Source organism: Nyctereutes procyonoides, unplaced genomic scaffold (genome assembly GCF_905146905.1).
Source record: "Nyctereutes procyonoides isolate TBG_1078 unplaced genomic scaffold, NYPRO_anot_genome, whole genome shotgun sequence".
NCBI classification, from domain to species: domain Eukaryota; kingdom Metazoa; phylum Chordata; class Mammalia; order Carnivora; family Canidae; genus Nyctereutes; species Nyctereutes procyonoides.
The window spans coordinates 18,379,788-18,451,876 of record NW_026575147.1 but is presented as its reverse complement, the minus strand read 5'-3'; the positions used below and the strand labels follow the sequence as shown (position 1 = coordinate 18,451,876).

Sequence of the window (72,089 nt, the reverse complement as noted above, 5' to 3'; positions counted from 1 at the left end):
TCTCGGGAACAAGGAGTCTCACTGAACAAAGGGTCTCAGTTCCCACTGCTGTGGGAATAGGGGCAGGAGGAGAGGGAAGGTGAGCATGGCAGGAGCTATTCCTCCTGGGACTGTTTAGGATCTGCTCTTTGGCCTCCTTGGTGAGGACACTCCCACCCCAGAAGCCAATCAGGCAATATCCCAGGGGGCTGGAGAAGAATCCCCCTTAATGAGGCCAGCCCTCTGCATTCTTCTTGCCTGAGCTCAGTCTCGTTTTTAAAAATTCTACTCAAAATACTCATTTAGTAGTGAAAATACACTAAATAAGCACTTATAAAGTACCAGGGGCCAAAACAATTGGATGCTTTTATGTGTGAGCTAATTTAATCTTCTAGGAACTATTATCACCCACATTTTACAGATGAGAATACTGACTAATAGGGAGTCACTTTCTGTAAGTCCTACAATGAATTAAGTAGCTCAGTTGGATTCAAATCCAGGTCTATCTTCCCCTTGAGCTCATGTTTTTAACCTGTGTTCTATACAGCCACACATTGCGCTCAAAGCTGTGAACAAGACAGGCATGGTCCCTGTCATCATGGAGCTCACAGTCCAACAGGAAGAAAGGATGAAGAAGAGCAATGTGTATGTGTGCATGAAACATGAGGGAGAGAGGAGAATGCAAAGTCTATAGCATTTACAGCAAAGAGAGCTAACTTAGGCTGGTCAGATGCTTCACCTGTATTTGCAAAACCATCTTGTAGAATGTTTTGTGAACATAAGCCTAGCTTAGAAAACAGAATCTGGCTTGCCTAAATCTTGTCTGAATCTTTGCTGTGAAGGAACTGCAGGCACTTGGGTGAGCCAAGCTTCACAATTAGTTGGGGTTGGTGGATAGGAACAAGGTGAGGCAGAAATGCATGTAAATCCAAGGTGGAAATTAAGGACTCTCCTCTGGCAAATCCTTTACTTCATCTTGCCCAACAATCTTGGAATTCCATCCGGCAAAGAAAGTGGGAGATTCTTTTTCTCCCACAACATTTCTTTTTTTTTTTAATTTTTATTTATTTATCATAGTCAGAGAGAGAGAGAGAGAGAGAGAGAGAGAGAGAGGCAGAGACATAGGCAGAGGGAGAAGCAGGCTCCATGCACCGGGAGCCCAACGTGGGATTCGATCCGGGGTCTCCAGGATCACGCCCTGGGCCAAAGGCAGGCACTAAACCGCTGCGCCACCCAGGGATCCCCCACAACATTTCTTTTAGCAAATATTTGAGGGTTCTAAACTGGCCCCTGATCTATTGGGTTTTGGTTTGAGAGGAAACAGAGTCTTCCAAGAATAATGGCAGAAGAACAGCCATGTGTCAGTTTCATCCCCAAAGCCTCTTTCCCTTCCATCTCTTAGTGGGGAAATTTAATTACAGACCAGACATAGTAGATAGGGCTAATCCTGAGTGTTGGCCTCCTGGAATGGAAGTTTAATTTCAAGAAGTACCTTATTATTCATATTTATGTCTGTCTCCATGAAAATCAAACATTATATTTATATCCTAAATACTTTAGTAAATAAAGAACCCCTACCCCCAGTCTGTTCCTATAAAGATAGCAGAAGAGAGTGTCAAAATATATTCCAACAGATGACGTGTCTTCATGACAGGAAAATGGATTTGGAACTTTATAAAGCGTTTATTAAAGGAATGGCAAATGTCAAAGGTTTCAGCTAGAGCTTCTAATTGTCAAGTTAACGACTCTGGGAAAGACTCAACCAAGCTCTGTGGGGCCTGGTAAATATCCTCTGGCCATTTTGATTCAACACTCAGTTTCTTAATGTAGTGGCAGAAAGGAGCTTAAACTTGGAGTCCAAAAGACAGGGTTCCAAACCCATTTGTTAACCGACCTTGACTCAATTCTGAAAACTCTCTTCATCTGTTGACTAAGGGTCATATTTACCAGACAAGGTCACTTAAAGGATTGATACAATGATTGCAGGTGTTCAAATAAAATACATCCCCTTTTCTATCCAAGTCTGGAAAAATAGGCGAGAATGGCACAGCAGCCAGGTGGAAAGACATCAATATATCACATTTATTACTGATGAGCCTAAGGGTCAAGGCTTAGCCTATGGTATGTAACAGCAGTGGGCTTTTCTTCCCAGTCACCCAGCAATGCTGGACATAGCTATACCCCTGTCCAATGGTGAGCATGAAGGAGCAGGCTAAATGGTAGCTTACTGATGGCAGACAGCTCCCTATGAGGAAGACAGAGTAAGGGTCACCCATGCCCACAGAGCTGCATCATGACTTTTATGGGTCATAGGCACTTTTGCCTTCAGAGGTCCTCTCCTCCATAACAAATACTAAAAATTATATATGCATTGGCATAAGGATGAATTTAGCATTACATTTCTTTATTAGCATTACATTTTAACACGTTTTCTTGGGGGTGCCTGGGTAGCTCAGTCAGTTGCGTGTATGGCTCTTGATTTTGACTCAGGTCATGATCTCAGGGTCATGGGATTGAGCCCTCTGTCAGGCTCCATGCTCTGCTTGGGATTGTCTCTCTCTGTCCCTCTCACTCTCTCTGAATAAAATAAGTAAATCTTAAAAAATAGTTTTTTGTTGGACCCAACCTAAAAGATTTTTTCCAATTTTATTTTAAAAAATATTTTATTTATTTACTTGACAGAGAGAGCACAAGCAGGGAGAAGGGCAGGTACAGGGAGAGGGAGAAGCAGGTTTCCCACTGAGCAGGGAGCCTGATGCAGGGCTCCATCCCAGGACCCCCAGGATCATGACCTGAGCTGAAGGCAGATGCTTAACCAACTGAGCTACCCAGTTGCCCCTTTTCTTCTGATTTTAAAAGAAATTAAAACTTTTTTGTGTGGCCCTGCCAGTATTTGGGACCCTAGCCACTGTACTGAACAATCAAGTTGGCCTTGCATGCCCAATCCTTGTTCCCAAATATCCCAACTAGATAAGCCCCTCCTCTGTTCTTATGGAGTATTGGTAAGACCAACATGGAGGTACTAGGTATTGCTCCAGACAGGATGCTCCCTAAAACCCATGAAAGTAAGGTGCTAAAAAAATGCATGATGTAGCCTAGACTGTGAATAATAACAAAGTGTATAAGACAGTCTCTGTTTTCAAGAGCTGATTACAGCATACAGCGGAAGGATATACGTGCAAAACTGGAGAATAAGTCACATGCTGAGGGAATTTCCAGAAACAGTTCCTTGAGGTAGTGATATTTTACTTGGCCTTGAAGGATAAAATATTTTTGCTAGACAAGGTGAGATAGGATGAAATGGAGAGGTCATTCCAGACTGTGAGACTGGCAAAGAGATGGATTTGCTGGAACACAGGAATGTTCTGGAAATTAAATTTAAAAAGCAGCCACTTACCTTATTCTTCTGCCCCCACCAGACTCCCTGTTTAATGTATGACTGTTTGTTTTATAACAGTGGGTGGAAGGGAGGAAAGCTATTATTTATTCGGCATCTACCATGTGCCAGGAGATTTACAGGCATCGCCTAATTTAATCTGCACTGTAGTGATTTGAGGTGGATGTCACCACCCCCGGTTTTTCAAACAAGGAACTTGAGACCCTGAAAGTATAAATGACTTACCTGTGGCCACAGAACCTAGCTGGGATCAACAGATTGGCTCTTGATTGCCAGCCCAGGGCTCTGTTCTTTGACTCCTGGGAGATCTCATAGGGGTTTTCTGAGAGTTATCCAAAGAGCTCTTACAATTATAGTTCAGGTGGAATGTTGTTCCAGAGTCTCATTTCTGGCCCTCCAGTATCTGGACTCTTAGATGAGGATTTTTTTTTCCTCTCCTCACCCTGAGCATCTATCTGTTGAGGGCCCTTCCATGCCTGTCTTCATCTGTTCACAGCACTGACTTCCTTGGCTTCCTATGCTGGTCCAGATCTCTGCTGTTCTAGGCTTGCTACTTGTGATTCCAATGCAAGAGGGACTGGTTCTAGGGGCCCCAGTGTGCTGTCCCAAGACTGTTGGCCCTGTAGGAGCTAACAAATAGTGGCCCACTAGCTAATATTTGGTAAGCACCTGCTCTGTGCCAGGCACTGTGCTTAACACATTCTCACACTTTGTTTTCTTCTTGCAACCTTCCTCTGACATAGGCATTATTACAATTTTACATGTAAGAACACTGGAACCCGGAGGGATCATACAACTTTCCCAAGGCACCACAAGTGGTGGTGCTGGGGGTAGGATTTAACCCCAGCAGCCTGACTCTAAATTCTCATCCTGAACCTCAGTGGAGTCTAGCCTCTTAGAATACTTAGAGCCTCACATCACGTCTTTAGTATTTGTGAGAAATTGGCTTTTGCTTTTCTCCAGTTGATCTCAGTTTCTCAAAGTTCTTCCGTATTTGGAATCTTTCCTTTGTTGTCTTTCAAGTTAGCTTTTATAGGCTTGGATTTTATTCCCTCAGAATTTTGTATTGGGGGTTTCCTGTTCAGAAATTATTAATTCTCTTATATCTGCATTTCATTCGGTCTTTTTGTTATAGGTATCTAACAACTTCATTGTTCTACATCTGTTATTTAATTCTTTTTGCTCCTAGCTTGCTTTCATCTTCCCCTTGCAATGGTCAGAGGGTAAGCACAGAGACTTGAATGTCGAATTCTTGGCTAGAAGTCACCTCAGGAGTCCTCCCTTTTTCCTCTAACAGGACGAAGCCATAAGGGAACATCTGTGGGTTTTATCTCTTCACATCCGTTCCCCTCCTTCATCAGCATAAAAAATTCTGCTTTGAGGGACATGCTCTTTCCCTGTTGATGTTAGGGGGAGCATGACATGGTGGCACCACATTGCCTCGGCTTAGATCCCAGCTCTGCCACTAGACCGTCTGTGCTCATTTGGACTGCTAACTCAAACTCTCCGTGGTTCGGTTTCTTAACTAAATAGTATCCTCTTCATAGGTTTATTGTGATAAGAAAATGTGTGTAAATATAGTGCTTATAACAGTGCCTGGTAGAAAATAAACACACCACGAATATTAGTGATTTTTTTGGACAATCTTTCCAAGGCTAGGCTGAAGGAATGTTCTTTCCTGGAATTTGAATCCTTCACAGAATGGCAAAAAGACAGAAATCCATTAGAGCTCATTTATTTGGGTATTTGTGCCCCAAAGAAATGGTTAATTAGATCCTGTTCCCTGGATCCTAGGCAGTCCTTCTTCTGGTTCTCAAATCTGAATCTTCAGAAGTTTTTTTTTTTTTTTAATTTTTTTTTTATTCTGCATTCCACTCCCAACATTCTTCCAACAAATGTCCCCCCCCTCCTCATTTTCCTCTTCCTCACCATCTTGCCTCTCCTGTTCCTTCCATTTTCTTCCCCCACCCCCAGCCTCTCTCTCCCTCCTCCCCAAGCCTAAAGTGGTAAGCTTTGGTTTCTCACACTTTCTGCCAAAAAAGCATCCCATGAAAATGGCTCCTTAGCCTTAGCCTAAATACTCCCATAAAACAGCTCCCTCTTTTTTAAATTGACAACCTCTGAAAGTACCTTTCTTATACTAGGCAGAAAGCTTTTATAGGACTCTGAAGCTAGAACATTTGGTTTTGGAGGCTGGCTCAGTCATTTACTTACTATGTGGTTTGGGCAAGTTGTCTAGCCTCTATGCCTTGGATTCTTCACCTGTAAAATAGAAGGTAATAATAGTAACCATTTCATGGTATCGTTGTGAAGATTTGATGTCGTGATACTTGTGAAGCACTTCGATTTCCAATAAGATTAAATTCATATTAACCATCCTCCTTCTCCTCGTTCCTACCATAGATCCTAGCTCCACTCTTTTGAGCTGCCCAGAATAAGGCAGATCTTCCTCTTAGGCCAGTCTTTCAAATACCAGCATGGTCTGTTCATGTCCCTCTTTCCTCTGGCTTCAGTATGCCTGACTTCTTTCTGTCCTACCTGTGGACTTCTTCTCATCAGGCCAAGCCCCTCTTTGTGATCTCAACTGATCAAGCTAGAAAGATCCAAATCTGTCTTTGACTTGTCTACCTCATTACTTTATCAAAAGTAAAACACAAATAAACCTCTTATAGGGCTTCCCCCCACCCCTGGGGATGGTCTGTGCCAACAGCTTCTGGACTCTAGAGTCTTTGAGCCCCACTCCACTACCTGGGCCTGGGGATAGAGATGCGGTCGGGAGGAGAATGGGCATGAAGGCACACAGGAACAACAGCAGTGGGAAAAACTTCCCGCCTCCCCTACCAGTCCCCACCCTGGTTTATACAGAAGCTGACCTGACATATTTCCTTCACTTTGCCTGTTCTGTCCTACAATTATGGGCACAGCTCCATGCTAAGCTGTTCCTGGTTGTTGACATGCTACTGGCAAGCCCTAATAGTTTCCACTCATAGGAAGAGCTCTCCCATGGTATGGGAGAGCAAGAATCTGATAATAATATAGGTTGCATGGCACTTTGTGGTTTGGAACACATTAGTTCATTACAATATTGGGATGGATTTGTCCCAGGCAGAACAGTCTTTTTACTAAAGGAATACTTGTTTTACAATGAGGACTTTAGCTTTGAAGCGGTTAAGGGGATCTTGCCCATTCACACAGCCACAAGTGACAGAGCTTGCATTTGAGTTGAGCTCAGAGTTCTTTCTGACATACCTTGTTTTAAAGGCTTTGGGGCTGCTGTTGGATTGTTGCTGTGAGTGTGTTACTCTGCCCTGGAGGCCACAGGACCTCCAGTAGCCTCTTTCTTAATGGTCACAGAGACATCAAGAACCGGGTGGCCTGAAGCCTATAAGTAGGTCTAGCCTATTCTACTTATAAGTAGGGGAAACTTTTGGATGTAGAAGCATAGTAACTTGAAAGATGCATGATGTTTGGTAAGGCTGCAGGGGTGTCCTCGAGAGAATGACAATTGACTGGTGAATTGGAAGATGTGTTGTTGGAGGAATCAAGATATAATGTCTATTTATCCCTTTACTTACAAAGTCCAAAGGAGCCTTCTGATGAAGGTGCTTATTCTTAGGGCTCTTTATGGAGATTCTAAGGAAAATAAGTTATTTGCTGGCATTCCATTTGGATTTTCTTGGATTTGGGGGTCTTAGGGTGAGAGAGGAGCCCAGGATTCCATGGGAAAAGACTACTGTGGTGTTCTGCCCAGCTCTGCCTTCAAGCAACTATGTGTTCACCCAGCCCTGGACTGGGAGTAAGGCTGAAATTCTTGGCCCTGAGCTCTGCCTCTAATTGCTGGGGGTGGGGAAGCTAAAAGCAGGGAGCAGGGAGCCAAAGCAGAAGTGATCTTATATTGGGTGTGTTCCAAGATAGGGCAACTAAGAAATCATCCTGTGAATCCCTGAAAATTGGAAAACAATCCTGACTCATCCCGTTGTTTGGCTCTCTCCAGAACAAATTAATGTGGCTTGCAAAGCTCCTAAAAATCTGGCCCTAAACTCTGACTTCTTTACAAGCCAAGCTCCCACATACCTTTTGGTCTAACAATGTAGAATTATTTAGTGGTCTTTAAAAATGCCATCTCTCTTTCTTACCTCATGCCTTTGCTCATGCTGTCTCATACTGCCTGAGATGTACTTCTCCCCATTTCTCCATCTGGAGAGCTTCTACTCACTCTTCAAGACATACCACAATGTCTTTCCTTCTGTGGAGCTCCCCTGGCACTTTTTGACTTGCCCCATTCTCGGTTCCTACAGCTTTCTGACTTTAGCTCTACTGTGGCACTTCTCACATTGTCGTGTAGTTGATTTTGTGGTTGAGTGCACAGACATTGAAATCAGCTTCCTGGATTCAAATCCCAGCTGTACCACTAACCAGTGTGTGACCCTGGACAAAGTCTCTATTCTTGCTTCCCTCCTATGTAGAATGGGGGCACTAGTACTTATACTGAGTTATTATGAAGATTCAATGAGCCACCATGTATTAAGGACTTAGATCACTGTCTGGCACTGTGTTAGTATTGTTGCTTCTGTTATTATCATTTGTTTGACAGTCATACCCGTCAAGGTTCCCTCATTCAGGTCAGGTATATGCTTCAACCATCATGATAAGGCCTCTTGCACATCCATGGTTAATAAGCCAGAACTAGAATGTGACTTTCTCTCTCTGCACCATTGTGTGTAGGGTGAATAGATGCCAACAGGAAAGTTTCCTAATTTCATTTCAATTTCCTTCAAGGTCAGAGCTCCACCTTGATCCTTTTTACAGCCTCTGCCATCAACTTCCAGCATGTATTGCCCAGCCTCCACAATCTAGATATCGGGATATCCTCCTAGACATGGCGAGCTAAACCAAGACACCATTTTTCTTCCAACTAGTTCTCCATACCCATGGAATTCTTGGCTGGCAACACCACTCATTTGGCTCTCAGAGGGGTCTGGGCACCCCAGACACTTTATGACACCTTAGGTTTTGGTGACTTTTAATGTAGATGTCATGTTTGAGTCACTTGTACATCTGGTTCCCAACACAGTACTAAACTAAGTGGGGTTTTTAAATGAATAAATACATGGATAAGTAAGGAGTAGGCCATCCATTGCCATTAACATACCCTCTACTTTCCCACAGTATAGTGTCAGTGTGATTGGAAGCACCTGGGCTTTCCCTTATTGTCAGCTGAAACCATCCTGATTGAAACACGCCTCCAAGTGTTTGCTTACTTCTGTTCTCCTTATCTGGTATGACCTTGAGTTTTCAATACAGTGCCACCAGCTGGAATAAAAAAGGTCTAAGGACATATTTTGTGCTACCCAGAGAGCAACTACAAGAGCACATATAAAGTTGGGCACTCAAGTCAAACTTTAGCTTCTTCCAAGCTTTGGCTTGATATAGAGAGAACCAATTGTCTAGAATCATAGACACTGAACTGGAAGGAACAGTCACTGTAATCTAAGTCAATCTCTTCTTTTTACCAATATGGAAACTGAGGGTCAAAGAGCATGAGTGACTTCTCAAGTTCACTTGACTCTTAAGTGTCAGTTAGGACCTGAGCTCAGGTCTCCTAAGTCCCTGATCAGCACTTTTCTCCCTGGGTTCTCACTGTTCCAACAGGCTTTGTGTCTTGCACATGTCCTCACCTCCATGGGCAGAGCTGCTATTCAATCCCAGGGATACATTGGAGATCACTGAACCCTGGGCAGGGCTGGAGGCAAGAGGCACAGGAGATAGTTGTTTTGGGAGCAGCAGGCTCCACGGAGCAGGCAAGAGGTTTGACAAAGTTTGGTTTAGCTGCTCAGGATTTAAAATTCTACCCATGTTTCCCCATAGAAATCCCTTCTCAAGATTTTTGCAGAGTTTTCTCAGGGTCTGTCAAGGTCACTCTTATCTCCACTTATTCACCACTCACCCAGCCACTTCCTTTTGTGTTTTACATGTGGTGGGGAAGGGGTTGGTTGATAGGGAGCCTAGTATTTGTTTTGAATTGTTCAGAAACTCTGCTTTTTCCCACGAGCTGTTTGCAAGGCTTTGAAATGAGGGCTCAGAATCACATGGAGTAACTCACTTGGGGCAGAGAGGGAATATGTTAGTAGCACAAATTACTTTGTGTTAGAAATTCAAAAGGGTACTACTTACCTTCAGCAAGTGATATTTATAGTATCAAAAAATTGAAATGCCCAATAACAGGGAGTGAAATGAACTTTGGTAAAGCCAAAGAGTAGGAAACTGTGTAACCCAAGGACCCAACAAGGGAAATAGGAGACATACCAGTCTAGGAGGTACCACACAGATGTCAGTCTTTGCAAATTCTAGTTGTAGTGGTAACATTCTTCTAGACAGAAAGACACAAACAGATTAACAGAGTGTTTTGCGTTTGGGTGCCATTTCCTTCACTATACTCCTGATAATCATTAAAAAGGTGAAGAAGATGTATATCTATCAACATAGAAAATGTCCCTGACATATTGTTTTTTTTTTTATGATAGTCACACAGAGAGAGAGACAGAGAGAGGCAGAGACATAGGCAGAGGGAGAAGCAGGCTCCATGCACCGGGAGCCCGACGTGGGATTCGATCCTGAGTCTCCAGGATCACGCCCTGGGCCAAAGGCAGGCGCCAAACCACTGCGCCACCCAGGGATCCCTCCCTGACATATTGTTAAGTGAAAGGAAATCAGATTACAAGACAATGTTCATAATAGAATTTCAGTTTTGTAAAAAAAATTTAATGATACAAATGTGAATAAAAATAGGTATCAATATGTTAACAGTGATTATAGGGGATTTTAAGTCCTGTTTACACTTTTTCTGTACTACCAAAAAGCATACTATGCTTTTACTTTTGATACTTGGAAAACACTAGAAGGGTTGGAAAAAATAAAGCTTTCTATTTGTGACTGGGGCCAGAGATTCCTTTATGAAAGGGATATTGTGGAAGGGGTCAGTTCTTTCATTAACAAAATTAGGAGATAAGTATATGTTATTTCCCTTCTCTATGAAGAGAAGGAGGCAGGAAGATGCCAGCCTCAGTGTAGTGTGGGATAGAGACTCTTTGGAAACTCTAGAGAGGGGGATGTATTCCTTGAGTCCCTAGTCAGTACTTGGCATCATTATTTCCCATCCTGAGACCATCTTAACTAGGTTGTTAGAGTCTCCAGTACTCTCAGCGCTGTAGTTAAGCAACATTATGCCTTAAATAAGCTTTTAGGGTCTAGCCTGGGAAGCTACCTACATTTTACAACATTATTTCTACAGGAAAATGTACTCCAAATAGCACATCACCAATTTACATTGGGGCTTTTAGGACACAGCTGTTTTCAGTTTGGAGACCTACTTGGCCTTTTCCTCTTTATTCACTAAGTATTTGAAAAATCCCCATTAGTTTGTAAAAGATTGCAAATTTAGGGACAAATCCTTTGGTTTATGCTGCATTTGTTAGCCCAGCACCTAGTCAAGGGTTTTCAAGACTTAAGGGTTCTTGGAGATTGGCACCACTAACTAATTTTTTACTTCTCATTGATCAAGTTGGCTGGAGACACCCAGGGATCACTAGTTATGCTAGTGATTTATGTCTTCCCTAGCACTCTTTTTCTTATTATGGTGGTTAATTTTATGTGTCAACTTGACTGGGCTAAGGTTGCCCAGATTACTGGTGAAACATGATATCTTGGTGTGTTTGTGAGGGTGTTTTCAGAAGAGATTAGTATTTGATTCAGTAGACTCAAGTGAAGAGATCCTCTTCCCTTACCAATTTGGGCAGGCATCATCTAATCTGTTGAGGGCCCAAAAGAACAAAAAAGTAGGGAGACAGAACATAAAGACTTCTAACTCTGGGAAATGAACTAGGGGTGGTGGAAGGGGAGGAGGGCGGGGGGTGGGGGTGAATGGGTGACGGGCACTAAGGGGGACACTTGACGGAATGAGCACTGGGTGTTATTCTGTATGTTCGTAAATTGAACACCAATAAAAATTAATTTATAAAAAAAAAAACAAAAAAGTAGAGGAAGGGCAAATTCTCTCTGTCTCCTTGAGCTAGGACATCCATCTCCTGGATATTTGGATATTGGAGCTCCTGATTCTTGGGCTGTTGGATTCTGGAACTTACATCACAGCTTCCCTGGTTCTCAGACCTCCAGACTCAGACTGAATTATATCACTGGTTTTCCTAGTCTCCACCTTGTAGATGGCATATTGTGGTATATCTCAGTCTCCATAATTCCTAATTTCCACAATTGTAGAATAATAAGCTATTGTGTGATCTCCTCACCCCCATCCCAAGTATTAATATATACTAGGAAATGTTATGAGGCAGCTTAAAGAGTGCTGACCTTGGCATGATTAAAGTTAGGTGCTGGCCTTTGGTAGTTGTGTGGCTTTACAAGTTATAAAAGGAAGGGATGGACGACCTGATCTCAGAGGGCCTTTTCGTATCCAACAGGTGAAGACTGAACTGAGAAGCTCTCCTCATATCTGTGCAACAGATTTCAACCTGTTTGATAAGAGGCTTCTAGGTCAGGGAAAGGATAGGTCATGTTGACCTCTGTTAGATTTATCAGCCATTTCAATTACCTTGGAGGTTGGTAAAAAAATAACCTTTCTTGAACTTCTCAACCTAGAGCAGTGATCTTTAACTTTTTCTGGATGGAGAATGCTTTGTGAATAGATCAAGACTGTGGTCCCTCTTCCCTAAAATTTTGTGTATGAATGCAGCGGTTCCTAGGCCCCATGAACCTCACCATAAATCTTCTAGGGATCCATGCATGTAATAGAAGATCCTTTGGCTAGGGATCCCTGGGTGGCGCAGCGGTTTAGCGCCTGCCTTTGGCCCAGGGCGCGATCCTAGAGACCTGGGATCGAATCCCACATCGGGCTCCCGGTGCATGGAGCCTGCTTCTCCCTCTGCCTATGTCTCTGCCTCTCTCTGTGTGTGTGACTATCATAATTAAAAATAAATTAAAGAAGATCCTTTGGCTAAAGTCCAAATCAGCAAGTTCATGATTTGGCCAGAGGTGTTTAAAAATAGCTTAAGAGCAAAAGTTTTACATATCCTCTCAAAACCCTTCAGGATCTAGAGTCATCACTAGATCTTGGAGACAAGTTGTATCAGGACCCAAAGAGGTGTTTTTCTTTGGTTCTTAATAGGTTAAACTCCAGGGACTTTCAGCTAAGCGACCCAGCAGAGGTCAGAGGATCTGTTATCAGTTAATTGGTCTGTTCTGCCCTAAGGGAAGTCCCCAGATTTCCTCAATTCTTTGAAAGATCTGGCTTCTGCTCCTGATCTTGGACAAGCTGCCTCACCACTGTGGGCCTGAGTGTCCTCATCTGACGTGGTCGCCCTTTAAGTTCTTGTCAAGCTCCAGTGTTTTGTCATTTGTGAGTCCTTGAGATCGGTGTGGCAGAGACAACCCTCTAAGAAGTCATGATTCTGGATCATAACTTTGGTCTGCTCCTGTCACTGAGGGAATGCCTGTCCACAGAAATTTCTACAACACCTTGCCTGAGAAGCATCTAGCTTCCCAGAGGCCTTCAGGGGGAATGCAAGGAACAGAGTTGGTTTTTGTTTGTTTGTTTGTTTCCTGCTTTAGGAAGAAACTTATTAAGAGTCATCTTGAAAGGCAGATGTCCACAGGGCACATATCTGTAACGAAATGAAACTCTCCTCTCACCCTGAGGAACAGGAGAGACAGACTAGCATTAGGGATTTAGCTGTGCTCTGAAGAAACAGAAATCTCTTCTCCGCTCCCAGACATTCTCCCATTTCCATGACTCACCTCCTCTCATTCCAGAAAGTCATGCACAGGAATTAATTTATGGGCCTTGTGCAGAGGACTTTAAGTAAACAGTGCTACCAGTCCTTTTAGCTACCCAGACATGCTTGATTTCAGGCCCCAGGGAGGAAGCTAATGACTTGTAGTTACTTGGCTATTGTTTTCCGAAAACAATTTGACTTCCTTTCTGATAGCCTCAGAATTCCTTCTTTACAAATTAAGATGCTGGAGCCAGGGAAGGGCTGAGCTCACCAGCTTGGTAGCACAATGCTCCAGGATAAGATTACCTTTCTGTAACAAGTTACAGAGGCTCCTTAGAGGCTGGTGGGCAGGCAGCTCTGGGGATGCAAACCCCAAATGGGAATGGAAGGGACTTTTGGGCCTTTGCTTCTCTCTTGAGATCTTACCTCCATTCCTTGGCATGTAATAATAATAATGAAGGTGTATAATGTCCAAAGAACAAACTTGTGAAGACAATGTTATAACCATTTTACAGGTGAGAATGTTGAGGCTCAGTGGTTTGCCCAAGATTACACAACAAGTAACGGACAAGGTTGAGGGTCCATCTTCAGTCTTCTGACTCTGTGTTATGGCCTCTTTGAGAGAGACATGTAGATCTAAAGAGAAGCCATATGTCTAAAGTTGACAGATTTTTGTCCATCATCTGAGAACTGAGTCTTCATGTTAGATAAGAATCTATATTTGAAATTCACTGGAGATGGGGTTTAAGTGATAGATCTCCATCCCTTTTCCTCTTCCTCCTCCACATACTCCAAAGTTGGGGTTGGGTTGGGTCCAGTGTTAGGAGAGCTATTTTTGAACCTTTCTCCTGCCAGAAAGATTTGGGGAACACTCATGAATGTCCAGTCCCTTTTTGTCAATAAAGAAGATTCCCCACGGGCTTTCTCTAGCAGTGTGGGCCCCATTACAGAGACATGTTAACTTTTTTTATTATGGTGCTTCTGGGAATTTTTATTTTTGAAGAGAAGCAGACTTTCTCATTTTTTTGCTGTTGTTAACCACTCTGCCTCTACCCCACTACTACTATCACTAAGAAGGAAACCTGGTATAGTAGTGCCCCCTTATCCACTGGGATATGTACTAAGACCCCCAGTGGTGGATGCCTGAAACTGCGGATTGAACCAAACCCTATATATACTATGTTTTTTCCTATACATACATAAAACTGTGATAAAGTTTAATTTATAAATGAGGCAAGTAAGAGATGAATAATAAAATAGAGCAATTATAACAATATACTGAAACAAAAATATGTGAATGTGGTTTCTCTCTCAAAATAGTATTGTACTGTACTTACCCTTCTTGTGGTAATGTGAGATGATAAAATGCCTGTATGATGAAGTGAGGTGAATGATGTTGGCACTGTGACATAGTGTTGGGCTTCTATTGACCTTCTGATGATAGGTCAGAGGGGTATCATCTGCTTCTGGACCACAGCTGACCACAGGTAACTGAAACCACAGAAAGCTAAACCATAAATAAGGGGAGCTATGTAATACACTTGCACCATTTTGTACACATGCCCACTTTTACACTCATTACATTGCATTCTACTTATTGCTGCTCAGGGCTCTCTCCTCAGCCATGGGAAGTGTTGAGGGTGAGGGTGGGGACCTGCGTCTCCTTTACCTTTGTATGCCCTGTCCTTGCACATAGTATGTCTTCAGCTTGCCTTCACTGAATTAATGATTAGCAAATGAGTGACTCTATAGGGTAGGTGCTATTCCTCAGACTTTGGAGGGAGATGCTGTGAGGGAAGTGTAGTGTCATCTGGAAAAGCAGTTGTTCCGTGCTCTCAGGTACAAAGGGAAGGTTACATTTGAATGACACCTTTGGACGTCTGTAGTGTACAATCTATGTGGCCAGATCTGGTGGCCTTGTTCAAAGGAGACAATGAAGATGGGCATAATAGTTATAGCTCTAATAATGATAACACCATGTTCCCATTGTTAATCAGTTATCAAATGATTATTTCTTTCAAAGTAGTTTCCCCTCTATTATTTAATTTTAATCTTCAGAACAGATGCAGGATTCATTATATGCTATATGTATGTATGTATCTATCTATATCTTTTTTTTTAAGATTTATTTATTTATTCATGAGAGAAAGAGAGAGAGGCAGAGACATAGGGAGGGAGAAGCAGGCTCCCTGCAGGGATCCTGATGCGGGACTGGATCCTGGGTCTCCAGGATCAGGCCCTGGGCTGAAGGCTTCACTAAACCACTGAGCCACCCGGGCTGCCCGTATGTATCTATATCTATATGGGTATGTATATATATCTGTATTACATATATGAGAGAGAATATTTATTTAGTACTCACTACATTCCAAACATGATATATATCTCATTCAGCCTCCATAACCAACCTCTAAGTTTCATAGTTACTATATTATTCTCATTTTAAAAATAAGCCAGATGAAACTGCCAGGCCGAAAAAAATTTCCTTTACCCTTTATGTTCAGTTATTGGAGGCTTGAGAATTAAAGTGACAGAAGATAGATAACAGGGGAAAAAGAGGTTTATTCATATGCATAGGGAAACTAACAAAAGTAGCTAGCTCACTAAAAGGTTAAAGGTTAAACTTAGTAGTGAAAAGGGAGGAGGGAGAAAAGGCTTCTATGGGAAGAACAAATTGGTTTCTTTAGGAAAGACAAATGAGGTTTTAGAACAAATGAGAGATAAGAAAGTTTGTGATAATGTTTGTTTATGCAGGTGCTGTGGTCTTTCTGTCTTCTTCATGGCCATGCAAGTCCCTCCAAAGAGGGGATTTATGGCAGCCTCATTTCCCAGAAGTTGCTGCTTTTAGTCAGATAAAGGAAGTTCCAACAAGGCTTCTTCCTGTGTCTGATGAATCTCAAATGTCTTCAGCTTACAATAATCTCCCTACCAACTCCAGGGTTTCAAATAGTTCTCCACATGGCAAAAGAGGGTCACATAGCTGCTGAATGGTAGGGCCAAGATCTGAACCCAAGTACTCTTACCCACAAGGTTATTTGACCCAAGTCCTGTCCATTCTACCATGAATATTTAGCTGACTGAATGTGACATGAAACTTTGAAGAAATGGAATAATCTTAATCTTCTAAATGACTCTTATCTTCTATAATAATTTGACCCTAGTAGCTAAAGTTGAAGCTGGACATTAATTTAGAAGGAGGTGTAAACTTTGTTGTTGAATTAGGTTTTGAACATTATTGTTCAAAATGTTCAAATGTTTTGAACATTATGGTCTAAATTATCAAGACAGGCATGGGATTTTGCATCTCTATTTTATATGCAAGAAGATGCCTCTATTTTGACATGATTTGTCTGAGGGCACCTGAGTTAATGGCATATTTGGTAGAAAGTTTCCTGACCTTGTATTTTATTATTTTTGCCAATATACCACCTAGTATCATACCTTGGGTGTGACTGAGAACACTTTTCAAAAGGAGAAGGGGAAAAAGGAGAAGCAAGTCTTCCTTGGTTCTTGTGAGGTGAGTAGGTGGGGATAGACCAAGGATGCATAATTTGTTAGAGGAAAAAGAAGTGTGCTCAAGGTATTCATTGCAACTCTAGATGTTGCATATAATGATATAATAACCAAGATAACATCAAATTCACAGTCTTCTTGCTTTCAAGGACTTCCTTTCAGATCTAGAGGGCAAAGGCCATCCCAAGATCTCCTAGACAAAGGTCTTATTTTTGTCATAAAATGAAATCCCTGGTCCAGGGACTCCAGAACTCCAGTGAGGCTGCATCCAGCTGTTGCCTTCATGCCCTGAATTTAGTGGGAGAGAGTCAGGCTTGGCTGATACTGGATTCCTCCACTTTTCTCCCCTCCTCTTCTCACGTCTGTCCATAGAGGCCACTTGCCCACACTAACTACAAAAGAGTTCTTAAGTTTGGGATCCCAAAAGATCCCATCTGCCTTAAGCCCAATAAAAGGTATGGATGTGACTTTGAGCTTTTCTTTGGGATTAAAATTTGAGATGTATTGAGAGTAGATTCATAGACCAAAGCACCAGGGGCAAGGAAGTCTGTGTTTCTTTTGCTTTCTGCTTCTTGGAACAGGATGTTCTTGCCCATTTTAGCCACTATCTGGAAAGCAAATGTCTTAAAGGGGACGGCGTGTGCCTGTGGTGTCTGTATCTCTACCAGCAGAGAAGTGTGACCTCAGCCCACTAACCATGGCTCCAATTACCTCTTTATGACCTCCAGTGAGGCATGGGGGACTCATCACTCTCATAATTAGATGCTCACAGAACTTATTTATATGTGTTATGGTTGTATGTTCTAAGGGAAGAGGATCTTTAAACATCTGGACTACAGTGTCTTAGGAAAGAAACTTGGGGAGTCAGAGATTCATTGGGTAGAGGGGACATTGAAAAGTCTCCTCATCTGCTGTCTCGCCTCTAAGGAGAAGCAAAAAAGAAGTAGTTTCAAAATGCCATCTTTAAAAGACTTGTACAAAGGTGATTTTGCCTCTGTCTGGAAATCTCAGATGGAGCTATGCCACCTTCATCGTCATGGTCAAATACAGGTTTCTCTTGCTGTTGGAGCCCATTCTTCTTGGGGCATCTGCAGGCCTGTTGCTTCCACCCGGAGGGCCCTGTGCCCTCCGCTCTGACCAGGCCAATGGGTTTCATGAGAATTCCTCTATAGCCATGGTGAGAAAGTGCCTTTTTTCCACTTATTAACTGAGTAATCTTGTACAATTTACAAAACTTCTCTGAATTTTCTTTTTTATAATACAGAAATAGTAATGCTCTATCTACCTTGTAGTGTTGTGAGGTGAAAATGCTCAGTACATAGAAGGCCTTTAATAAATGTGCCTTGCCTTTTCTCCTTCACTAAAACACAACAAAGAAATCATACCATATGAACCTGTTTTCCAAAACATTTTTTTCCTCACCTAACTTTTTTATATCATCATGCATTGAGCACAAATACATATTGAATACTGCCATTTATATTAATTGTTTTGTCTACATAGCTGACTAGAATGCCAGCTTCTTGTGGACAAAAAAAATGGCCCTTCTCTCATACTTAGCATAGGCTATGCCACAGGAGTGGCCAGCAAATCCTTATCCAGGAGACCCTGACAGATGGTTCATATGATCTTTAGAAGGTCATCCTCTGTTTTTTCATCTCCAAGTAGAAGAAGGTGAAGAGTGCCTCACATAAACCCTATCACATAGTAAATGTTGAATGAAGCCTATTTTGCCATCCTCTTCTACAGCCTTTCCCTTACAGGTGTTGTTGACCAATTCTTTGGCTTCCTCTCCAGATCCTCTCTGACTTTTGTCTTATTTTTTTAATGAGTAAGACCTCTTTGTAAACCAATGTAAGCCAGAAGAGGCAACACCTCTTCTTTGGCAGCAGTGATATAGGAATTAATACTTCACTGAATCTTCCCTGCTCCCAGATTATCTTTCATTACTGAGACTTATGCGTTCTTTAAGTAGCAAATCTTCTGGGTGGAGATAATAATGTGTTTCCAGGAGCCCCTGGGTATCATAGAGTGACTGGGATATAGGGACAAGGCCATAGTGTAGGGATAATCTCTGTTGTGGAGAAGAAACTGGTATTATCAGAGCTCTCTATGGTTTCACATGATCAATTCTATCCTAGGAGATTGGCCCAGCCATGGTAAGAACAGGCAGGAAGAGACTGCTATCGTATTGTGTTGATTGTGCAGTGACATCACATCATGGCATTTAGCATGCACCAGACATTGTCCTAAGTGCTTTACACATATTCATTAGTCCTTATGACAACCCTAGGAGGTAGTTATTATCTTCAGTTTATAAAACTGAGATGCACAGAGGTTAAGTTAACTTGCTCAGTATTACAGAGCTAGTAAGTGGTAGAGATCTGCCGATTCAAACCCAGACAAGTTAGCCCCAGACTCTGCTCTGATGCCACAAAGGAATAAAAAGAAACTTGACTAAGGGATCCAGAATCCAGAATTTGTTGTCAATAGGGCTGCTGCCTCCCTGGACAGAGGAGATTTGGCCCCACATTCTTTCCCCTCTTGCCGACCCTAAGTTTATTCACCCATGAAAAATATCACCCACTAAAGAAACAAACAGCTTTTGCAAAATGTTGGAATGTGTGTGAAAAGTGCTATTTGTGATGGTGATGATGTGGAGCAAAGGAACGGATCTGGGTTCTGGTTCTGCCTTTGCCACCTACTTTACTGTGCGTGACACTGACAAGTGGCCTCGACTCTCTGAGCCTCAGTTCCCATGGCTGTTCCAGATGATCTCTGCAGATTTCTTCTTGCTGTCATAACATGTGGGCTCCTGGTCATTGGTTTGTCTCTGTTCAGTCCACTTACAGCAACCTCTGTTGTAGATATTTGTCACAATCCCACTGGGTCCACCTAAGTGCTTAATTTGAGGAGTTGGGAATGAGGCGAGCTTGAGGGGAAAGGTGCCTCTCAGTTTCTAAATTTGCTTACCTGTGATATATGATCTTATAAGAGATAAGCTTACTTCTATCCACTGGATTCCAGCCGAGAGACCTGTATGCTTTTCTAGGAGCACAGAAGTGAATTTTGGCTTTGACTAAAACTTCTGATCCCAACCCTACCATTTGCCAACTGGATTACCATGATTGAATATCCTCAAATGTAGGAATGTCTACCTTGTAGAATTGGAAACTGGAATGATTAAGTGAAATAAAAATTGAATATATATACGTATTCTAGCGCAGTGTTGGGCACATAGAAGGCGCTCTCTTTCCTTTCGAGAAAGGGGAGAGAGGCTTATGATCCTGGTCAGTGGGAATGCCCTCTCTCTGTCCTTTGGAGCTTTCTGGTTACCCCCAATGTCTATTCTGGGTGCTGGCAGTTGTGAGTTGTGAGACTGTTTCCAATGCTAGCTGGAGGGTGGAGGTCCCAAAAAGACCTGTTCCATGAAGGAACATTCTTTTTCTCTGACAGCAGGAAAAGGATGGAGAAAAGAGATCTCTTGGGTAATGCCAGTTTTCCCCTGATGCCCCAAGACAGTGATGGCCAGAGGAACCTGGGAGGCTCTGTGGAGCCTAGGGAGGTAATGTGGTGTCTCCCCCGCTCCCCGCCAGGGAGAAGGAGGGTGCCAGGACTGTGGTGACAATGACAGTGGAGGGAGGGTAGTGGAGTGGTGGGAAAGACATCTCTGTCTCCTTGTCTCCTCCGGAAAGAGCAGTGAGAAGAGACTGCAGGGAAGTAGAGGGAAGAAAACTTTTGAAGTGAGCAAAGATTCTAAGAGCAAGTGGGAGAGCAGGGAGGGAGGGACCTGGGGGAAAGGGGTGGAGAGTGAAAGAGTAGGAAGAGTGGGAGGAGGGAGGGCGACAGACACAGAGTCAAAAGGGGGTGAGAGAGTAACTGACAGGCTGAGAGCTGAGAAGAGTGGGCAGTGGAGGAGGCGGCTGGGAAGCCTGTGGAAATTTCAGAGAGGAGGACCAAGGAAAAGGTAAGGATAGATTTGCTTTTAAGAGCTGAAACTACCAGTTGATGGGAAGGAGCCAGAAGAGAGAGCCTGGAGTTGCAGGCTGGAGAACAACAAAGCTCCTTCTCTGTACCTGGGGGCTTATTCTCTCTATCCCTACTAGTCATTGGGATAGTGAGGTTGGGATATATTGAGGAGGATGGTTGTGAAGCAGCAGAGAAATTACTCACTTGATTTATAAGGAGCTGTAGAAATATGAGTAGAGGGCCCTTGGAGTGGGTCTACCTCTGGCGAGTTGCTGCCCTCCAGGGGCATCTTCCAAGCAGCTCAGCGGTCCATTTCCAAGAAGTTTGGTTAAGATGGAATTGGCCCTTTAAAAACAAAAACCATCAGTGTTTTACTGTGCTTCCTCTAGGCTTGGAATCTTTTTTGAAATGCTTTCTGCAGCATCTACAGGAGTGTTTTGATTTTTCCCCCCTAAGGCATGTTGGGTGGTTTAAAAATATTCCCTGCTTAGTTTCCTGCAGAGTATCATGTCCCCGCTGTGTACTCTGAGCAATCTGGCCGCCACGCACTCTTGCTGTCGGGGGAAGGAGGCTAGTGAAGACCCAGAGTGGAAGTGGAGAGAGATGCCCACTGATGGTCGCCTTTCCTCCTGGGTACAGGGTGAGGTAGATGGCTGCAGGGCACAAAAGTTTCTGTTAGCAACCTGACCTTTCTTGTGAGCCAGTGGCGAAAGAACCCAGATTGGGGGTTGAGATACCTGGGTTATGGTGCCCTGAGTGGCTGTGTGTCCTTGGGCCAGACACTTCCCCTTTCTGGGCCTCAGTTTCCTCATCTAGAAAATGAGGGGTTTGCAGGTGACCCCGGTGGCTCAGTTGATTGAGCATGCCGCTCTTGATCTCGGCTCAGGTCTTGATATCAGAGTTGTGAGTTTACTCCAGCGTACAGTCTACTTTAAAAGAAAGAAAAAGAAGAAAGAAAAAAAGAAAGAAAATGAGGGGTTTGAAGTGGAAAGATCCCTCCAGTTCTGTTCAGCAGTAACATTGTACAAGGTTATGATTCCTTAGGCTCAAATATACCTCAAAACCATGAAAAAGGGAAGCTCAACACAAAGATTTCACATCTTTACTGTGCTCTTGTTCACTTTTAACTTGATCCCCCCTCCCAGTATGCCATCATGTGGAGGGATTCCTGGTGTTTCCTCCCCAGCCTCTCACAGGGCTCTGGCACACTGGGTCTGGACTGGCCAGAGACAAGGAAGGGCAGAGTGAAGAGCACTGGACAGGGAGTCAGGAGACCCAGGTGAAATCTAGCAAAACTGGAGAGGAGACGAAACCAGTGTGTGGAGGTGTAGTATCCTCATTTGCCAGGTGGCATGGCTCACCACTGGGGACACCAGCTGGTATTTATAGGCACCCCAGCCTGACTTTCATATCAGTGGGCCTTCATCTTTTCCGCCCAAGGCTTCCAGAGTTCCGGCTCAGCTCGAGAACCTGATTCATTGCTCCCTAGGGACAGCTCTGAACTTTCCACCTTCCAGCAGGTTCCCCAAGGCAGCAGGGCTGTTTGGAGCCTGCTTCCCTGGCGTCCCTCCACATATTTTCCTTACTCAGCAGCTGCCAAAGAGCAGTCTCCTGATCACGGTGTGCGTAACAGAGAAGAACTGGAGGTGTGTTCCCTGGCTTCCAAACTGGTACCCTCTGGCCATCCCTTCACCCAGGTACATGAAGTTCATCGAGCCACAGCAGTGACACAATTGTGTTGTCCTGCTTTGCCACAGGCTTAGAACCCCATGTATGTTCTTGCTGGGCTCTTGAAAGTGGCTGTTGTTCTTGTCTCCTAGCTGCCTGACTCCTATCCGCGCTCTAATCCTTGCTTAGGCCATTAGGACTGGAAGAGGCCCATTAGATCGCCTGTCCATTTATTTGACTAACAGTAAAAACAAAGTCTAGAAAAGAAGTGACGCACGAGGGATGACGCAGTGAGTCAGGTCAGTTTGGTTGGGAGAACATCCTGCTCTGCTCACTCATACCCAGGCCCCTCTGACTTCCATCCTCAGCTGTGTTTTCTGAGCCTCCGTTTCTCCCTAGGCCTCCCTGCTTCTTCCATTTAAGTATCTCTACCACCTTGTTTCCTGGCAGCAACATTTACTTGCTCACCTGCTCCTCATCGTCTCTGCTGGCTGTTGGGGGGTGAGTGCGGTGGAGGGCTCTGGGCTCTGGCGGCCTGCAGGGTTACCACAGTGCAGCCTGGCCTCCTGGGGGCTCCAAAGGTGAGAGATACCCATTTTTCCAGGAAGGCTTCAAATCTCCCTGCTGACTCCCTTTCTATAGTCAGAAGCTGCGGGTTCTTGGAGAATGATAGCTTGATGCCACTTTGTGATTCAGTTGTTTCTGGATATTAGCAAGTCATGGGCAAGAAAAATTCAGTCACCTTCATAAAGAAAGGCACTCAGGAGTTCTCAGAATCAGAGGTATTAAAATGGCACAGAGGGATCTTAGAGTTTATCTAATTCAGGAATTGGGCAGAAGGAAGAGCCTGGGCATCTGGAGTCACATTTGGGTTAGAATTTCAGCTGTGTGACCTGGAGCAAATTATTTAATGTCTCTGAGCCTCAGTTTCTTATCTGCCAAAGAGATTAATAAATGCCTTTCTTGTAAGATTTTATAAAGATTAAATAAAATAATGTAAAATAAAACGAAGGTTTCCCCACTAACCAACATTTGCTTTATGCCACCTCGGTTTTACAAAAGACCTATGTTACAGTACCTGCTTTCACTGGTGGAAATTTCACTTTTATGAAATGGTCATTGCTTCTTCGTTTTATGCCATTTCAGCTTACAAATGGCTTCATAGAACACTCTACTTTTTTGGATAGTGAGGAAACCTGTATTTAAAATGACTATAGTGGGGGATCCCTGGGTACCTCAGTGGTTTAGCGCTTCCTTCGGCCCAGGGGATGATCCTGGAGACTCGGGATCAAGACCCACATCAGGCTCCCTGCATGGAGTCATAACAGACACAGACATAAGCTCTGTGTCTCTCATGAATAAATAAATAAAATCTAAAAAAGAAAAAAAAGAAATAAAAGAAATAAAATGGCTATAGGGGCACCTGGGTGGCTCAGTTGGTTAAGTGACTGCCTTTGGCTCAGGTCATGATCTCAGCGTTTTGAGATGGAGCCTGGAGTTGGGCTGCCTGCTGGGTGGGGAGCCTGCTTCTCCCTTTCCTTCTCCCTGTTTGTGTTTTCTCTCATTCTCCCTTTCTCTCTCAAATAAATAAATAGAAGATTCAAAAAAATAAAATGGCTATAATATATTAAGTGCTCAATGAACAATAGAACAATAGGATAGAATTCAGGTTGCCTCGTTCTCAGTCCTCAGCCCATTTCTCATTTGATGTAAAAACTTTCCCACAGTGAAGGCTCACCATGACATGTAATTCTGAGAATGTACTGCTTGGTTTTTATGACCACAGATTTTGTTTTCTGTGACTACTTTTGTTGATCTTTAAGCTGGAGGTGGGGTCAGAAAATATAGCTTTGTCTTTTGGCTTTGCCACTAACTTGCCATATTATCACAATTGTCCAAGTCACAAACTCCCCAGATGTTCTAACTTAGAGCTAAAAGGGCCACTTAGAGCTAGCAACCATCCAGCTTGACTGCTTTCTTTTACGTGTGAGCAAACTGAGGCTCATGGAGGGGAATGTCTCATCTAGAGTCACAGAGAAACAGCTGGGACTCGAAAGAGCCCCTCTTTCAAGGCTCTTGTTCACAGATAACTTCCAGAAAATCTTTTTCTTTTTTTAAGATTTTATTTATTCATGAGAGACAGAGAGAGAGAAAGAGGCAGAGACACAGGCAGAGGGAGAAGCAGGCTCCATGCAGGGAGCCTGATGCGGGATTCAATACCAGAGTCTGGGATCATGCCCTGAACCAAAGAGAGACACTCAACCACTGAGCTGCCCTGGTGTCCCACTTCCAGAAAATCTGGAAAATCCATCCTGGCATCTTCATGATTCAGAACTTCAGGAGACGCCAGGTGTGGTTAGCGGTTGGGTTGGCCCTTCTCCGCAAGTGACCAGTTTCTCTACCAAGAGGAACTGAACCAGCTTCACACCTACTTTCTGGATGTGCCTTTGGACTGCGTGGTGATCAGATTCAAAAGTGCTGCAGCATTTCAGAAGGCAGGAGTTACACGAAGCACACATTTTATAGTATGGAATTGTATGCTGTCTATCTCCAGGCCCAAAGACTTGACTTAGAAAAGTCTGGAACCACTCTGGACCAATGACAAGAATAAGAGGGGCCTGATTTGAGTGGAGACTTGTACCTCCCTTCTTCTCCACTCTTGTCTCCCAGGGTCTGAATGCCTAGTGAAATAACAAATGCACAGTGAAATTAATATCCTCCCCACCTCCCGTGTTTGCCTCACCTCTGACAGTCACCTTCCCCCACCCAGTGTCCGGTGAGCATCCTTTGTTGTGTCACCCTAGCCAGCCTGCTGCACTGCCAAATTCTGCATCAGGTTGGTGAGTTGGATCATACTTGAGAGGAGTCTTTACTGGAAACATTAGAAAATAAGGAACTAACATATTGAGTGTCTACTATGTGTCGGATACTGTTCTGGGCGCTGCCATACGTCCACATATTGTTTAATCTCCATGAATAAACATTCCCTTTTTTCAGATGAGGAGGAAACTCTGAGGCTAAGTGACTTGCCTAAGGACACACAACTGGAGCATGGAAGCAGGGTTTGAATCCCACTATTCTGTAGGAAACAGGGGGCCCACCTCTGATTTTTGTTTCAGTTGTTCTTGTTACAATTTGACATCAATGGAACACCAGAGCCTGTTGTTTGGCCCGCCAAAAACCTGGCAGTAGACACTGCTGCAGCCAAGAGCACTTAGTGGCTAAAAAAGGAAATAACTTTCTATATGTGAATTCTGGCCAAATGGTGGCAGATGCTGAAGAGTCTGGGAATCCTGACCACTGTGGACTGAGGGTTTCGATGGAATCATTAATTCTAGGAACAGCATATGCAAGGGATGGCTAGCCAATAAGCCAGGGGCTAAAAGGAAAACCCTGGGCCTCTTAAGGGAGAGTGGGAAAAGCCCTGCGTGGGGAGCTAAGAGACCAAGCAGAACTCAGGTCACAGGTTTGTCACCAGCTGTCCGTGCCAGGGCCTCTTTGATTTTCTTCCCCTTTTAGAGACACAGCGGGAAGGTAGGCTTTGGAGTCAGGCACACCAACTGCGAGACACTTATACAGCATTTGCCACTTGTGTGACTTTCTACAAGTTACTTGACCTTCAAGCCTCAGTTTTCTCAGCTGTGAAAAGGGATACTAACTACTTTCCTAGCAGAGTTAATATAAAGGTTAAAAGTATAGTTGTAAATGTGTCACACATGGAAAACACTCAATTTAGTGCTATCTGTTATCACTATTACTTAAGTTCCCTGGACCCTGGTCTTCAGCTTGTATTAAAATAAGGGATTGATTTTGATTAATGTCTAGATTCCTTTCAGCTCCACCATACTATGAATCTATGACAAGAAGGTGGGAATAATAAAGAATAATAATAATAATAATAATAATAATAATAAAGAAACCTAAGTGTCTCATAAATATAATTTTCATTAATAACTGCATAGGTTTTAATCAACCTCTTAGGAGTAATTAATAAGAACCTCTCAATATTTCATTAAAATAGAATATTTCCATTTGCCACCACCTCCTATCCACGTCCAGTTAAGTATTTCTTCTCCTAACAATTTAACAAGAAAATTACTTATCCCAGCATAATTCTCCTTCCCCACTTTGCTCCCTTTCACCTCCTTGGCTTTGAAACCATTGTCTGCCAGCAGGGTGTTTCTGAGTGAACCACTCTGTCCTTGCTAGAATAAAATAATGAAATTGGGAGAGGTTAATTATCTGCCATTGGCTGGAGTCAAAGGAAAACAAAAGTGACACTTCATCTTCTCCATCTGTCTCCTCTCATCTCAGTCTCCCTCTCTCCTCTTCAGTGATCAAGGTTCCGGGGTACAAGCCCCCACTGGACTTCTGAGAAAGTTGACCATAAGGCCTAGCTCACTAGTTGTAGCTGTATCACCTACCTAGTTGTTTCCCCTGAGGTTACCCCAAACCTCAGTCAGGAGAAGAGTGGAAATTCTAAATGTGAGAATTACCCCCCAAGCACTTACAAATCAACTCCATCAGTCACCTGCAGCACTCACCTTCTGTCAAAGTGGCCAGCCTCTGGTAAGGTTTTTTTTAAAAAAAGGAACTTTAGGTTATTTAGATAGAATCTAGGACAGTTGTTAAGGCAGGGGTATTGCTGTTAGACAAGATCAGAGCTGGGTTTGGTCTCCAACTCCACCACTTAGCAGCAAGTCCCCCTCAAGTGATGTTGCTTAATCAACCTCTCTGAGCCCGTATAAAGGGGACAATCAAACGAGAAAAAATATATCAAGAAACTCATAGAATGTCTGGCAAACAAAGAGGTCTCAATAGTTTAATTTTATTATTATCATTATCACCGAGATTCGTTTCTTGTTATGTAACTTAAGATAAACTAGGAAATGGAGCTGAGAATCTCCAAGGATAATCAAAATTGCTGAAGTAGCTGAAGATCAAGACCTCTTTCTTCTGCAATCTTCCCTGTTTCTCCCCATTTTAGTGAGAAACTATTGGGGTGAGGGGAAATCAGAAAGATGTATATTAATGAATAAGTTACAAAGGAATTCTGAGATGATGTTATATTTGGTGCTTTACTTTATAAAGCCACCTTTGATGTCTGGCATAGCACTGGAGCTCAATAAATACTTTCTGAACTGGGTTGCATTCACGTGATATTCTGTCCAAGGATCCTTTAAGTGAGGTCCTTTGGGTCCTTTTACAACCGAATTCTCTTACTTGGGAAGCAAGTCAACCCTGCTCTGTGCCACATTCCATTGTGTCAGGAGTGGAATTCTAACATGGGCCCAGAGTGCTGTTATTATTACTATAAATAACAACCTTTATTGAGAACCAGAGATCTGTTAGATAATGTACAGAACATGTGTCATTGTCCAGAATTAGACTCAGACTCTGTGGAGTGGTCTTATAATCTAATTTTGACAAACTTGGGTGAGCTCCCCAGTGATCTGTGGGGAGGAGCGGGGAAGAAATAGTCCATGGTGAGCAGATGAGTCTCTGTTCTAGATACACCCAATCCTGCTTGGCTGAGCCGAGGGCTCTGTTTCGGGCAGAAGGAAGGCTCAGTGACTTCTGTCTCTCCAGTGTTCTAGTCACCACAGTCATTGTTCAGGTCCAAAAGGTCACATCCTAGGGAGCCCATCTACTGACATTAGGTGTTTTGAGTGAGCTGAATGTTGTAATTCGTTTACTGTTGTTGATTTTTAAAAGTGCACGAGTCAGCCTACCAGTGCAAGTCACAGTATTAAGCACTAAGAGGGAAAGGGGGGTCCAGGGACTTAGAGGAAGGCTACAGTGATGAACAAATATGGGCCTTGTCTTCAAGGAGCTTAGGGTAGAGTTAGAGAGATAATGCACAGTCAGTAGAGCAAATAATTCTCATTATGTGTTTGAAACCCTAATGGTTTTACAGTTCAGTCCAAGGCCCAGCTGCTGACCTGGGGTGGGGGTGGGAGGCAAAGAAATTAGAAAAAGTGCTATGTGTGGCTCCAGAGGATAGAATAGAAGGAAGAGAATTTTCAAGGCATCCCTCTGGTAGCTTCTTGCTCACTTGCAATATGCTTTCTTGAGCTGGAGAGACAGGGTGCTGTTTTAGGAGTGTACTGGGTGGCACCTGTCAGCCTACCTAGTGCAGGGTGATTATTGACTAGGCCGTGCCTTATGTCCCCACCCCATTTGAGGGCTGTGTACCATAAGGGTCTGCCCACAGGAACAAGTCATGTACTGAACATGGTCTATCGTAGGGATTGAGAAATACTCTAAATTCCTAGGCATGGCCTCCAAAGCCCTCCATCCTATTCTGCAGACTACTTCCCTGTTTTGCTCATTGTCCTCTAAAACCATGCTGGTTTTCACTTGGTGGATTTATTTATGTGGTTGCCTTTTTCTGGAATGCCCCCATCTCTCCTGCACCTCCCTCTACTCCTCACCTCTACAAACTTTACCTCTACCTAACTCCTACTCAGGGGTTGCCTCTTCAGGAAAGCCCAATATATTTGCAAGTTTGGTTGTGTTTGTATCCCTCACTGGACACTGAATTCCTTCAACATAGAGTGTTACTGATCTTTGGGTCCCTAACTTCTAGCAAATAAGTGGATACTCAGTAAATGTTTGTGAAGGTGAACTGAATTGTACTTTCCCATAACCCCCTCAGCGCCCTGCCCAGTGATGGTCATATCAAGGGAGCATCATAAATATTTGCTTCATTGCTTAAAAGCTGACCCCCAGGTCTTATCATTAAATGGCAGTCATGTCTCAAATAACGCACTTCCCTAGGGGACAAAGGAGTTCTTGAAGTTCTGAAGTGGGGAGACATAAGAATTGATGGGCTCCACCCTCAGAGGAAAGATGGAGGGACACTTTCTGGTGTGCATCAGACTTGATCAGAAACTCTGGAGTGGTCTAATTTCTACCTCCATTCATCATCATTTCTTTGAGCAAATCTCTTACCTTCGTAGATGTCTCCTCTGCAAAAACAGAGGCAATAACCATCACCCCCACAAAGTGGTTATCAGGATTCCTCCATTTAGCAATAAAAATTGAGTGTCTCTATGTTCTATTCGGTCACGAACGAAACAAATATGGTCGTCTTGAAGTCAACAAGAGAAGGGAGGAGAAGCACATCTTGAACTGTATACCGTTTTATTTATTATTATTTTTAGATAGGGAGAGAGAGAGAGAGGTGGGGAGGGGCAAAGGGAGAGGGAGAGATCTTAAGCAAGCTCCACACCAAGCACAGAGCCCAACACAGGGCTCCATCCCACAACCCTGAGATCACAACCTGAGCTGAAATCAAGAGTTGGACACTTAACTGACTGCTTCACCCAGATGCCCTGTAAGGTTTTCTTTTTTTTTATTGCTAGACTTAAGAAGGACGATTTGATCCTTCCTAGGATCACTTTGCAATCTTACTGCTAGATCAAACATTTTTTCAGTCATTAACAGAGAATTTATTATGTACCTAATGTGAGAACCTAATGCAATAAAAATACAAAGTAGAATACAGGGCTTTTGACTTTAAGAAGTCAATTACTTATTTGAAGGGAAAATCCGTTAAATCCTTGAGGGCAGGAATCATGCCTGATTTTATTAATTTAATAGATATCATTGAATAATGCCTAATATGTGCCAGGTCTGATACCTCTTAGGTATTATATTCAGTACCCAGAACAGTGGTAGGTACATAGCAGGCACTCAATAAAGTACTTGTGGATTGGCTGATAGAAAATTTTGGAAAATTGGTGTAAGGCCAATAAGTGAGAATGTATCCTACATCCTGAATGGTAATTTGGAGTCTTTATTATTTAGGAGACCAAAATGGGTTGAGATCAATTTGAAAAAAGACTTCTCCATTTCTACCTAGATCTGGGGGGTCAGAGGAGGAGGTCCTAGCTATGAGTTTATGTTAACCTCTAAGTTGGTTTTCATTGAAAACTTTGGCTGTGTAGGGAGGCAATGATGCTAACACTGGATTGGGAAGATAGGTACCTGAATTTTATTTGTAGTCATATAATACACAAAGTAAGGGAATAAAATGATCCATGCTCATTATACACAAAAGTCTTCCTTTGGACCTTTCCCTCTTGTCTAAGCACCATGTCACTATTACCAAATGAGTTCCCTGGTGACTCTCCCAAGTGTTTGTTTTGTCCCAGGATATGACACATTGACAGTAGATGCTGGAGATTTTGGAGTGAAGAAACTACAGAGTGGGGATATTCTCATCTGGGTTCTAGGGACCATCTCTTTTGCCTTGGGGTTTCAGAACTTGTATCAGTTGCAAAGCGCTGTAGAATTCAATTACCCAGGGCTCCTTAGAGGGCCTGACCTAATGAGGCCCCCCAACCCCTAAGTCAGAGTCAACCTCTTGCCATGTGTTCCTATAGCTCCCTATACTTCCTTAATGTTAACACACATGATGCTTTTTTGCAATGTGTTTGATCTCTCCCCAAGGCAGTTTAGTTCATTAAAGGGATTTAAAGGCAGTTTAGTTCAGTAAAGTCAGGGACTCTTTGTCTTTTTAACTGCTGTGTCTTCAGTGCCTTATATGACACCTGGTAACCACTCCTATTAAATGGATGAATGAAAGAGAAGAAGGACTCTATAGACAGAGGGAGAATGAGGAGCTAAGACAAAAAAGTGAGATGGTGTGGGCCATGTATACATGTATGGGGAGTCGTGTAGCCTAAGTGTGGGGTATGTGAGTGGAAAAGGAATAAGATAGGATGAAGCTGTGCTGTGGAGGATCTCAAGTACAAGTTAAAGAGTCTGAACTTTATAAGCAGTAGGAAGCCAGTGAAGATCACAGCTAAAGCAGTGAGGTATATTATTACCATTGTATTTAATAGAATTTATTCATGGCATGGGCAGCTTCCTTTGCCCCTCCTAACACACTTCCTGCCAAGAAACAGATAATAATCTACAAAGCATTTTATACGCTCTACACCCAGTAAACTCAATGGGTATTTAATCTACATATTTCTTTGGCTGAGGTTGTAGGGGCCTCAAAGAGATGCAGTGTAGCTGGGAAACTGACTTTCATATTATAAACTGAGCAGCTGGTACATGGTAGCAATGTTAAGTTTCTCTGACCTCACCTGGGTCAACCAGGAAGTCACAAATGGGAGGTCCTGCACACTATTTCCTGCCACCAGGGCACACGGTTGGGGGGGTCTACCCCCCAACCCTGTCAGCTAGTCTCTTGTTCCCTCCCCATGAGGCAGCCTATCTGATATAACCAACCGTCTTTCTCCTCTTCCACAAGGTTCCTTTCTGGTACCTTTCTTCCAGGTGGGATTTCTTGCACCACAAGTGAGGGGGTCAGCAGTCAAGCCTCTTGGCAGACTAGACCAGAGTGTCACATTCTTTGCCTGGCCCTATTTTTAGACTTCCCAGGGGACTTGCAAGGAATGAGTGGCAGAGCCAGAAGATCAAGGGAAAAGTCTGCAGGGATTGAGGACAGTTTGGAAAACTTGCCCCAAATTTTGGAATAATATGACATTTGTTTCTCTTTTTTCCTTTTTGTTTCTTTTTTACTTCCATTTCTGTTTCCCTTTCACTTTCTCCCTTCTGGTCTTCCCCGTGTTTCTCTCTTCCTTGTAATGCACTTCTCTCTACTTTCTCTTTTCCTCCTCCATTCTTGTCCTCCCCAAACACTTTCTTCGCTAGTAAAGCCTGCCTTTTATTCTTTAGTTCTTATATCCTGAGCACTGTGCCAAGTGCTTTTTATACATCACCTCGTAACACTTGATGAGCTAAATAAGAGTATCCTTACTTTGCAGTTAGGGAAACTGAGATACAGATCCAGTAACTTCTCCAAGCTCAGAGATATTACCAGGGATTTGAACTCCCCTTAGCTACCCCTAAACTATCTTCTCGTAACCACTACCTGGTCTTTCTTTTTCCATTCCCAGCTTCTGCTTGTCTTTTCCTTCTTTTTGCTCCTGCTCTTCCCTTCTCTCCCTCTGCTTCCCTTCTCTCCCTCCTCTTCTTCCCCTCCCCTCTCTCAGACACTCAGCACATCCTGGTCCCTGCACGTGTGTGGATGACCCTGAAGATGCTGAACACTATGCACGTGCCTAGAAGAGATGACAGATGGTTCGAACTCTTATCTAATCAGCCATTTTCCCTTTGAGCAAACGCCACAATTTTCCACATTTGGCGGAAGGGAGGGGGACCCTTCACCACTTAAGGGAAAGGGCAGATGTCTGATCACAAACCAGAGGAAAGGCCTCACCACCTGTTGGGTCTTTGATATGGAGGATAACAGAGATAAATCCCTTTCCACTCATGTGTGGACTCTCAGGGTTGGGAAGCTGGGGCAGGGAAAAGACAGCGCCAGGAGGCTGGTCTCTGTCAAGGTATCAACTCAGGAATCAAGGATGCCTGCACGGAGAAATATGGCACCCTACCCTGTCCTTCCTCATTTGCCCAAAGAATGTTCAGATAGGAATCAGGGACACATTGGCAGCAAAGATGTAAAGGCCAAAGCTTGAACTTGATAATATCTAAGATCCCATTAGATTCTGAGGTTATATTATTGCAAGAGGGAAATATTTATGTTCAATTCTTTCCTTTTTACTTTCCTTCCTTCCTTCCTTCCTTCCTTCCTTCCTTCCTTCCTTCCTTTTTCTTTCTGTCTTTCTTTCTTTCTTTCTTTCTTTCTTTCTTTCTTTCTTTCTTTCTTTCTTTCTTTCTTTCTCTCTCTCTTTCTCTTTCTTTCTTTCCTTTCTGTCATTCTGTTGGTTAGAGGCTTAAGCCATAAGGACACTTATTGCTCATTAAGTAAGAATTCTGGAGGTAGGAGATTCAAGAGTTGATTCAGAGGCCTCAGGACATTGGCATTGGTTGGCATTTCTGAGAACAGCCTGAGACATCTTGGCTCACATAGCTCTGTCCATGGACAGGAAGTAGTGGGGGTGGTGGGGTGTGTGTGGGAGGGGACCTACAGTGAGGAACCTTCCATTTATCCAGGAATGGAAAAATAGTTTCTAGAGTACTCCCTTTACATCAGACTCCTGCCATACTTGACCAGATCTAACTGCAGTGTAGAAAGTGAAATCTGGCCTTTTCACCTTGCTGATGGGATGCAGGCAAGGATTAGGGAACTGATTTGTCACACCAGAGTGTGCCACCCTTCATTCACTCAACTAAGATTTACTAAGCACCCACTCCACAGGTGAGGCTCTGGGCCAGGTGATGATGATGAAACAGAGGAAAAGGCAATCTCTGTTCTCAAGGAACCCCTACTGGAAGAACACAGATGGACAGAGGGCCACAAAACAAGAAGGCAAGTGCTAGGAGGGAACTGAGGGTCCCTAGGGCACCACAGGGACAAGCTGACAAGGCTCAGCTTGAAGGAGCAGGGAGCACTGGAGGGAGCCATAACTGGGTTAAATTCTGAGGGGTAAGAGGGCATGTAGGAGGGCTTCGAAGAGGGCACCTGGGAATCTTCCAGGATGTGGCATGGTGTGGGGAAAAAAAGGAACTAATGAGGACAGACAGGAAATGAGGCTAAAGAAGCAGGAAACAGCCTGCTGAGAGAAGGTTCTGTATGGGACATAATGGTCTGGGGCATTTATTCTGGATGAGCAGGTCTGTGCACGGGGATCTTCTGCAGAAGGACAAGGCAAGTCATACACCAGGAATGGCTGCATTGCACTGCGATGTTGGAGATGGGCATTGCCAGCTGCCTACCAGCTGGAGAAATCTGAGCACTCGTCTGCAGCACCCAGAGCTGGTGTGACCCAACACGGTTTTGTTCGCCACCTCCCAATATAGCTCAGGATGGTTCTGAAGGCTAGAAGATGCCTTCTGAGAGGCCAAACTTGCTAACTCTACCCTCACTTCCTCCTCTTCAGCTAGTTCTGCCTTCGGGACCAAAATAATTCTTTTTCACCTCAGCCATTCAAACATAGGAATATTTGAGTTATGATTCAGTACCCATGTACCGCATCTCATTTTACCCTCAAAACTCTGATGCAGCTGTTTCCCATCCCCATTTTACAGGCAAGGATGTAGACTCAGTGAGACACACAGCCAGACTCATGAGGGCAGAGAGCAGTCCTACGTGCTTCCCACCTTACCAGTGTTTCTCCAGACTTGGTCTCTGTACTGCCTACCTCACAGTAACCTCAGCAGCTTGGGGGCAGATCCTGGCTCCAGGAGCATCCCCAGATCTCCCAAAGTAGACTCTCTGGAGGTAGCAGCATAGAACCCACACTAACATGCTCTTCAGTTGATTTCTAGATCCATTCAAGTGTGGGAATCACACTCTAATCTTGCTAACATGACAATTTCTGATATATTTCCTTTTACTTTTGCTGGTTTGAAAAAAAGAGAGCTTTTCAGGTGAATTTGACTCATGAGCTGCACTTTCTTAAAGAATGGATCAGTGGAATCCTAGAGCATGATTGGACCTCCAGATTTTGCAGAAGCATCCCTCTCCTCTTCTCTCTTTCTCTCTGTCCCCTTTACAGAAGTCCCGGTGGCCATCTGCAGCTGAGCCAAGATGGGTGACTGGAGCTTCCTGGGAGAGTTCCTGGAGGAAGTACACAAGCACTCCACAGTGATAGGCAAGGTCTGGCTCACTGTCCTTTTCATATTCCGCATGCTGGTGCTGGGCACAGCTGCCGAGTCATCCTGGGGGGATGAGCAGGCAGATTTCCAGTGTGATACCATGCAGCCTGGCTGTGGGAATGTCTGCTACGACCAAGCCTTCCCCATCTCTCACATCCGCTACTGGGTGCTGCAGATCATCTTCGTGTCCACACCATCTTTGGTGTACATGGGCCACGCCATGCACACGGTGCGCATGCAGGAGAAGCGGAAGCTGCGGGAGGCTGAGAGGGCCAAAGAGGCCCGGGGCGCTGGCTCTTACGAGTACCCAGTGGCGGAGAAGGCAGAGCTGTCCTGCTGGGAAGAAGTGAATGGAAGGATTGTCCTCCAGGGCACTCTGCTCAACACCTATGTCTGCAGTATCCTGATCCGCACTACCATGGAGGTGGCCTTCATTGTGGGCCAGTACCTTCTCTATGGGATCTTCCTGGACACACTGCATGTCTGCCGCAGGAGTCCCTGCCCCCACCCCGTCAACTGTTATGTATCCCGGCCCACAGAGAAGAATGTCTTCATTGTCTTTATGCTGGCTGTGGCTGCACTATCCCTCTTCCTCAGCCTGGCTGAACTCTACCACCTGGGCTGGAAGAAGCTCAGACAGCGCTTTGTCAAGTCTGGGCAGGGCATGGCTGAGTGTCAGCTTCCTGGACCCTCGGCTGGAATAGTCCAGAACTGCACACCACCCCCTGACTTCAATCAGTGTCTGGATAATGGCCCTGGGGGGAAATTCTTCAATCCCTTCAGTAACAAGATGGCTTCCCAGCAGAACACAGACAATCTGGCCACTGAGCAGGTGCAAGGCCAGGAGCCAATTCCTGGGGAGGGTTTCATTCATATCCGTTATGCCCAGAAGCCTGAGGTACCTAATGGAGCCTCCCCAGGTCACCGCCTTCCCCATGGCTATCAGAGCGACAAGCGCCGTCTCAGCAAGGCCAGCAGCAAGGCCAGGTCAGATGATCTATCAGTGTGACCGTCCAATGCGGGGGAACCAGGACCAGGTGGGAACAAAGGAAGCTCAGAGAGGGAAGATGTAACCCTACTGACCCCATCTCTCATTCTCATACCTGCTCTGTTCCTTTTGGGCTTCAAGTCCCAATGGCATTGCTCATTTATTCCAGATGGTAGGACCAGGGCTCTGTGAGTACAGGCAGAAACATGGCTTCCCTCTCAGGCTGCTGTCCCTTCCCATCCTCTACTCAGTGTGTGTAGAAGGCTTTTGGGTTCTTTAGTCAACTGGGTAGAGGAAGAAAAGGGAACAGTGGTAAATCTGGCCTGGGAGGGATAGCCAGAAGGATAGAATGGCTCTCTACATACCAGCTACCACATACCAGATGGATCTCCAAGTTTCTACAGCTTCCTTGACCTGATCACCCTTCTTCTTGCAAGTAAATAGCCCAAAGTTCCCAGCCAATAAAGAGCATCAATCAAGGACCTTACAGATGTGCTCTTGAATCTGTTGTCTCAATGGGTTAAATCCTGAGTGACGGTGAGGTGGCCTTGGGCTGTCCTTGGCTGCCTTCCCTCTACCCAGTCTTACTTAAAAAGACATCCTTGGAACTTGACCAGCAGCCTCAACTTTACAAGTGCTTTGGTATGTACCTCTGGCAAATGTCCCATCTTGGTGATGCTGCAGCCTTTACTTCTGCCAGGGTGACAACTAGCCCATGGGGGTGCAAGCTCCCCCAGAGAGTGACTGTATACACAGGCTCCACTGGAATCCTTGCCACCACCTGTCATCCTGAGGCTCTTTTACAGCTCAACCTGATGATAGAAACCATCCCATCCCTTTCTCCCTTGGCTGTTCACCCAGTGCTCCCCGAAAGACCTTATTGACCAGAGTGCCCAAGAAGCCATCGTCCTTTCTCAGATCCTGACCAGATCACCAGTCACGAAGGCCATTGGAATTTCCCCAGGTCTTATTAAAACAAAGAGGGCATTGTACTTTTCAGATTCCCTTTGGGAAAAAAATAATTCTGCTGTGAAGATAAAAATAAAAAAAAAGAGAAAATACTGGAAAACTGTTTTTCCCTCCTATTTATTTCCCTTTTTGACTGCCAACTTAGAGTGCCAAGAGGAGGTGTGATGACAGCTATGGAGACCCCAAATCTCTCTCTCCCTGGAGAGTTTAGCAGGGGCATGGAAGCAGTAAGGGAGTCTCCAGCTTTCTTAGCAGGGGCCTCATTTAAGAGCACAGAGATTCCTATGTTTCCCTGGTACTCCTCATGAGACTGCTGGAAAGCAGTGGTGACTGCAGACTGTGGAAAAGCCCTGCCTTCCCAGGGACTGGCCTGCTTTCTTTGTTCAGTCCATCCATAATGGGGTCGTTGCCATTTTGGATGAAAGTAAAGGATGCTTAGAATTGGATACTGAGATTTAAAGGGAGATGATTACTTTTTAAAATGCATGCGTGTGTGTGTATGTGTGTACACTGATAGAGTGGGTGAAGGTGAAGGAAGTCTGAAATAAGGAAAGGAAACCTTGGATGAACTTGTGTCTTCCTGCCCTCACCTCCAGAAGCTGGTGGAGAGGCTGAGCCTCACTACTGCCAGTGGCATTGGCCTACACAGATGAGAGGAGAGGACAGAGGAGAGTGAAAGCTCAGGAGGCTCAGCCTCTGCCCCCCTTGCCCATCTCCAGGCCCCTCTGCTGATGTTTGGCTGCTATTGGTGGGTGGAGAGAAGGATGAGGGTAGAGAAGTAGAGGGGACTAAACCAGATGCCATTTAGGGAAGAATGGCTGGTCATCAGAGGCCCCTGGAGAGGACATCTTTTTATCTATTGTCTGACATTGGCATTAAGACTGTCTCCAAAACAAAACAAAACAAAACAAAGACTCTCCTTCCATCTCTGAAATGAGTTTTGTGAAATGAATGTTCTTAGATTAGAAATCCTGTGAGATCAGTCCTTGGTGATGGGACTTTCAGGAATGAAACAGGAAATAATATGTGTAGTTTGTCTTAATAAAACTTGGCCCTGTACCTATTTCTCTTTTGTGTCCCTTCCATGCCATGACCTTGAAAAAAAAATGGCGGGGCACCTGGTGGCTCAGCGGTTGAGCCTATGTCTCAGGGTGTGATCCCGGAACCCCGGGAATGAGTCCCACATTGGACTCCCTGTGGGGAGCCTGCTTCTCCCTCTGCCTGTGTGTCTGCCTCTCTCTGTGTCTCTCATGAATAGATAAATAAAATCTTTTAAAAAGAAGAAAGAAAGAAAGAAAGAAAGAAAGAAAGAAAGAAAGAAAGAAAGAAAGAAAGAAGGATGACAGACTTTGTGGGGTAGGGAAGCACTCAGACTCAGCCCCTCAATCAGTAATGCAAATAGCTTTGGTATTAGGCATGCAAGGGTTAAAAACTCCCAGCTGCTAATTTACAGCTGGATTCCAGCAAGCTACTTAATCTCTGAACCCTGCTTTTCTCATTTGTATATTGAGCCTCAGAATATGTATGTTGTTGGGTTGGTTTTTTAAAAAAAAATTTATTTATTTATTCATGACAGACACAGAGAGAGAGAGAGGCAGAGACACAGGCAGAGGGAGAAGCAGGCTCCATGCAGGGAGCCTAACATGGGACTTTATCACACCCCCAGCTGAAGGTGGTGCTAAACCACTGGGCCAAGGGGGCTGCCCATTGTTGGGTTGTTAAATGAGAAACTGTGAAGAGTTCATTAGAGTGCCTGTCACTAAATGTCACTAAATGTCACTAAATGGTAATCACTGACATTGTTGTCATCATTATCTTTATTATTTTCATTATTATGTTGAATACATTGTATTTGAAAACCTGGAATGTCTATAGATGATTCCACAACTTCCCCTTATGGAATTCACATCTACCTGGTCAGATTAACTCAGGTCAAATCAACTCAGATTAAGGCAGAGGAAACAATTGGAATAGAATTAAATGAGAATTCATTTATTATCCATTCTAAGAACCACAGGTTCCAGGAAATGAAACGTATGACAAAACCACATGGAAGACAACACCTGACCTGGGCCTTAAGAGGCTGGAGTTTTAGACAAGGGAAGACCTCAAGGATGACTCTGTCAACTGGGTCTTGGTGTTCCTATTTTACAGACATGGAAACTGAGACCCAAGAAATTTCCATGACAGTGGCAGCTTCTCATTGGCCTCTCCAATTGAGAGCACGTCTTTTTGGAAGGGGAGAAATTATTCCTGCTCCAAACAAAGGGTCAAGGGACCACCTAGCCCTTGAGCAACACATGGATGCTATTTCCTAGAGAAAGAAACAGAGGCTGGGGAACACGTGCAGAATTCTGTATTATCTTAACTACCAATCAGTGTTGTTCATCAGGGCAAGAAAGCTCTTTTAAAGTGGCTTGCAAGGAGATCATAGAACACCTCTTATGACAGCAGACTTGAGACTCGGGGTGTACCTGGCATCTGTTCAAGGGCAAGGTGTTCAGCCCAGAGGTGCCTGAGTCGTTCAAGTGGAAAAAGCATCTGAGATCCATTTTTTCTCCTAGAAAAGAAGCAGTGCATCTCATGGTTTTATAAACATAGCTATTAACACTTAACAATTTGTATTACACCCAGACAGCAAAAGCTAAGGGACTTATTTTACAGTGAGTATGATTACAACCTCATGTATCTGCTCTCATTTTTGCTTCCTCTTCCCTTTAAAAGTTCACCACTGAGGAGGGTTAGCTGTGTGGTAATATGGTGAGCACACTCTGGGTTGTAGGCCCCTGCAGTCCCCTTTCCTAATTTCTTCCCTCCAGTGCCAGATAAGATCAGAATTTCTACCACTAGTGTTTCATTACTGTGGTTGAAGTATCTCAGTGCTTAAATGCTAATAACACTCTTATGAAGAATCATAGTATGAATGAATTTCAGATTTCTTCTTAATAGCAAATTTACCCAGCAGGCAGAAAAACAGAAGAATGAGGGCACTGGGCACCTCGCAAGTCTCATGAAGGATTGCTTTCACGATATGCAGATGAAGAACAGTGAGTTTGGAGGGGGTGCTGAAAATAAGCTTCCCACTTCCCAATCCTCCTGTGGATACCAGAAGTCCCTGTGGTGGGTCCAAGGATTGAACAATGAGAGGAATTTACAAATGATAGATATGTAAATAGAATAGGATGAATAGTTCTTCCTCTCCTTACTTGATGGTCATCAGAAATGAGTAGGATCTATAGTTTTTTTTTATTGTTCTTTCAGTTGGAAAAGAGAAAAATTTCACTCAATAAACATCTATTGAGCACCCACTTTCGACTGGGCACTATGTCAGTTTTCAGGAATGCAATTTGATAAAACATATGATTCCCGTCTTTGTCTTTGGAGCTTACAGTCTAATAGGAAAAACGCCCTAACACAAGTAAGTAAACAAAATAATTACAAATTGTGATAAGTGCGGAGAAGGAAACAGATAAGATGCTAACAAAGGTGGAGGAGGGACATTACTCAGAGAGGATGGGCATTAAGGAAGTATCATTGAGGCTGAGTGAGATCTGACAGCTGAGAAGATGCCAGCCAATGATGACTAGAACAACCCAGAGGAGAACCCAAGTTTCTTCCAGAAAACCCCAGAATACAAGTGACCTGACTTCAGTTTGATCCAACAATCTTGAAAGACAAAGAATTCAAGCAGCACTTAAAACAACACCACTTGGCACCAACTGTTATAAAGCACACATACTATTTCAGTAAAAGTCTCTTTACTCAAAGAAAAGAAGGGAGTTCTTTTTTTTTTAATTTTTATTTATTTATGATAGTCACAGAGAGAGAAAGAGAGAGAGGCAGAGACACAGGCAGAGGGAGAAGCAGGCTCCATGCACCGGGAGCCCGATGTGGGATTCGATCCCGGGTCTCCAGGATCGCGCCCTGGGCCAAAGGCAGGCGCCAAACCAATGCGCCACCCAGGGATCCCAAGAAGGGAGTTCTTAATTAAAACAACTAAATATCATATGTCAACTTTCTAAAAAGTGCTATTTGACGTTGCAACTATTATTTCCACCATAATTGATTCTTGTAACATGCGTGGGGCCTTCTAAATTGGGACCATTGCCTAGAGTCCAGGCTGGTGGGCAGAAGACTGAATAGAGGGGGCTAGGAAAGAACCAGCAGGGGTGTGGTCTGGAGGAGTCCTGGCATCAGAAGGAGTCAAATCAATGAGACATCAAGTGCACAGAGGTGGGGTCAGTGAGGAAGTTTGAAGAGCACAGCAGCACGGAAGCCAGACCACAGAAGTTGCGCAAGACTCCAGGCAGCAGGGTGACTGCCCTGATCTGGGTTTTTTGGAGTTGGGCATCCAGACTCAGAGAAGAGGGTTGACATGGGCAAAGCTCAGCTTCATCTGAGGGACTGGGTTACTAGGCAATGCATCAGGACAGAGTCTTGAACAGAGTACAAGATGGGTGACTATTATCAGAATTACAGTGAGGTGTTGCTAAATACATTTATTGACGGCAACATATATGACTTACTAGATGCCTTCGAAGTCATAAATCTAAGGAATGATCAATAGTGAGACTTCCAGGTACCTCATCAAGCATTGTGGTAGGTGGGGAGATGATTTTTGGCAAGTGGATCTGATACTGCTCTGAAATCATCCCACATTGGTGCCTCTTTCAACCACAGGGAAGGCTAACACAGCACTGGGAAGTCATGGGCAGGAAACAAGGCTTAAGCCCTTTAACCTAGCTGATTTTCCATTATTCTGACTCAAGGCCCTATAGGATGGGGCACATTTACTTGCTAACAAGGGCTTCCTCTGAAAGAAAGGGAGAGAGCCGGAGAGCTGGAGAGCCGCTGTGCGAGAAGCCACTCAGGAGAGCTCTTGCACTGGGCTCTGCAGCCCGGTCTAGCTAAATCCCATAGCCTGCCTTCAAACAATAGTGGGCATTCAGATGAGGGTGGAAAGTTGTTGTATGCTTTCCTGGGACTTTTCTTTGAATGGATCAAAATATTACTTGGAACGGGTTAAGCTTACAATGTTTAAGCCAAAACTGTACATTTGGAAACCAATGTCAAAACTGTTTAGGATGCCATTAGCTGGGGAAAAATCAATTAAAAAAAAACTACCCCGTATATTTTGGTAATAATTATGAAACAAACTTGGAATTGTTAAGTGTTATTTTCTAGGCCCTGTGCTAACTTTATGAGTTATCATTTCATCCTTATAATAATCCTATGAGGTCATTTGATCCCCCCCCTGCCGCCCTCTTACCAGATAAGGAAACAGATTCAGTAACCTACACAGCTAGTTGGTGGTAGAAGTGTGATTCAAACACTCATCTCTTTGTCTACAGCATGCTTCTCTTAAGTGCTTATCATATATTTTTATGTAAAAAAGCAAGATACAAGATTGTACCCATATCACGATTATTATGTGTAAAGTAGACACTTAAAAGAATGAAGGAAAACTGTCATCAGGGAGAAAAACCATGAGAGACTCTTAACTCTAAGAAACAAACTAACGATTGCTAGACAGGAGGTGGGTGGAGGGATGGGGTAACTGGGTGATGGGCATTAAGGAGGGCACATGATATGAAGAGCACTGGGTGTTATGCCCAACTGATAAATCATTACACACTACATCTGAAGCTAAGAATGGACTTTATGTTGGCTAATTGAATATAAATTTTAAAAAAAATAGTCAAATGTGACCTGAAAAAAAATTAAAAGAACAAAGATTTGAAAGAAACAAACAAAAATGAAAGCAGTTGTGCCAGTACAGCGGATCTGTGGGAATGCTTTAATTCCCTTATTTCTAAACTATTTTAATGTTATCATGTTATTTTTATAATTAAAAAATTTTAAATGTATTTATGTTCAACCTTCAGGCTAAATTTGGTGCTCCCTTGGGGTGACTGCTGGGAGCTGCCTCTCTTCATTTCCGCAGTTCTCATGCCTGGGAAAATCTGTCTTTATTTGGGTTCTGAGTGCCACCCTTAAATGGAATAAGATTAGCAGGAGGCACCCACCATAGGGTTGTGGCTGCTGACTCTGAGACAGTAGATGGTCAGCCAGCTGTACCTCTGGATGTGGCCAAGCACTGGAGTCAGTGTGGGAAGCCCTTGCACTATATTAGGTCAGGTTCACAGGCCGGCGCTGTTTGGACGGCTCAAGAGCATACCCATAGGAGAGCCCCCAGGTGCTCAGACCCAGTAGGAGAAGAGAACCATGGCATATTCCAAGGGAAAAGCTGAATGTGGCTAGAGGAATGGCAGTGCAGGCCCTCAGTTCAAGGTGAGGACCTGGGGAGAGGGAAATATTCGCAGGAAAAGCTTCATAGAGTAAGTGCCATTTGAAATTGGCTGTGAAAGATGAATAAGACGGTATGTTCCAGGAGCTACAAGGAACCAGGAGGGGAAGATGAGGCCAGGAGGTGGGAAGTGCACTTGTGGAAATTGCTTGAGTGTACCTTTCACTCTGTAGACAGTAAGGAACTACTGAGTTTGTTTGGGCATCTGAGGAGTGGGATGAATGATCAGCATGCTTTGAGGTTGACTAGAGGCAGGAGCTTGCATCCCTGGGCTGCAGGGAATAGACCCTGGAGGCTGGGAGGCTGTGGTCAACCACGAGGCTCCCTTTTGAACCAGGGATGAAATGAGAGAACATAGAGCCTCAACCATGGGAACTAGGTATAGGGTGAGGATGGTGGTAGGAGAAGGAAGCCAGGGATAATGAAGTGATTTCAGGTCTGTGTGACCATTTATTTATTTATTTCAACAAAATTCATTCCATTCATTTAGTTAACACAAATATAATGTGGGTCTGCTCTGTACCTCATGCAGCGCCAGGACCTGGGGAGGAAATCTGTGGTAAGACGGTGATTATTATACAGTAGAAGGACAATGGGTATTGTAGATCCCTTTTTTTTTGGTATCACTTCGAATATTCTTGTCCCACCTGCCTCTTGTTCCAGCTGCCCATGGGTGAGGACCAAACTTACACAGGTGCATCTGACACCCCTCCAGATTTCCCTTACTGACACAGTGGTAGAACTCTCCTCAGCACCTATGCAACAAATGAACAACCCAGAACTGTTGATTAATCTGTGTAATAAAGGGCAAACCTCTGACCAGGAGTGGACAGAAGCGCTTCCTCCACCCCATCCCTACCACCCCGGTGGTTCTGAGACCTGGTTCTTAGCGTTTCTCCAGGGTATAGTAACTTAGATTGAACAGCTGGGCCTACTTAGCAGTGCCCAGCTCCATAATATAACTCCCTATTGGCTCTGCCTCCTTCCCTGCCTCTCTCCCCTTGGTCCCACTCTTGCTCCTGGAACTGTACATCTTAATAAAGTGTTAGCACATCAGTCTCTGCCTCAGACTCTGCTCCCTGGGGAATCTTGATTGAACCAATGATTCTTACTTGAACTCTAGCTGTCCTCACTCTACTCAAAATTATATAGCATTCAGACCAAGCCTGGAACGTCAAGGTTAGTAGCAATACTTCACTTCTAGAACAAGTACAGCATAGGAATGTAGGTCAAAAATCCTGGCGTTTCTGTTCAGCATTTATAGAGATTCCCATAGTTTCTTGTGTGTTACTCTTTTCTGCCTGGATAGATTTTACCTCTAAGACTCTGTGCCTCACAGCATTTAGACAGGGATGGGTAGGCAAAAGATGCCAGAAAACATCTGCCAGGTTGAACCAAAGTCATTCATTTTAATTTCCCTGGATTCCATACTGTCTTTCACTGCCTTGCTTTATCTACAAACTAGTTTCCAAAGGGCATTTCCTTCTACTCCTTGTACTGCTTGTGCACAGCACTGATGGAAACTTCCAATTAGTGTGAAAGTGTAACCATGCTCCAACAGATACCATGAGACTCTACAATGGTTTATCCAAAGAGTTCCCCTTTCCCAAGCAGTGGTTTTGGAAGTTCTGCCTAGGAAATATCCAAGCTGGTTGCTGCTCTCATGCCCCTACATCCCTCTTTCCAGGACAAGTCTGCTCTCCCATCCACAAATCATAACAACCTCCTACTTTTGTTCAACTTTTTAGTAGGAAAGCAAATTAAAAGTATAGAAAGAAATTATTTTCCCTTCCCCAGTTAATCAAAGACATCACCATCACTAATTTGTCTTTCTTCCTCTCCATCCCTAAAACAGTCTCGAGATTTGGGGAAAATAAAAAGTTGCTCACACACACACACACACACACACACACACACCTGGAATGGCCTCTTATCTTAATATTTATAGCAGCCCTTCACCTAAAGGGCTTATGGGGGTGGGAGGCAGCCAAAGTGATGGTGGCCTTTCTCTCAGCCTTCTCCATCAGGAGATCAGGAGAGGAGGTATTGAGTTTGGAAAGGCCAGGGCAGTTTGGCTGGTTAGAAAGACTGAAAGGTACCCTCTGACTTCAGGGGCTGGGAGCTGTCAGGGCATGGATAGAACTGCTCAGATGGCAGCTAAGTTTTCAAGAAGCATAAGAAGCATGCCTGGCTTTTCAAACATGCACACTTTCTGTTTCCTTTTCCTGGCACCCACTTAGACCCTGCCATTCCAAGCCCTCTGCTCATTCCTTCCAACACTTTCTGTCTATACTGCTGAATTTCTCTGCCAATCCAGCAGAGCACTGGGCCATGGGCAGCTCGGTTCATGCACAAATGATTTGTCTTCCCAACTAAACCTTACAACATAATAGAGTATATATGACATTCCTTTCTATCACCCTCTGTCTCTAGCACATGTATTATAGAATTTTTAAAACAGAAAGTAGCCTCTAGCAATCAAATTCAAGTCTTACTTTCCAGGAAACTGAGCCCTGGAGAATGAAGAGTTACAGAAATTCAGCGTTGAGCAGTCACCCAGCCCAACCTCCTAAATGAAGCTGTGATCCCTCCCCTGCCTGCCAACAGTTATCCAGGTTTTTCTGAGGACATCTATTGGCAAAACAGCAAAATGGTTAGGATTAGTTAGCTTGATTTCACAGATGTGGGGTCAGAGCCCAGTTTTCTACTTATACTAGTTTTTGAGCTCTTGTTTCTCACCTATGAAATGGTATGATAGTATCTAATTCATAGGATTGCTATGAAAAGTAATTTAAGCAAATAATACCTAATACCAAATGATTACTAAATAAACGTTAGCTATTATTATGCCATTCTCAAGACAACCCAGCCTATCTTCGGATAGCTCTGTTAGCAACTTCTAAGTTTTCTTTTAGTTAAAATCTGTACTCATGGAGTTCCCATCATGTGTGAGCTGTCCTTAGTCATCAAGTGATTTAGAGTTAGTGGTAGAGTTGGGACTAGAATGGGCCAGGCTATCTCTGAAGTACATGCTACATGAATGAAAAAAGAAAGCAATGTGCCATAATAAACTGCTGTTATAATTATTCCCATAGAAGCTAAGACAACAAAGCAATTTCCACTAGCTTCAGAGCTAGTTATGATATAATCAGTTAAAATCACATGTCTCCCTTCTAGTCTGGTGCTCTGTTCCACTCCAGGTATGACCTTAATGAGCTTCTTTCTGTCCCTTCTGTCTTGGAAAATCAGAGAGGGAGGTATTTGTAGATGCAGGTAGATAGCAGCCCACGATGAGATCCCATCCATCTCCCCTGCACACACTTTCTTATGCTAATGAGTGAGTTAAAGGACAGGAATAGTTCTGGCCTGTAAGTGTATTGGAAAGATAAGATTAGTCCTTCAGTTCCACAGGGGTCTTGCATCAAGACTGCAAAAACCTTCTGCTTCCAGAGAGCCTATTCTGTAGAGATGATGGTGCAAAGCATAGGGGATGCTTTTGGGAGCATCCTGGGTTGTTGAGGATAGAATAAACACCTTGAGCATCTGAGAAGACTGCCAGAAGTTTGTTTGGAAAAGCATTTACCAATTCTATAGCAATGGGGTGGACTGAGCATAGGCTGAACCTCACACTTTCATTCCACATCACATATGATAAATAGAACATTTAAATGTAAAACACTAGAAAGAGAATTCTTCATGAACCAGAAATAAAGTTGTCACCCTAAAAGAGGAGAAGAAAATATATGGAAAGAACCTAGGCAAGGACTGGAGCCTCATGATCCACAGAAAGAGAAAATACATAAACATCATCAAAACTACAGTTTTGATACCCGAGCAAGGATAAATAAAGGCCAGTGTTCCTGTTGGTAGCCCCATTCCTGGCAATGGGTTTGAATCAGAATTCCTGAGTAAGCTGATACCTAAAAGAGGAAGTTAGAAGAACTCTACCCTCCCTCCTGGAGCTGTATGCAAAAATGAGGTATCTACCAGTGGCTAAGGAAGAAGAGTCACCTGAATAACACCTACCCATTAACCTTTATGATGAGTTCAGGGCTTAGTATGACTATTTTCTCAGACCCTGAGTCTTGAGGCAAGCCCCAAACTAAAGATCTGCTTTGGTGCTGTGCATCAAAACTGCTCCACAGGGAGGTCATCATAGTAGAGGAGAGCATATGGGACATGCCACAGAATGTGTAATGAAAAGTGATTGTGGTGATTAGCTTAATATAAGCTTAAAGCTTAAATAGTCTAAAAGCAATTGAATTATACACTTCAAATAGTATTTTAATATCTTCATTCCCAGTATATACTCAGGAACATGGTGGGGAAATGGGATGTGTTTGTGATCTACTGGGACTATTGTGATATGAACAAAGTCCCAAATTCCATGTATTTCCTTCTTACCATCTTGGTCAAGCAGAAAGCCTGAGGTAAAGCCTCGTATCCTGATACCCTTGATTTAAAAACCCTGATACCACCTACCCTGATACCTTATAACATACCTCCCCAAAAGATTCCACCCTGGCTTATGTGTTAGAGTGGTATTCTGGGTCCTCCTGGCTTAGCTCAGAGCCAGTGTTCAATAATCTCTGAAAATGTCTAGAAATTTCCTTCCCCCACAGTGTACAGTTACCTGGGAAATAGTTATAGGAAGGCCCACTTGGGAAAGGCTGGAAAGATTTGTAGCACATACTGTGGCAATATCTCGGGGTACTTTCTCAAGGGTTTTTGTCTTCCTTCCACTCAATGGGCTCTGGGTCTTTGAGTTGATCCTGATCTAGATTCTCTACTGTGGTAATTCAAGTCAGGCTTACATTTTCTAGACCTAGAGTTCCTTTGGTTATACAGGTCAAGAAGGAATGTATTGAGCTGCTTTTCTTTTTTTTTTTTTTTTAAATTTTTTTTTTAAATTTTTTTTTATTTTATTTATTTTTTGATAGTCACACAGAGAGAGAGAGAGAGGCAGAGACACAGGCAGAGGGAGAAGCAGGCTCCATGCACCGGGAGCCTGATGTGGGATTCGATCCCGGGTCTCCAGGATCGCGCCCTGGGCCAAAGGCAGGCGCCAAACCGCTGCGCCACCCAGGGATCCCTGAGCTGCTTTTCTATGTTGCTCCCAGGGATGCACCATTAGCTTAACACTTATACACCAAAGTGTATAATTCAATTGCTTTTAGACTATTTAAGTTTATACATCCATCACCACAATCAATTTTTCATTACACATTCTGTGGCATGTCCCATATGCTCTCCTCTACTATGATGACCTCCCTGTGGAGCAGTTTTGATGCACAGCACCAAAGCAGATCTTTAGTTTGGGGCTTGCCTCAAGACTCAGGGTCTGAGAAAATAGTCATACTAAGCCCTGAACTCATCATAAAGGTTAATGGGTAGGTGTTATTCAGGTGACTCTTCTTCCTTAGCCACTGGTACTTACCTCATTTTTGCATACAGCTCCAGGAGGGAGGGTAGGTTTCTTCTAACTTCCTTTTTTAGATATCAGCTTACAATGATTCCTGTGGGTCAAAATTGCTGATTAGACCCTGGCTTGGATGCCCTTTATGGTAACCATGCCCATCCTGCCTCTGAGAGCTAAGTGCTGCTACATTGCCTCTCTTACTTCAGGGTCCCATCATCTCCTATGAACTCAGGGAGCACATTTCCATTGCAGTATCTCCCACTTTCAATCCTAGCCTAAAAGAACCTGGTTTACAGATGGATCTGCTCAATATGATGGCATCAGCAGTAAGTGGACTCCTATAGTGTTATGGTTCTACTTAAGGGGTGGCTCTGAAGGACTGTAGAGGAGAGAGATCTTTCCATTGTGCAGAGCTTTAAGTGGTACTTTGTCTGAAAGGAGAAATGGCCTGAGATCTAGCTCTAGGCCAACTCCTGGACAGTGACTAATGGTTTGGAAAAATAGGGACTTGGAAGGGGTAAGTAAGGGAGTAGTGACAAAGCATTTTTGGGAAAGTAGCACATGAATGGACCAATCATCATGGGTCCAGGATGTGAACATATATTATTCCATGGGAATGTTCTCCCAAAGATGTCCATGGTGCAGGAGACTCTCAAACAGTATACAAGATATCTTGCACTGTAAATGTCAATCAGCCTCTTTCCCAGTCATCTAAGTATTTAATCAATGGGGTTATGAACATCATCATAGTGGCACAGTTACAACTATAGACAGGCTGCAACATGCATTTTCCTTCACGGAAGCTGCCTGGCCACCATCACTACTGAGTATTCAATTTCCCAGAAGCAGTGACTAACTTTGAACCCTCAGTATGGTACCATGATGTAGAGGTACCAATTCAGCACTTGCCTGGAAAGCTGACTATGTTAAATCCTTTTCCTGTGGAGGGGGCAACAATTTTGGTTCTCACTGAATTTCGTATTTATTTAGATTTGCATTTTTGTGTCTGCCTGCCATGAGGTACTGTGTCAGGAATGTCACTTAAGGGCTTAATGAATGTCTGATTCCGTGTCATGAAATCTTACATGAAGTTGTTTCTAGCATTATGATAATGCTAATTTGTATACCACCTCACCACCAAATGGTGCTTTAACACAATCTATATTTATTTCTTGATCAAGTAATGTCTAATGCACATGTTTTATATGGGTGGGTTTCAGCATTCCTTTCTGTGGAGTATAAGAGCTATCTTGTGGCTATAGCATTCCCTAGAAAGTCAGAGTTCTCAACATTCAGATGGCAGACAGGAGAGGAAAATGTGGATATTCCCCATTACCTTCTTCGAAGTCCCAGCCTGGAAGTGATACACATCATTTCTATTCATATTCCATTGGTGATAGCTAGTAATATGGATATAAGGGATGCTGGGAAATGTAGTCTACCCCAACATCCTTCCCATACTATATGACTATTGGATAGACAGCTAACCATCTAGGTCTAATGTTATCAGCCTGCCAAAGAGGTAGACTAGTCATCAAATATTAGTACATACCTTTCTTTCTTTCTATACTTACACACTTAGCATGCACACACACACACACACACACACAATCCCATCCAGTCACTATATCCAGCTCCAACACCAGGCTTTCTGGGTAATATACAGTAATCAATCTCTAGCAAGTCTAGATGTATCTCCTTGGTTATACCTATTCCACTCATCTGATCAATAGACCCAAAGAAAGTATCTTCTCTCCACTAACCACAGCTCAAAATACAATATGGAGGCAGGAACAGGAAAGCCATAATAAAATGCCATTTCAGAAAAGGGAAGAATGGGGAGTAAAGGGCAGTCACTTGTCCACAGCAATGATAAAATCTTGCTGGGTAGGTACAGTAAAGACTATTTGCTCCAGTGTGTGAGGATAAAATTCCTTGACTAGACCTTAATTCTGATCTCTGGAGGAATATCCTTGTCCATTGTTCTTTCTGGTGCCTGACTACACCTTTGGAAGACTGGTCCATGTCCATTTTCCTCCATGGCTTTATCTGAAGTGAGCTTTGCTGAGTCAGGACTATATAGCATTCACAGCATGCTTCCAGCTAGTGCTAATTTAGAAGCCTGAGAGTTGTTTTATATTACAAGGTGTTTTGGGGGGGTTCTGTTTTAGTTCTGGTTTTGTTTTCACAATCAGGATCACGATTTGTCTGACAGCAATATCCTCTCAAAAACAGTAGGCTTCTAGTCAATTTCATGTGCCTGTAGCCATACCCAGGAACTTTCCTAGACATAAGTCTGGATACTGCCTCATTTCTCTGCTTTCTCATCCTCATGCCTCTGTCAACTCATTGGAGCCTATCCTGAGGCCATCTGAAGCAAAAGCTTGAATGTGGAGGTTGAAGTTGATCTTTCCCATAGACTAAGTCTATGTAACTGAAATTTTAATGGACCTTTTGTTATACACACGTATTTTGTCTCAACTCCCATTGTTTAGGGCCCAGATGGTTTGATTCTTCCTATCCCACAAGGTCTCATATTTCTACTATTCCCACCACCTTCCATTTCCACTTCATTAATAGATCATTAAACCCAAATCATTTCAGTGTAGGCTTGTGAAGACCTAAGATCCTTGACCTAAGATCCTAGTGTATGTCTGTCTCCCTTTTATGATATAAATTCTACCATGTTGAAAACTTTTTATGCTTATTACTGTATCTCAATGCTTAGACCAGTGTCTGGCATGTAATTTAAGGTACTAAATAAATATCTATTGATTGAATGAATGGAATAGGTACAACTAAACATTTATTTGGTAAATGAGTGAAATAAATTTAGCACTCTCCTTGAAAGATGCACTGGTAAACATATTTTCTTTCATTTCATTATACTCAGTGATGCTTTATAGCCCAGTAATACAACCCTTATGGATTGGCACTTTGGAAGTCTGCCTGCTTGGCCTGTGCCCAGCTTTCACTGAATGAATGAATATGGTGTGTGCCTACAGCTAGGAAGAGAGCAGAGGACACACAATGGGGGGAAGTGAGGTAAAACAGGGCTTGCCTACTAGGTGCAGTTGAGTTGGGGCAGCCCTACCACTGGCAATCAAGTATGGACAGGGAACTCTGCAAGCTGCCACCACCCCTCTATACAAGTAGCCACACTTCCTTTTGGCCAAGCAAGGAAAAATCACCCTTTCTTCGTGGAAAGGTGGGAGAGGAGGGATTATGGAAGTTCTAGGTGTTTCCCCCTGATAAGACAAACTCTGGGGCCTGATGCCTGGTCCCATTGTTAATCTATTGCTTCTTTAGAATTTTGCAGAGGGTGGAACAGGGTTGGGTGGAGTTAAAACTGGCTAAAAATAAGCCTTGAAATAGACACTGTCTGTCAGGAGCAGGTGTTTTGGGGAAGTCGAGTTTGACTTCTGAAAAGAAGTACCTCATAGGACCTTTGCAAGGGGAGAATGGGCACCTGATGGAAGTGATGAAGTCTATTTTCCTATCCCAGGCTCTCTGAAGGAAGGTTGTCTGAGTCTTCCATCCTACCCTCCACCTCTAATACTACCACATACCACATCCCCATCATGGCTATCCTCTATTGCTTTGCCACCTCCTGCCCAATATAGATTCACAAAGTCACCACCTTCTGACTCAAGGATTATAGAGTCTCTCAAAATAAGTTGTACTGAACAACTGCTGTACCCAGAAACAGACTGAGGGTAAATTCCAAGGCAGTGGCTCCTACTCCCTCATGCTTAAGCCACTGCCCTGTGCCCCTGTAGGCACCTGACCAGGAAGCAGATAGAAAGAGCAAGTCTTTTTGACTGTGAACTCCATTTTTACACTAAGAAGAGGTTGGCCAAGTCTAGGTCCCCTGTAGTGTGAAACACTTCAAATACAATGCCCTATCAACTCACATACAGAACTCGTCCAAAGGAGCATTCCCAAATGAATCGTGGAACAGGGAGAAATGTGTGGCTGAGCCTTACCCACTTTGCTCTTCCTCTGTCTCTCCTCCTGTGGGCCTAGACAAGCCACAAGAATCCCTTCTGTTATACTCAGGGAAGAACAATGTGAGGCCCAGAGAGCCCCAGGAGAAAGAACACAATGAACAGATCTAGGACCTGGAACCCAATCCTACCTCATGTTAGTATTATACCAAGGAGGCTGGGCTGAACTAAGCTTTTACACCTGTATATATATATATATATATATGTAGGGGTGTAGATGCAGGGTGTCAGGTGGCCTCAGCTGAGAGGAGAGAGGCCTTGAGGGTCAGGGATTCAGGCAGAGCCAGAGATTATGAGCAGATTGTCTTGGCCCAAACAGAACTATAGTGTTTACAATGTTAGCATTTGCAGATGACAGTGGAGAGGAAATCATGAAGGATCCAGTTACTGGACAACTTTGAAGGTCGGAATGGGATGCCTGGATTTGATCCAATGGGCAATAGGGAACCACTGTAACTTTCTGAGCAGAAAGTCTTTCTCATGAAAGAGACCCTGGAAGGATAGTGACCATCTCATTTTATGAGATAAAATCAGCCTAAAGAGACCTGCATCTGGACTATAAAAACTTTTAATAAGCACTTTACGATGTCTCTTGCAACCTTCCCTTCCCTCCTGTCATCTCTGTCCCACCTGAGTTTCAATGCCCAGTTATTCCACCTAGGCCCTCACTCAAGCTCCCTACTGGCACTCACCTTCCATCCCCCTGTATGAGCCCATCCTCCATTCTGAGGCTGTGGTGGTCTCCCTGAAACACAAACCTGCCACAACATACCTCTGCCTCCTTCAGGTATCCTAAGCCTGGCTCCTCCACAGTGATGCTACAGCCTCCCTTTCCTGCTTTCTCCTCACTACCCCCACCTTCACCTGTGGCTTCGCATGCACTTCCCTGCTTCCTGGCTGGTGCACGCTGTTCCCTCCACTTACTCTCCTTCCACTCTCCAGCACCCCTTACCTTCCCTCAGAGCCTTTGCCAGAGATCTGTTACTCTTTAAGGCCTAGTTCTAATCTCGTGCCCCTCAAAAACCCTTTTAAGATCCTCTGAAATGGTCTCTCAAGTCACTGTGTTTGTATATCTAGTGTATCTGGACTAGCACTTATCTGTCTGCTTAGTGTCAGGTTTATTTATAAATGTCTATTTCTCCTATTATGCCCCATGTTTTAAGAAAGCAAAAACAGAGTTAACAAAATATAGTTGAATTTCCTGTATTGGTTAGCAGAGCTTATAAATTTTGGGGGGTAGATAACTCTATAGAAATTTTTAAAACTAAGAACAGCCATGCTGAACTCAGGTTACTCTGAACTTTCGAGACCCACATGCTTCCTAGCCCTGTTCTATGGTAGGTGAGGTCAGCACTCGATAAGAAACACAGAGTAGGCCAAGAATCTCCCGCACCCCTCCCAGCCCAGTGTTATGTCTAACAGTGGAGCCAGGCTGGCGATTTGGGGATAGGCATGGCGTCAATATCATAACACTAGGACTTTACCCAGCATGTGGCTTAAATCCTTTTGCTCCTACTCTGGATCTATCATCTGATGCTGACATGCTGCTTAGTCTATGAAGACTTTGGGGGAACACAGGCACTTAGCAATGAGCAGAATGGTTATTTAAGAGAAACAGTAGCCATCTGAAATAATTTACTGATCCTGTCTCTGTGCAAGGGCTCTGGGCCAGAGTCTGTGGGAGACATAATCCTGAAAGGTTAAGAATGAGGGTAAGTACAAGTCAGTCCTCAGTGTACAGATAGGTTGTATTCCTGAACCACATGTGTTGAAACTTAACAGGCTTATTTCAGAGAAACCTATGAACAGGAGAGGGAGGCTTCCAGGCTAGTCCACGGGAGCCTATTAAACTCACAACGTACCTAACTATAGTACCTGAACATTACAGACCTCAAGCAGCCTTTAAAATCTGATCCCAGGGATCCCTGGGTGGCGCAGCGGTTTGGCGCCTGCCTTTGGCTCGGGGCGCGATCCTGGAGACCCGGGATCGAATCCCACATCGGGCTCCCGGTGCATGGAGCCTGCTTCTCCCTCTGCCTGTGTCTCTGCCTCTCTCTCTCTCTCTCTGTGACTATCATAAGTAAATAAAAAAAAAAATAAATAAATGTTCTCTATCAATCTCCTTTTAAAAAAATAAAGTAAAATAAAATCTGATTCCAGTAGAAAAAGGCATTCTGCATTCTAATATGGAATGCTGTCTCTGCCAAGGGCAGCCCCAACACAGGCTTGGAGATCCTGTTCTCTGCACAGGTCCACCACAGTGACAGAAGTACTGAGTTTCTTGTGCCCTCTGCTAGCATAAATATTAGAAAAGGAGAGTCTCAGGAACTTCCAGTGTTTGTAAGTGGGTGCCTAAATGTCCTCAGCAGCAAGGGGAAGAGGGCACTTCATATGCTTCCTTCAGAGATGGGAGTCCTTGGCTGGAATGGACACTTATATAAGATAAATGTTCACTGAAAATTATTTGCCAGCTGAGAAGAGCCTATATACTGAATTAGGTGACTTGGAGAATGTCAGAGGTAAAAAGACTGTTTAAGGTCAGCTAATCCACCCCCCAACATTTTATAGAGGAGGAAGCTGACACTAAAGAAGCTTCAGAGAAGACGTGCTTGCAAGGGACAACATTAGAAGCACCCCCAGGTATCTGTCTGAGTGGCTCTGGGAGCCCACTGGTGTCCCAGAAGGAGGCCCTAGAGAGCAGGGAGTAAGTCTCAGCAGAAGACCCTCCTGAAGCAAGCTGCTCTCCTCCATGTGCCCCCTTTGTCCTTTTGAATAGACTGGTTTAGGTTGTCTGCCCATGTTTCATCCTCTCCCACGGTGCAGATATTTTTGCAATAAGTTAAACAGTATTTTGTAATTGTTGCCATTGATAGGTCCCTTGTTTTTTCTCAATCACTTTATGCCACTTTTAGAAGTGTTCCATCTACTACAGCTATTTGGATATAGGGTTCTGATGGCTGGTGGGAGCCCACGCATCTGAGTGCCAGTGGCTTGCAAGGAAGCCTTTACTGAGTTCTAGCTGCTTGGTGTTTCATTGTGGCCCTGTTAAGCCCAACATCTCTCTGCACAGGGTGTTCATAAGATGGCAGGTAATGGTACCTCTCTCACAGTGAAGTTACATGGCAGGTGCAGTATCTCTTGTAAAGCATGGACCAGTGCTAAGTAAAGATCATAGTGGGAATAAACATTTATTGAGTAGTGGATATATCAGGCAGGCCCTGTGATGGGGGTGTTACTCAGAAGATCTTATTTAACCCTCACAACAACCCTCTGAGATGGAGTAACTATTTTTATTTACATTTCATAAATGAGGAAACAGAGGCTTCAATAACTTGCCCAGGGTCACACAGCCAGTAGAGAAAGTGGGATCTGGTTAATGTTCATTTAGGTCGATGGATTTGGTATGTGAAATTCCCTAAAACGGACTTAAAAATAAAGGCATCTTTAAGCCACATCATTTATGAAAAGCGCTCTCATGTGCATAAAATGGAAAAATGATCACCTGTAAGTGTTCTTCTGTTTCAGGCCAGCAAGGGGTTTGCTGTGGTCTGACATGAGCCTGTGGCCCAGAGAAGACCTTGCATGTAGCAGACTGTAGATGGCCACCAAGTTCTCATGATGGTAGTCACCTCTGTGGGCCAGTCTAAGATACCCCAACCGGGCCGAGCTGGATCCCTCCCAAGGTCACCTGACTCTTAACAACAACAGGAAATTATGAGGCACTCCAAGGAGTGCCTACCTGCCCAAGTCACCCGTGTGCTTATCCTCATGGGTCTGAGTGTGAGTTGTGTGCTCTTGTGGGTGTGGTACCTGAGCCAGCACTAGATATTGCACCATGCACGACAAGGCTGATGCAAACCCTCCTCAGCCTCTCCTCCTGTGGCCTCTCCACATCCTTCACTCCCTTCAGGAAGCCACAAGATGGGATATTTTGTTGGCAAGCTCAGTGAATAGGGAGCAGTCAGGATAGGAAGGGAGTGGACATGGCAATCTCCTTGTCACCACAAGCACAGCTGAGACTGGACCCCATCCAGTCACACTCTAACACCAGCTCCCACAGCAGCCGCGCCCTCAGCTCAGTTTCCAAGAGTCAGAGTGGCTGTGCCCAGTGCTTCCTGGGGTGCTGACAGAGCTGAAAATGGACTCAACACAAAGAGCTTAAAAATAATGCTTTCCCAGCCCATAGTCCTCATTCTGCTTCTGTTTCTGTGTCTTCCCCAAGAAGTGTTCAAGCTGTCTATTACATGCAGAAGAGTACCACACACAGAGAAGTGTTAATGCTGTGATGGTCCTGTAGAACTTCTCTGGAAAGGATCTCAGTGAACACACACATTCACAGACATACAGGAAGCCCAGGAGGTCAAAAGCTCATGTCAAACAGATCATGGGTGATCACATGACTTCTGTCAAACTTTGAGGTTCATTAAATATTAATCCACAAAAACTCATTGTCTCTTCTTTAAAAGGGGATAGCATGATAAAAATCCAGGAAAACATCTGGAAAGAGGAATATTTTAATTACCAAACAGAAACCTTTCACTTCAAGGGTAAACTGCACACCCTTCCCGCACCGCCCCCTCCCCCACTGCCCCTGCCCTGACCAGCCCCACCCCAGCTCCCTTACAGACAGTGGTGGAATCTACAGATGGCCCTGAGACTGTCTAAAGCAATGTTATTGCTAAGCTTGATAGCGATTGTCTAGGCCAAAAAGGGACCTAAGGCAGTGAGCCCATAGTTCTGACCTCCTGTGATCTGGGGAATTCATTAGTCGTTTGGGGATGCTGAAACCACCAAACTTCACAGATCAGTCTCCATAATGTGAATAAGACAGGCACTGGGGCGCCACTGAGAACCCACATTCCTTCCTCTGTGTATGCATTTTGCATTGCTGCTTTGCTCACTTCCTGATTTGCTAGCAAAACAAAGTCAAATTAACTTCAGCTCAGTCTGTGGACAGACATTCTGGACAGTCCTCCAGTGAGACCCACTCTATGTAATAAGTGTATGGATAGTGAGTTGAAAGGACATACACTAAAAACACAGGAGCAGTGTGGGACAGGGAGAGGGAACAAAAGGGAAAACAGTATGGGACAGGGATTCTTGGGATAGGGAAAAAGACAATTAACAATTTAAAAGGTTCTTGAATAAACTAACGGTGATAAGGAGCCACGAACTGAGGAGTGTGAACAAGTCAATTCACTACCCCTGATGGCCGATAGAAAATAAGTGAATAAATAAATAAAGTGGTCTGTTTCAAATTAAATTCTGAGAGAGTGCCCTGGATTGAGACAAAAAAGATGTCACCACTCATTCACAAAATAGCCACTGGAGATTTCGGGAAAACTCATTTATATTTACACCCTGATTCTGATTTGATATATTTGAAAATGTAAAAAATAGCCCATGGAAACGTTCAAATCATTGTGGGAAAACGTTCAAATCATTGTAGAAAATTCTACCACTTTTCTTCTGTTGAGTGCAGAGATATATAGTAAAAATGCCAAGAAAGGAAGAAACACCATGTGTGTGCCTGGTATACAGCAAATGCTTAATAAATATTTATTGCACAGTATACAAATTCAGCAATGCATATTTTGTATACCATATGTACTACAGACACACACTGTTGTGCAGGTTTTATGTATGTTTTCTTGCATTGGCTTTCTTAAACTAACATTTTAACTAACTCATGAAATCTTCCCTCTATGTATCTTTCTTGCTTTAGTTTTTAATTGGCATTTGATTTCACGAAGTAACCTCAAGAAACTTACTTTCCAAGCCTCTCTTTGCAATGTGTCTCTGTCCCATTTCTTCCCTTTCTTCCTTACACATACACCACACTCACACAACACACACTACAATCTAGTCCCCTTTATTTAACTCATACATAGTTCAAAATATACCTTTTTATCAGAATTTAATAATTATCCGTGACATTAACAACATTTTATTGAGTTATTTACATATCTTATTATAAACAGAGTAATCTTGTTCTTCCCATATACTTAACAGGCCCAATGATAAAAGTCTTTGGAGAGCAACACATAGTTATTAATTAACACATAAATAAATGTTTTTGATGGCATAAATTGTTTCTACATAGTGACATTTCCTGTGACAGTTTTGAAGCATGTTCAATTTTCAAATATACTTTTATGTCCTATATTACATAAAAATGGATAGTTAATAAGAATTCTAAGATTATTTTTTAAAAGACAAAGTAAAAAATAATGCTTCTAAACAGAACTTCTTACCTGTTAACTTGTCAAGATCTAAAATATGGTTTTCTTGCAGGATATAAAATCAGTGTGCAGAAATCTGTTGCATTTCTATACACTAATAATGAAGCAGGAGAAAGAGAAATTAAGGATATAATTCCACTTACAATTGCACCAGAAACAATAAGATACCTAAGAAACAACCTAATCAAAGAGGTGAAAGATCTGTGCTCTGAAAACTATAAAAGACTGATGAAAGAAATTGAGGACAACACAAAGAAATGGAAAGATATTCCATGCTCATGGATTGGAAGAACAAATATTGTTAAAATGTCTGTACTACCCAAAGCAATTTACAGATTTAATGCATCCTTAAAGACACAAACAGTATTTTTCACAGAACTAGAACAAAAAAATCCTGAAATTTATACGGAACCACAAAAGACCCTGAATAGCCAAAGTAATTTTGAAAAAGAAAAGGAAAGAAGTAGATATCACAGTTCCAGACCTCAAGTTCTATTATGAAGCTGTAGTAGTCAAAACAGTATAGTACTAGCACACAAATAGACACAGATCAATAGAACAGAATAGAAAACCCAGAAATAAACTTATAATTATATGGTCAATTAATTTTCAACAAAGTAGAAAAGAATATTCAATGGGAAAAGAGTCTCTTCAACAAATGGTGTTGAGAAAAGTGGTCAACTACAGGCTAAAGAATGAAACTGAATCACTTTCTTACACTATGCAAAAATAAACTCAGAATAGATTAAAGACGTAAATGTGAGATGTGGAACCATAAAAATCCTAAAAGAGAGCATAGGCAATGTCTCTGATATTGATCATAGCAACATTTTTCTAGGTATGTCTCTTAAAAAAAAGATTTTATTTATTTATTCATGAGAGACACAGAGAGGGAGAGGCAGAGACAGAGGCAGAGGGAAAAGTACACTCCATGCAGGGAGCCCAATGTGGGACTTCATCCCAGGACTCCAGGATCACATCCTGAGCCGGAAGGCAGGTGCTTAACCACTGAGCCACCCAGGCGTCCTTCTAGGTATGTCTCCTGAGGCAAGAGAAATAAAAGCAAAAATAAAATATTAGGATTACATCAAAATCAAAAGCTTCTGTACAGCAAAGGAAACAACCAACAAAACTAAAAGGCAACCTATTGAATGAGAGAAGATATTTGCAAATGATATATCCGATACAGGGTTAGTATCCAAAACATATAAAGAAGTGATACCACTCAACACCCAAAAAACAAATAAACCAATTAAAAAATGGGCAGAAGACATGAATAGACATTTCCCAAAGAAGACATACAGGTGAACTAATACATAAAAAGATACTCAACAATCATCATCAGGGAAATGCAAATCAAAACTACAATGAGATATCACCTCACATCTGTCAGAATGGCTAAAATAAAAAACACAAGAAGCAACAAGTGTTGGCAAGGACGTGGAGAAAAAGGAATCCCTGTGCACTGTAGGTGGGAATGCAAACTGGTGCAGCCTCTGTGGAAAACAGAATGGTGTTTCCTCAAAAAGTTAAAAATAGAACTACCTTATGATCCAGTAATCACACTATTGTGTATTTAACCAAAGAATACAAAAACACCAATTCAAAGGGATACATGCAGTCCTATGTTTATACGTTTATAGCAGCATTATTTACAATAGCCAATAGCCAAATTATGGAAGCAGCCCAAGTGTCCATTGATAGATGAATGGATAGAGAAGTGGTGTTATATATATATAATATTCAACCACACACACAAAAAAGAATGAAATCTTGCCATTTGCCACGACATGAATAGAGCTAGAGAATATTTTGCTAAGCAAAATAAGTCAGTCAGAGAAAGACAAATACCATATGATTTCACTCATATGTGGAATTTAAGAAATAAAACAGATGAGCAAAGGGAAAAGAGAAAGAGAGAGACCAAGAAACAGACACTTACCTATAGAGAACAAATTGACAGTTAGAAAGGGAAGAGGGGTGAAAGAATAGAGGAAGTAGGTGATGGGGATTAAGGAATGCACTTGTGATGAGTACTGAGTAATATATGGAACTGCTGAATTACTGTATTGTACATCTGAAACTAGTATAACACTGTATGCTGACTATACTGGAATTAACATTAAAAATTAAAATAAAATACAATGACAAAACTAACATTAAAAAAACCTAAAAACCAAAACAAACAAACAAATAAATAAATTATGGTTTTCATTATTGCTGAATGTCTGTCTACTCATACATAGTCTTAGATAGTCAACTGAGAGTCATGCCCTACTGAGTCCTGGAGGAAATATCCTGAAATATTTTAAGTAAAGTGATGCCTACAACAATATTAGATTCTTCCCCATCTGGGGAACACTAATCTGGACTAATCCTATCCTATCTTTAATTTTTCATCCTCATTCACCCTCCCTTCAAGTCTGGCCACCTCTGTCTATGAATGTTCACGGCTTTGTCCATGTGTCTCTCTATGCCTAAATGCCCTTAGTAATTAGACTAGAACTTACTTCAAGGCCAGCCTCAAGATCACTTCCTTTGTAAGGTGGCCTTAATAACTCATGACAGTAAAAACCATTCTCTTCTCTGCATTGCTTGGTACTCCTGTGGCACTTTGCATCCAGGGATGTCTATTTCCCTATGTGACTTTCTCCTTTGGCTTCAGGATTCTTGGAAGACAAGGACTGCGCATGGTGTTTGACATATGGTAGAGAGGCAATAAGTAGTTGTTGAATAGACTTATTGAAGAATTTCTGGTCTGCATTAAGTATTTCTTATTATACCTCTACTAATGATGCCCTATAGCTGTGGTCAAAACTGACCCCAGCCTCAAGAAGCAGAAGCCAGAAGTCCTAACACCTTTGTTGGGTCTGCTTCTTTGGCAACAGCCTCTAGTTCTCCCAGTTTTCTCTTTCATTCTCTTTTTTACTCATCTCTCTTCTGTGTTTCCCCAGAAGTGAGAATGGGAACAAAGCCTCTGTAATACTCACTATTTGACAAAGTATTCCTGCTAAAAAATGTTCTTTTAAAAAATGCAATTATATACTTCTGTAGCCCTCCCAGCAATGTCTATCATGGTTCTTGCCTTGAAAACTATTTGCTCAATTAATACATGGTTTTATATAATGCTATGTAATTCCAGGGAACTTAAGATGCTTAAGATAATCAAAATTATTTATTATGAGGATATAATTTTTATGGGTTTGGGGAAACTAAGTGCCTGAAAACTCTGTACCTGCCCTAATATTACCCTGACAAGCTACTGGGAGACTTGGTAACTTGGTATATGCTATTGTGGTTAGCAAACCTGTTTCATAAACTTAGCAAAGGTAGACTTTCATTCAACCCATGTGAAAGTAAGAGCAATTTTGAATCATCGTATCAAAATGGATGAAGGTTGATTGTACATAGAAGCACAGCTAGCCCCCACATGCCTCTTTTGGTTGGACCTCTAGCCTCCAGCCCATTTTATTTTAGCCCATTTACAGCATAAAGATGTCATAAATTTAAAGCACTTTTGGAGTAAAAAGTACTTTAGAGATCACCTAGCCAACTTGTTCCAGCTCAGAAACTGTAGGCTCAGGAATATACTAAAGGGACAACCATAAAGCCAGAGCTATCTTTAATATTTCAAAAAGTCCAGTGGAAATTATGCACTTAACCGGGAACATATGATAAAACCTCTTTTAAAAAGTCTGGTCTAAAAAAAATAAAAAATAAAAAGTCTGGTCTATTTATGTTTGCTTCTAGTTAGGTTTTTGTCAATTCAGGGTTATAAAACTCTCTCTTGATGATCAAAGTCTCTGATTAATTACAAATGGCAAAATAAATTCTTTAAAATGCAGAAAATTTTTGGAGGAAGATAAATCCTTGAAAACATGAAGTCCATGCAGAGAGAAACAATAAAAGAGGTCCATGGTGGTGAAAAGTTTGCAAACTACGGATTTCACCCAACACTCTCACTTTACAACCCAGAAAAGGAAACTGACTAGGGTAGAAAGACTTGCTTGGGTCACTTGGCTAGCTGGTGGCAGGGTCAGGGAGCATCTGTCCTCTATTTCTGGACCAGTGCTTTTAAACATTCCACACTAGAATATTATCAGTTGCCTTCCTTTAACCCTGTTTTCGCTTCCTGGTTTTCCTAAAATCACTGGATCATGCAGAGAGGTAGGAGTACACCACACCCAGAGGGGAGGAGAATGAAGCAGATACCCAAGAGCAGGAAAAGCTGGAGACCAGCGACACCCACTGCTCAGGCTGTGATGTGAAGCCCAAGTGTCCTGGCGAAATGATCTCAGGACAGGAGCTCAGGGGGTTGGTGGGGATGACTGACAGAGGTGGCTGAAGGAAGTCCAATGGACAAGAATAAAGTTGGCTTCTGTTTCCTGGAAGCAAGGTTTCCTCATCAAAGGGGTATTGAGAATGGGAGCCTCTCACTCTCCCGGCTCATGATGGCAAATCACTGGCCCTATGGGATGGGGTCAGGAAGCATGTGTTTTGGTAGACAGCCAGGGAAGATAAAAAGAAATAAATGCAAAGGTGCAGAATGACCACGAATTGTATAGGGGACACATTTGCTTCTTGAGATTTCTAAGATTCCACGATTCCCCACTAGCTGGGATGGATTTTATTCCATTATCTCCACCCCAAGCCCTATTTACCCAACAGGCTCATTCTTGTGAGCGGTGTTCCCTACTCAGAGTATTCATTTCTCTTTCTCTTCCCTCCACCCCCCAAAATCCTACAGGACCTCTAATTTGACAAAACCCTATACTCAGCAATCAGAAATATTTTTATCTTATAACATGTTGCCTCTCTTGGTGGGATTTCCTAGCCCGATGGAAAAATCCAAATTCATTAACTGAGACAATTCAATTGTTTACAGTCTGATTCATAGACGATTAAGGAAAGACAGGACTTTAAAGCTCATCAAGGTCAATCTCCTCATTCTACCAAGAAGGAATCTAAGTCCTGGAGAAGGCAGTGACTGGTTTTCGATTATACAGCCACTTAGAAAGAGAGCCAGCTCTCTTCAGCCTTTTCTATTGGATAGGAAATGGTTTTTCCCTTTCAAGAAGTTTGTGATGGAAGAATAGCTACAGGCACTAGCAGGGGTGGGATTAAGGTAGAAAGACCTTCCCAAATCATTCCATGTAGGTGACTACCTACGAGGTTGCCCCCTGTCTTGGGCACCTAATGGTGGTTCCTAGAAATCTGGACCAGAGCTGGGGAGCCTGCAACAGGTAAGTAAGGTATAATTACAGCCAGAGCCAAATATCACAAAGGCCTCACCCCTGTATGCTTATAGTTTTGTTCAAGCAGCACCAGCTGCTTGAAAACTCACTTTCAGATCTTTGAATTGATAGAACAGACCAAGAAAAAGACATTTATTTGTCTCAGGTCTTAGACTTGGGGGAACATTTTAGTTCAGTACAGTTTTCTTTTAGCTAGTCCTCTCTGTTGGCTGCCTGTAAAATGCTGTATTCTTCAGGCTCCATTCTCCTCTTTTTACTTATATACTGCTGACTAATCTCATCCACTCTCTCCCCTTATTCGATTACCTCCTGGCAGTTCCCCCTGAGCCCCAGATCTCTTTGTTGAATGGGCATCTTCCCTCAGATGATGCACAATCTGTTAGACTCCATAACTTTCAGGCAGCCTTCATCAATCCTTTCCTCCAAGGCCTACCCTACACTGCCACCCTGACTGATCAATATCCTGTGATCTACTCTTATAGCACTCTCCATCCACAATATATTATCACTGGTAATAATTATAATGGGTAATTTTGTGTTTTAACTGGGCACTGGTTACCCAGTTAATTGGTTAAACATTATTCTGGGTATTTTTGTGAGGGTATTTTTGGTGAAATTAATATTTACATTGGTAGACTAAGTAAAGCAGATTGCTCTCCATCATGTTAGTGGGCTTCATCCAGTCAGCTGAAGTTTTGAATAGAAAAAAAGCTGACCCTAATGGCTAAAATGAGTAACTCAGGAAACCACAGATGTTGGCAAAGATGTGGAAAGGGGAACCCTCTTAGACTGCTGGTGGAAATGCAAACTGGTGCAACCACTCAGGAAAACAGTATGAAGGTTCCTCACCAAGTTAAAAATGGAACTACTTTATGACTCAGCAATTGTACTACTAGGTGTTTATCTAAAGGTTAGCACACAAGGAGCACATGTGCCCCAATGTTTATAGCAGCCATGCCCACAACAACCAAAATATGGAAAGAGCCCAAGTGTCCATCAATAGATGAATGGATAAAGAAGATGCAGGAGATATATATATCCCCACACAATGGAATACTAACCATCAAAATGAATGAAATTTTGCCATTTGCAAGGATGTGGATGAAACTAAAGGGTATTACACTAAGTGAAATAAGTCAGTCAGAGAAAGACACATGCCATATGATTTCACTCATATGTGGCATATAAGAAACAAAACAGATGAACAAAGGGGAAGGGAAGGAAAAACAAAGTAAGATGGAAACAGAGAGGGAGGCAAACTGTAAGAGATTATTAACTATAGGAAACAGAGGACTGCTGGAGGGGAGGTGGGTGGGGCATGGGGGAAACTGGGTGATGTGCATTAAGGAGGGCAGTTGATATAATGAGCACTGGTTATTATATGCAAATGATGAATCAACAAATTCTATCCCTGAAACTAATAATACACTATATGTTAACTAAATTAAATTTAAATAAATTTTTTTAAAAAAGAAAAAGAAAAAAGGCTGACCCTCCCCTGAGTAGGGGAGAATTCTTCTGTTTGATGGCCTTTAAACTGGGACATTGGCCCTTCCTGGTTCAACAACAGTCTTCTGGCTTTGGGACTTGAACTGGAACATCAATTCTGCAGATTTTGGACTTGCCAGCCTACATGGCTATGTGAGTCAGTTCCTAATAATAAATCTCATATATCCTATTGATTCTGTTCCTCTGGAGAACCCTGACTAATATAATAGTAATGGTTATTTTTTTCACTGTTTTACTATGTGCTAGCACAAACACATCCCAACCGCACTTACTCCTCTATACACCATACATAGTAGGCATGTTTTATTTCTATTTTATAGATAAGGAATCAGGCTTAGGGAGGGACAGTAGTATGTTCCAAGTACTCTCATTCCAAAGTTCAGCATCATGCTGTACTGATAGGACTCATCAGTTTTATGGTCACCTGTGTGTGACCCTCACCGAATGGGAGGTTTTCTTCCTCTCTCTGCACTGCTGACATTGATTAGAGTCAAAACCAAATATTTTAACTTTGCCTCCAAGTTGCTGTTGACAGATATTCCAGTAACCTGAAGGAAATTGAAGAGCACTAGAGATGCCAGATTTGACTATGCTGTCAAGTGTTACTCTAGAATGCTTAAAAAAAAAAAAAAAAAAAAAAACTGATGGAAAGTTCCTACCACTAAACTTCTCAGTGCAATGCCTCATGCCTATCCACCATATAAATTCTTCCTCATCAAGATCTTTAAGTCTGTCCATTAACTTTTAAATGTTAACCTAGGAAAGACAAAACTCCAGTTTCATTATGAAAGTCAGTGGGAAATAGAATGCATTTCATTCATGCATTTATTCATACATTCATTACTATCAAGTGGCTACCATTTGTCAAGCATTGGGCTAGATATTGAGGTTGACAGGTATTTCTAGATTATATAGGATAATATGTTCCTATATGTTACCAAGTATACTTTATTTGCAGAAATAGAAATGATATGAGATGCACTATACAAATGCAAGACTTTTTTTTTAAAGAATATTTATTTATTAATTTGACACAGAGAAAGAAAGAGAAAGAGAGAGAGAGAGACCACAAGCAGAGGGAGTGCCAGGCAGAGGAAGAGGGAGAAGCAGCCTCCTGGCTGAGCAAGGGGCCAGATACAGAGCTCTATCCCAGGACCCTGGGATCATGACCTGAGTCAAAGATAAATGCATAACCAACTGAGCCAACTAGGCGCCCCACCAGACTTTTTGAAAAAGGAAATTTGAAGTGATTGGAGGTTTTTGAGTAGTATTTGAAATATGGCAGCATTCTGCAGAATGAATTAGAGAAATAAATGAGAGAGAGAGAGAGAAAGAGAGAGAGAGAGAGAGAGAGAGAGAGAGAGAGATAAGGCAGAGAAGGCAGAGACATATATTAAGGAGCAATTGCAGGAAGCCGGAGAATTTTGTAATTAGGTATAAGTTAAAGTGCTCGGGTCTCAGGTAAACAGAAAACAGAAATGAAAAGGGGATGGGGTGAGTGAAAAAGTATTGCAAAGAATTTATAAGATGTGGTGACAAGCAGATGTTAAGGGAAGGAAGAAAAAGTGACTCTTGGGTTTTGAGTAGGGGTGGCCAGAAGAATGGAATTTGGAAGGAGGAAATGGTTTGGAGGAAAAGCCCTGTTTGAGATACACTGAAGGTGTGAGAATTTGGTCTCTGAAGGAGCTATGTGGTGGGAGATGGATGAGATAGAATACAAGATTGCATAAACCATGCCTTCTTGCTCCATTCAAATACTCCTTTAGTTGATTCACAGGAATATTATATGACCACTTAAAGTATATTTGGAGGGTGATGTATGGAATTGTTGAATCACTATATTGTACAGTATGCTAACTAGAATTACAATTAAAACTTTTAAAAAGTTTAAAAAAACCTTATATCTTCATGAAAAAATAAAGTGATGCATTTGAAAGTATATTTATTGACATGAAATAAAGTTTGCATATTAAGTGGAAAAGCCAGTGTAAGTCTGGAAGGACTTATCCCACATGTTAACAGTGGTCATCTCTGTCTGGTGGTATGATTAGGGGTAGTTTTTCTTCCTTCTTTATGAATGGCATTTTTAAACTTTTAGCATAAATATGCTATGTTTGCCTTCATTCGAGACTGTCCCCAGGTCAGGAATTGAACAAAATCTGCTGTATTCTTCAGTCAGCGTGGGCTCATTTTTCCTGGACTAGTGTCCAGGAGCTTCCCATAACTCTCTTCCTGGAGAATACTTCCTCCCCCATTGCAGGGCAGTCAACAAAACTGCAGTGGCTATAGCTCATCTATTCTCAGCAAAGCTCCCCAAATGCAATGTGCAGTGGGGAGGGGAGCAGGGATGTCTTGGGGCTGTCGGGAGGTAAGGTCTGGCCTCAGCCCTACCCTACAAGGCATCCTCCTCTTTGAAGGAGTCAGACTAGGAAGCCATGTGGGGATAATTGGTCAGGGAGGCCATGTCAGGCACAGAGAACTCAGAGCCTGCTTCTTCTGAATGGGCAAGAAGTTCTCTGAGTGGCCTCGGATGGCCCTACTCAATAGCTCTTCTCTTCCCATTACTCAAGAGGTCTCTGAATGTGGAAACCTTTTTCTAGGCCTTCCTGATGCAACTGAATGAACATGTGATAGGCATCCAAGGATAAGAATATGCATTCTGGCTCTACTGTCTACTAATCGAGTGTGTGCCCAGCACTGACCCTCTACCTGTATTAATTCATTTAATTGTCATACCAATCCTAAGAGGCTGGTGACTATTATGTTAATATTTCTCCCAGACTCTGGATGCTGGAATGCTTTTCACTCCAACCACGTATGCAAAGTCCTCCAATGATCTTCATGCTGCCAACTCATGTATGTTTTGCATCATTTTATGTCATCTGTGTATTTAAGTTGGCTAGTATCTCTTATTCAGTTCCAAGATTCTCTCTGTTTCCCTCAACTCCCCAGCCCTAGATTCATCTGTTGTCTTTCAAAATCTAGTTCAGACACTATATCTCTGGAAAACCATCTCTGATTCCTGCGTCTCTCCTCTCTAACTAATGACTCTCTCATGTTACCTCCTGACAGTATATTGTTGTACTTAACACATTATATTAATTTGTTTACTTATCTGTGTCTCCTGTTAGGCAGAGGGCTCCTTAAAAGTTAAAAACATACTCCATTGCTCAATTGTCAATATATTATATGTAGTAGGTCCTCAATAAATTGCTTATATGAATTAATAACTTAATAAATTGATGAATATGTACAGCTCATTTAATACATTAAAAAGGAAAGGCAAATGGTGGTTGGAAATGTGACCAAATGGTAAAGGAATGTGGTTTTGGGGGGATCCCTGGGTGGCTCAGTGGTTTGGCGCCTGCCTTTGGTGCAGGGAGCAATTCTGGTGTCCTGGGATCGAGTCCCGCGTCGGGCTTCTGGCGTGGAGCCTGCTTCTCCATCCTCCTGTGTCTCTGCCTCTCTCTTTCTCTCTCTACATCTATCATGAATAAATAAATAAATAAATCTTTAAAAAAAAAGGAATGTGGTTTTGTGTGTATGTTTATTTTACCTAGAAGGTGGCTAAGATCTGAGAAAAAGTGGTCTGAGGAGAGAGGAGAAGTTTTTAGGAAAGGGGAGAGCTAATCACATTTGCAGACTGAGGGGGAAAACTTTGTGGTAAAGAAAGAAGCAAGGAATGTGTATGGGGAAATGGCTGAAGCAAGAGCATGTGAGAGAAAGTTAGGATAGGCCCAAGAGCACAGGGGGAGGGAACAGCTGTGGACAGAGGAAAAGCCAGTGCTCACCAGCTCGCCCTGCCACCTGCTGTTTCATCACTGTCCTCAACTGGGATTCCCACCTCCTAAGGCAGCAGCATGTCCCCTATCCCCTCAGTTGCCTGCTGGCACTGCCAAGACGCAGCAGGGAGGAAACATGCTGCTTCTCCTCTCAGTAATTTCTGAACCGTTGTGGTGGCAGGATCACCACCCAGATGCTAATAATTCCTCTTTTAGACCACAGAACAGAGCCACCATGTGCCCTTGGTTCTCTTGCAGCTACCCTAACCCCAGAGCTCCTTCCTTTGACTTGTTCCTTCTATTTAACATCATTCCTTCCTTAGCTACCTAGGCCTCACTAAGTGAGAAGATATTGTGAGACCTTACACTTTTATGTATATACTTACCAGGCATGAAATGGTCAAAGAAAAATGTTTACTTACTGTGGGAGTGTGTATAGAGGTGGTGGTGTTGGGAGGGGTGTGCTCCAATGGGAGAGAGTTTGTTTTTAGCTCAGATCTCAATCAGGAAGTTATTCACTCCAGCAAAGGCACTAAATAGATTGGGTCAAAAAACAAAGATGGGTCACCGAATGCTCAAAGAAGTGTAAAGAGTCAGCTGAAGCTGCAGCTCTTTGCAATTTAAGAGAGAGAAGCTGGTCCAGAATAATAATCAGGTAAACAGACAGAATTTTACAGAGCTTTATATTCAATTGTTCATTTGACAAATATCTGAGTGTTTACTATTTGCCAGACACAGTGTAGACACTAGAGATATAATACTCAATGAAACAGATCAAAACCACTACCCTCAGGGAACTTACATCCCAAAGTGGGGAGACCAAAAGTAAACATCTGAAATAGGTAAATGGTATGGTTTATCAGAAGGTGGTAAGTAGTATGGAAAGAAATAGAGTGAAGGTGTGGTAGTCAGCCTTCAAGATGGTGTCCAGTGATCCCACCTCCCTGTGTTTCCTCCCATACTGAATAGGTCTGGCCTATGTGACCATGTGGCCTATGTGTGACTTCCAAGGCTAGGTTAAAATTGATGTGGCTTCTGTTGGCTGTCCCTTGGATCACTTGTTCTGAGGAAAGCCAGCGGCCATGTCATAAGGCATACTCAAGTACCCTGGGAGACATCCATGTGGGGAGAAACTGAGGCCTCCTGCCCAAAGTCTGGTGCATAAGCCAGCTTAGAAATGAATCCTCCAGCCCCAGTCAAACATTCAGATGACTGCTGCAGCCTGGGGTGATGTGTGACTGCAACCTCAAGGAACAACCCAAGCCAGGACCCACCTAGCACTTCAGATTCCTGACCCACAGAACCTATGAGAGATAAGACATATCTATTGGTGTTTTAAGCTGCTCAGTTTGGGGAAATTTGTTATGCAGCAATAGTTAACTAAGACAAAGGAGAACCAGGAATGACAGCAAAGTGGGGTGGGGACTGCAATTTTAAGTAGGATGGTTGGGGTAAGCCTCCATGAAAACAGAACACTTGAGCAGAGCTTTAAGTGAAATATGGAGATAGGCTGGAGGAAGAGCATCCCAGCCTGAGGAAATAGCCAGTACCAAGGCCTGGGGAGAGAGTGTTGGAAGATTTGAGGAACAGTAGGGCTGCATGGAGTGGAGAGAGAGGGAGCAAAGTTGGAGGTAAGGTTGGAGAGGTGATGAGGGAGAGGCAGTGGCTGATCACAAGAAATGAGAAATGACTACTGGATTTAGCTCCATAGAAGTCACTGTTAACCCTGGGAAAGTAGTCTCAGTGATTTAATGGAGATGAACGCCTGTTTGTAGTGGGTTTATGAAATAATGGGAAAAAGAAATTGGAGGCAGCAACTCTTTCAAGGAGTTTTACTGTAAAGGGGAACAGGGAAATGGGATGTATTTGTGGAAGGAAGTGGGGTCAAGAAAAGATTTATTGTTTAGATGGAAGAATACCAGCATGTGGGCATGCTGACAATAGAGGGTAAGTTAAACAGGCACAGGGAGAATTTCTGGAGCATTGTGCTTGAGTAGGTGGAAGGGGATGGGATCGAAGGTCCAAGTGCAGGATCTGGATTTGGAGAAAAGACAGAGGGTTCATCTACACCAAAGTCAGAAAGGCAGAGTGTACACTGCAGATTCAGGAAGGCAGGCCAACATGCTGGTGACAACTCTTGTCTGATTGTTTGTCCTTCCTCAAATAGAGAAATCAGCAATTTTCCTGGAAATAGACTGATAAAACTGTGCATAAAGTGAACCAGCATATAAAAAAAGACAGGAAAGAAAGACACATCTCAGTATGGCCTCTTATTTAGAAAAAAAAATGGCATGGCACATAGAAGAGAATCTACAGAACTAGAATAAGAGAATTATGAATTGAACAAGAACACAGGTCATTCTCTCAGCCTGACTCAAGGACTTTTACCAGTACCATAGCAAGACTACTTTATATCTTTTGCAGTTTGTGTGTGCATTTATGTGTGCATTAGCCATATGGTAAAATATAGGAAATTCTAATTCCAGAATGTGAGCTTATTCATTCCTAATTCTTCCATTTTCATAAAGTGCTGAGGTAAAAAGACTTTTTTAGTTCTTGTTAGAGAGTGATGTCTGGATTGGATGGACCTTACCTGGCTTTTGAAATCAATATGCAGGTGTTCAAAATGGTCAGAACCAGGCAAAGACAGAGAACCCCCTGAGTTTTACTATCAGGGATATCATGCTCTATATCATCATCCAATGTTATACTCAAAAC

The 72,089-nt window shown here is 43.0% G+C and overlaps 1 protein-coding gene across 1 annotated transcript; it reads left to right on the top strand.

Moving 5' to 3' along the window:
- Window positions 1-20,557: 20,557 nt before the first annotated feature.
- GJA5 (gap junction protein alpha 5) lies at window positions 20,558-38,878 on the top strand. The gene is made up of 2 exons (XM_055312747.1): window positions 20,558-20,641; window positions 34,794-38,878. Exon 2 carries the CDS (start codon window positions 34,826-34,828, stop codon window positions 35,900-35,902), a length of 1,077 nt encoding a protein of 358 aa, XP_055168722.1. The 5' UTR covers window positions 20,558-20,641; window positions 34,794-34,825; the 3' UTR covers window positions 35,903-38,878.
- The last annotated feature ends 33,211 nt before the right edge of the window (window positions 38,879-72,089 follow it).

Coding starts and splice junctions, on each gene's coding strand:
- GJA5 (XM_055312747.1), top strand. CDS start 34,826: ATGGGTGACTGGAGCTTCCTGGGAGAGTTCCTGGAGGAAGTACACAAG.